This window comes from Lissotriton vulgaris, chromosome 9, assembly GCF_964263255.1.
Source record: "Lissotriton vulgaris chromosome 9, aLisVul1.2, whole genome shotgun sequence".
Lineage (NCBI taxonomy): Eukaryota > Metazoa > Chordata > Amphibia > Caudata > Salamandridae > Lissotriton > Lissotriton vulgaris.
The window spans coordinates 296,699,198-296,771,286 of NC_141697.1; positions in this window are offsets into that span (position 1 = coordinate 296,699,198).

Sequence of the window (72,089 nt, forward strand, 5' to 3'; positions counted from 1 at the left end):
ACTTCCAAGTGGCCCGGATCTCTTTTTCTTTACTGGAGAAGGTTTTGGTTGGATACATTGGGACTCGCTATCCCATCCGAGGCCCGCCTTTGGCAAGTGGCAGGGGTCTACAGCGACTTGTTTGGTTGGATATATATATATATATATATATATATATATATAAACACACGCGGATTTGGCGTGCTTAAGCCATCTTGAACAAGACACACAGGGGTGGCTGGGCCCAATGGGAAAGAGGGTAGGCAGGGCCTCACAATATGAAAATAGAAATGTTTGCCTATGCCTCCAAACTACTTGAAGTACACACTAATTCATGTACGAGTAAACCACAACTTGTTAGTTTACACAAAACATTTTATGTTTTTCAATTTGGTACTCAGTTTACAAAAAGAGAATTCACAATAAACAGAACTAAGATCACTATCGACCTCATGTCTGAGCTATATCAAAATTCAAAAGAAATTAATACAAATGTGCAGTGAACCGAACATGTGGTGAACAATTAGAAAAACAGTGACTTATTGACATATACAAACATCACATTAAATACATGGACCAAAAAACTTTTTACATTTGTGAAACAAGGGCTCTTACTAACATTTAGGAACCCGGGGAGAAAACAGCGTTTATAGTAATTGTTAACCTCCCAAAACCTGAATAGTAACTAATCAATTGAATTTCAGGAACATAGCCCGTTTTTACAATAAATGACAATGGCCAACCGGCCAAACAAAGGAAAAAAGAGTGCCGACGCGTTTCGAATCCTGATTCGAAACTTGCAGAATTCTCATCAGGGCAGATTGGATCTAGTCCATGGGCACTATTTAAAATGAAACAAAACAACATATTTACTATCTAGCGGGTCCTCTAGCCATTAATCTCTGGACAGTAAGATTACAAAACAGTTTGTACCTTGTGTAAATCCTGCCCACAGTCAGTTCTGGATTAGAGGAAATGTCGTCTAGGCATGGCGGCCTACGCTGCAACAGAGTAATGGAGTGAATAAGTACTAGCCGGGTGCACAGGAAGGTAATGCTTGAAAGCCATTGTCACTCGGTTACCTGAGTTTTTATGGAAGCTGAGCCACATCTTCGCCACTTGGGGTGAAGTTCCTTTATTTTCTGAAACATAGGGGACAGAGTGCGACTTAGTGCACTGTTTACTCGCTGATTAGCTAATCGTGTGTAGATTTTGGTATTTAGAATGAACCACTTACTTGGGCATTGGTCCGCAGTGACCTCAGTGGGGGTTCTATTTTGTGATCACGTTTCGCCGCGCAGGGAGCAGTTAAAATCTGTGAGAATAAGGAGAGGGGCACCGTGTTACCACGCTGCTATTTGGATACTGGGTTGAATAAGGTACACTTTTAGAATGTATCTGCATCCGCGCTAGTCGCGTTTGAATTTTAGACTCTTACAAACACTTACTTGGACAACGAGTAGCGGTGATTTCAATGGGGGTTCTGATTTTAAAACTGCGTTTCTCCAACCAAAGCTTACTCGGGTAAATATCTGCGGGGGGAAGGGGACACGTTACCGCGTTATCATTTCTGTGCATAACCAATATACAGTTGACAGTTCAGGAAAGTGGCCGCTTCCGTGCTTACCGCAATATGTCAAATCCGATCAGCGTGCTTGCTCCACAGCGATGACCATGGGATGTGAGTGTCCCTGGGCGTCGCCGACCATGAAGCCCAAACCATGTAGTTGGTAACAGGCCAATCAGGCAAAAGTCCAAGTAATGAAGCATGCTGGGACCTGTAGTGTCAAAGAGCAAATCAAGGTTTACACGAACCTTTGAGGTGCATTATGGGACATGTAGTGTCCACCAGCGGGCACAAAATGTTTATGCCCTATTTATTTCACTAAGGCTGTTCAGACCCTTGTTGACGCTGTCAAACTTTAGGATTAGGTACGCCTCCTTGCGCAAGAGGATTTTTACACTTCTGGTGAGTCACGTGGGGCCCTAAACTCATTTCAGGGCAGATCAAAAAACAGGTTTTTGACCTTTTCAGACACCACTTCTTCTGACTCTTCCCCAGACTCAAGACAGTCCAATTTCAACAAACGAGGCGCCACTCGAGGGTCGGCTCCTTTTTTGTCCAGGGGCGGCCAATCGCGACCTCGGTTCAAGCAACCGTGGCAAATGCGAACACGCAACAAGAACTACAACAACAATTAAATTTGTCTACTATAGTGAATCTTTCTAACAAGGATCTATCCAGGGATGAAAAAATGCTTCTTAACCTTGGCCTCAAATTCGTTCCAAACAAAAGAACGGATTTCACTAAATTAAAATTAGAAGCACTTGACTTCTGTCGCAAGGTAAGGTTAAAAACTTTCTTCGCGGGAGCCGAAATGACGTCCTCACAGGAAACTACTGGACTTAGAGTTAAATCACGCTTTACTCCAACTCTAAATATTCCAAAACAGGTCATAGCTTTTGAGCAAGCTGTACTGTCTTCCCTCACCAAACTTGAGAAGAAAAACAGTTATACTAAGAACAACATCAGCAAGGGTATACAAAAAGCAATCAGTGATCTGAAATCTGACACTTCAATAGTGATTAAACAAGCCGACAAGGGCGGGGCAGTGGTCCTTTGGCCACGTCCCATGTACCTTGCTGAAGGCCAAAAACATGTTAACAATAGGGAATGGTACAGACCCTCCAAAGAAGACCCTGTCCATGCAATCCAGGATAAAATATCTCGAATTACCAAGGAGGGTTTGGACACAGGTTTTTTAGGACCTAAAGAGTATGAATTTTTGAATAAAAAAACGCCTCGAACTCCGATTCTCTACTTCTTACCGAAGATTCACAAAAATGACAAGGTACCCCCGGGCAGACCCATTGTCTCGGGATGCGAATCGGTGCTTGAACCAGTATCAAAATACATTGATTTCTTTTTAAAGCCATGTATTGCAAAAAGTCCGATCGCACCTCAGCGACACAACAGCCTTCATTAAACAGATTGAGGGACATCCATTCAATGACCGGACCGAGTTGATGGTGACACTTGACGTCGCCTCGCTCTACACACAGATACCGCAGGATGAAGCTCTAGAGGTCATCGAACTGTACCTAGAACAAAGGGATAGACCCCATCGGGTACCTACCAACTTCATTGTGGCACTAGCTGAGATCACTCTTCGCAGCAACTATTTTAAATTTGAAAATAGCTTTTTTGTTCAAGTCAAGGGGACAGCCATGGGTTGTCCCTACGCACCGGAGTTGGCCGTGTTGTACATGGCACAATATGAGGAGCGTTTTGTCCTCAGTGACAACCCTTTCTCAGGACATATCATTCAGTGGCTAAGATACATCGACGACGTCTGGCTCCTGTGGCAGGGGAGCCAGGCGGACCTCGAGCAGTTCCATCTGTGGCTGAACTCTAGGCACCCAGACATTCAATTCACACTCAACTACAGTCCAAAAGAAATGACTTTCCTGGACGTCACGGTAAGCTCCCATGAGGCTAAGTTAACTACCTCCTTGCATAAAAAGGAAACTGACCGGAATACCATTCTGCATTACACCAGTTCGCATCCTCAACCATTAAAACATAATTTGCCCTATGGGCAACTGTTGAGGATCAGGCGTAATTGCACAAACCTTTGTGATTTTGACTCTCATGCAATCAGATTCTGCAATGAGATGGCAGAAAGAGGATACCCTAAAAAGTTGTTAAAACATTCAAAGAATAGGGCCAAATTTACTCCAAGAGAGGCATTGTTTGAAAAGAAAAAAAAGAAAGATCTGGAACAATTGGTTTGTGTGACAACATTTGGCCAACACACGAACCAATTTAAGAACATAATTCGGAATAACTGGCATCTTCTTGAGACTCTAGAGCATCCCCTCTCAAAACCCATTTTTGCTATGCGCAAGAACAGAAGCATAGGGCAACATTTAATCAGAGCAGATAGTCATATCACAGCACCCAAAAGCGACCTTGTCACACAGTGGAATCTGAAACCAATACGCGGACATCGCAAATGTGGCAATTGTGTTTCATGTTCAAGCACCATAGAAGGTGACATATTTGTAAACAATGGCATTAGATGGAAGCATGATTGCTTCACGAATTGTAAGACTCGAAATGTCGTCTATGCGGTGGTTTGCCCATGCAACAGAGTTTACGTAGGCAAAACAAACCAGCCCATTAATGCCCGCATTACCCAGCATCGCTCCCGGCTTAAGAAAAAAGTTATCACTGCCCCCATGGTGGAACATTTCACCAGTAATGGCCATTCTGAGACTGACTTCAAATGGACCGTATTGGCATGGATCGACCCTAAACACTTCCTAGATGTGGACACAATGCTGTTGCGCAAGGAGGCGTACCTAATCCTAAAGTTTGACAGCGTCAACAAGGGTCTGAACAGCCTTAGTGAAATAAATAGGGCATAAACATTTTGTGCCCGCTGGTGGACAGTACATGTCCCATAATGCACCTCAAAGGTTTGTGTAAACCTTGATTTGCTCTTTGACACTACAGGTCCCAGCATGCTTCATTACTTGGACTTTTGCCTGATTGGCCCGTTACCAACTACATGGTTTGGGCTTCATGGTCGGCGACGCCCAGGGACACTCACATCCCATGGTCATCGCTGTGGAGCAAGCACGCTGATCGGATTTGACATATTGCGGTAAGCACGGAAGCGGCCACTTTCCTGAACTGTCAACTGTATATTGGTTATGCACAGAAATGATAACACGGTAACGTGTCCCCTTCCCCCCGCAGATATTTACCCGAGTAAGCTTTGGTTGGAGAAACGCAGTTTTAAAATCAGAACCCCCATTGAAATCACCGCTACTCGTTGTCCAAGTAAGTGTTTGTAAGAGTCTAAAATTCAAACGCGACTAGCGCGGATGCAGATACATTCTAAAAGTGTACCCTATTCAACCCAGTATCCAAATAGCAGCGCGGTAACACGGTGCCCCTCTCCTTATTCTCACAGATTTTAACTGCTCCCTGCGCGGCGAAACGTGATCACAAAATAGAACCCCCACTGAGGTCACTGCGGACCAATGCCGAAGTAAGTGGTTCATTCTAAATACCAAAATCTACACACGATTAGCTAATCAGCGAGTAAACAGTGCACTAAGTTGCACTCTGTCCCCTATGTTTCAGAAAATAAAGGAACTTCACCCCAAGTGGCGAAGATGTGGCTCAGCTTCCATAAAAACTCAGGTAACCGAGTGACAATGGCTTTCAAGCATTACCTTCCTGTGCACCCGGCTAGTACTTATTCACTCCATTACTCTGTTGCAGCGTAGGCCGCCAAGCCTAGACGACATTTCCTCTAATCCAGAACTGACTGTGGGCAGGATTTACACAAGGTACAAACTGTTTTGTAATCTTACTGTCCAGAGATTAATGGCTAGAGGACCCGCTAGATAGTAAATATGTTGTTTTGTTTCATTTTAAATAGTGCCCATGGACTAGATCCAATCTGCCCTGATGAGAATTCTGCAAGTTGTGAATCAGGATTCGAAACGCGTCGGCACTCTTTTTTCCTTTGTTTGGCCGGTTGGCCATTGCCATTAATTGTAGAAACGGGCTATGTTCCTGAAATTCAATTGATTAGTTGCTATTCAGGTTTTGGGAGGTTAACAATTACTATAAACACTGTTTTCTCCCCGGGTTCCTAAATGTTAGTAAGAGCCCTTGTTTCACAAATGTAAAAAGTTTTTTGGTCCATGTATTTAATGTGATGTTTGTATATGCCAATAAGTCACTGTTTTTCTAATTGTTCACCACATGTTCGGTTCACTGCACATTTGTATTAATTTCTTTTGAATTTTGATATGGCTCAGACATGAGGTCGATAGTGATCTTAGTTCTGTTTATTGTGAATTCTCTTTTTGTAAACTGAGTACCAAATTGAAAAACATAAAATGTTTTGTGTAAACTAACAAGTTGTGGTTTACTCGTACATGAATTAGTGTGTACTTCAAGTAGTTTGGAGGCATAGGCAAACATTTCTATTTTCATAAGCCATCTTGAACGGCGGGCTCTCGACGGGGTACGCCAACCCCTAATATACACACACTCCTGGTCAAAAATTTCATCCACGAAAGGAACCAGAGACGGAGCCCAAATGTGATACGGTGCTGTCAGGTTTATTCAGCAGAAGGAAACACCCAACGCGTTTCGAGATCCGCCGATCTCTTGCTCACGGGTGGAGTTTACCAGTACCAACATTCTTTTTTAAAGCAACATGCTATTTTGACAATGAAACACGTGATCATAGACATAAACAAAATAAACAAGTTACGGCTATGTCTGCCAAAGTGGAAACAATGTTTCATGTGAGACAATTGTATCAGATCCATACAGAAAATAATATTTGGATACATACGGAAGCCACAATTAAAAGAGATTGTCAATTTCAGGCTTTCATGGGTATTTAAACAGTGCTTAGAGTTTCAATCAGCTAGCGCAGTTCATTTTGTTGTGCGCCGGTAATAACCCGACATTAGATAGCAGTACCGTGTTACAAGTTCACATCGGTACATTTGTCCATGAGTTATACTGCCCCAGTGGGCAAAAGTCAATCAATTGCCCAATTGCCGTACCGTGTTACAAATTCACATCGGTACATTTGTCCATAAGTTGTATTGCCCCAGTGGGCGAAAATCAATCAATTGCCCAATTGCCGTGACCTCCGAAATTGTCCATGTGGGCCAAAAGTTAATCCATATTCCTGTAAAAAATGGAAAAAAGACATAGCTGTATGTGGCAATAGTTATATTTTAGATCAGTGCATAATTAAAACCAATTAAAAACATTTGAATTTTGTTACCCAAGAAGCAGCAGCATTATTATTTCACATATTTTAGAACAGTATATCAGGTTTGGAGATGGATAGCAAGTTCTTCCCCCAAATTATGGCCTGTGGGTTGCAAGGTGTTATACATGATAATGTATTTTGACTCAAGTTTCCTTAAATCTAACCACCTGTTACCTCCCCTCTCATTACTTTCAATGCTGTCCAGAACACACAATTTCATTACATCAGGGTTTTTGTTGTGCACCTCAGCAAAATGCCTGGCTACAGGATACTGTTGATTTTCATTTCTTATGGCTCTTTGAAACTGCGCAAATGCTTAACCAAATATTGGGAAACATTGAAACTAGACAGTGATGTGAAAGAGGTGATTCATGAAATACCTTCGTTGACATTTAGGAAGGCAAAATCACTTAAAGACACATTGAGTAGTACATTAATAAAAGAGAGTAAGAAAACTAATCCCATTCAAGGCTTTTTTCCATGTCGCAGGTGCAAAGCCTGCAAGTACAGTAACAACTGCAAGTCAGTAAAATTGTCATCGGAAAGAGATGCCCACAAAATTACAAAACATCTTACCTGCACTACAGAATATGTTGTGTACGCTCTTGAATGCCCCTGTAACAAATTTTATATAGGGTGCACAACAAAACAGGCCAAACTCCGGATTTTGGAACACCAAAGAGCCATAAGAAATGAAAATCAACAGTATCCTGTAGCCAGGCATTTTGCTGAGGTGGACAAATGTACCGATGTAAACTTGTAACACGGTACTGCTATCTAATGTAGGGTTATTACCGGCGCACAACAAAACGAACTGCGCTAGCTGATTGAAACTCTAAGCACTGTTTAAATACCCATGAAAGCCTGAAATTGACAATCTCTTTTAATTGTGGCTTCCGTATGTATCCAAATATTATTTTCTGTATGGATCTGATACAATTGTCTCACATGAAACATTGTTTCCACTTTGGCAGACATAGCCGTAACTTGTTTATTTTGTTTATGTCTATGATCACGTGTTTCATTGTCAAAATAGCATGTTGCTTTAAAAAAGAATGTCGGTACTGGTAAACTCCACCCGTGAGCAAGAGATCGGCGGATCTCGAAACGCGTTGGGTGTTTCCTTCTGCTGAATAAACCTGACAGCACCGTATCACATTTGGGCTCCGACTCTGGTTCCTTTCGTGGATGAAATTTTTGACCAGGAGTGTGTGTATATATATATATATATATATATATTCACTGAAAAAACCATAGGTTATAGACCATATATAGTTAGAAATTTGCATTTAAAAAACCATTGATATTCAATGAAAAAACCATAGGTTATAGACCATATATAGTTAGGAATTTGCATTTACAAAACCTTATTTTACTCGCATAAAACCATTGAAATTCCATATATAGTTAGTTGCGCTAACTATATATCGCGCACCCGCAATCCACTGCTGATGATGTCACATATTACATCATTCATGACATGGTCAGTGACATCACTGATGACATCACTGATGACATCTCAAATGACATCACTGATGACATCACTGATGACATCTCATTTGACATTACTGATCACATCACTGATGATATCATTCATGTGATAATACGATGAACCTCTTCAGACTCTAATATAACCTTAGATACAATCAGTGTAAACAGACACTCACAGACTGTCACTCATCCATGGAGTTACTCACACACCTAGTCAGTCATGCAAAGAATCAATCACACCTCCATTTCCTCAACTATACAGTTATACAAACTTTACTTATTCAAACATATACTAACACATATTTACTCTCTTATACAATCCCTGATACAAGTTCACAATGATCCATACAGCCACTCACACATTCACTGGCTCTTATGCACAGTTATTTATATATGTCAACTCTCACATGTACTGTGTTTTACATATGTACTTACTTTGACATGTAGCACTGAGATATCCATTCACTCACCAATACACTCATGCACACAGTCAACCGCCCATACAGCTGTTACCACATGCACTTTTGAAACCATACCTCTAGTGAATCAACTGCTCACACATCTATGCACAGAGTCATACACCTCCCAGCCACCCACACACACACTCAGTCTCCCATACAAATACTAAGGTAACCAATCAATAACCCATATAGTTACTCATATAGCTACTTATCAACACATGCAACAGTTTACAGAACAACAGACATAATGATGCACAAATTAAGACAGTTTAGTCACTAACCCATGCACTCAGTGAGACACATTTAATCACTCACTCATACAGTCAGTCATGCACCTACTAAATCCTTCATCCAGACACTTATACATCCACTCATTCTTCAATATGTAAGACATATTTTAACTTCACAGAAACATACAGTCACTGGATGTTGTCATCAGTGATGTCATTTGAGATGTCATCAGTGATGTCATCAGTGATGTCACTGACCATGTCATGAATGATGTAATATGTGACATCATCAGCAGTGGATTGCGGGTGCGCGATATATAGTTAGCGCAACTAACTATATATGGAATTTCAATGGTTTTATGCGAGTAAAATAAGGTTTTGTAAATGCAAATTCCTAACTATATATGGTCTATAACCTATGGTTTTTTCATTGAATATCAATGGTTTTTTAAATGCAAATTTCTAACTATATATGGTCTATAACCTATGGTTTTTTCAGTGAATTTCATTGGTTTTTTAAAAGCTAACATCTGTAGCTGTAAAATGTATTATTCTTTAAATCCCAAAATATATATAGATATTTATTGATAATTTTTTTTAAATATTTTTTTCTTCGCTTCTAGTTCGCGAACCGGGAAGCTTTCCGTTAGCTCATCTTGATGCCGCGATCTAGTACGCGAACCGGTCAACGTTACGTTAGCGGAACAGTGACGCGCCGCGGAAGCGCGATGTATCACGTTATCGCGTAATGCGTCTAATGACGCGTCGCGTTAGCGCTCCCGGAAGTGCTCCGGACAGCGAACCGGAAGCGATCTGGGACGCGGCGCGCGCCGCGTAACGTAAGCGGAACAGGTCATGTGACTTGTTTATCAAACTTCTCATTGGTTCATTTCACTTTTGGTTTCCAAATGATGTATGACTAGGTCATGTGACCTAAAAATAACACTTTTCATTGGCTCAGAACTTTTGTTTTCCCCAAATCAAGTAAACTCCTCCTTATTTCCTCACTCTGACTTTCATCTTGGTGAGAGAAAGACCATTATTCAGAAGTTCCACAATGGCTTCCATTCTTGCTGCAGCTGGTGCACCCCCACCACCACCTCCACCTCCCCATAAGAAGAGAGGACCACCCAGTCAAATTATGACTAACAGAGAGGAGGAAGATGAGGAAGAAGAAGAAGAGGAGAGAGAGGGACAACAATTTGTTGATGAGTTGCCCCGGGTTTCTAAACGAAAAACCAGTTTCATCTGGCAGTTTTTCACCATCCCTCCTGGAACCAAGAAAGTGAATGCAAAATATGCCACCTGCCTCATCTGTGACTACAGATTATCGAGAGGCACAGAAAAGAAGTACAGTATGGGGAACTATACAATGCATCGTCACATGAGCAGGTGGCATCCCTTGAACTACAGCCGGGCTGAGTTGAGGGATCTTGAAGACAATCCGACGGCAACTCCTGTGGCAAGATCTACATCCACATTGTCTTTGACGGGAAGAGAGGCACAAGAGACTGTGCCAAACATCCAACCTAACTTCCAGCACATGAAGTTGTCTTGTATTTACTGTGGTGCTATGCTGTCATATGGCAACATGAGTGTCAACCTCATGAACATTGCATATGAAAATCATAAGTGCCCTAATGCACCCAAAAAGTAATTTTCTTTTTTTTTGCTCCAGTTGAGCCGTTTTGAAAGCCTGTTTTTTGTTGTCTCCCCTCCATAAAAAACACAAAAAAAACATAAAACAGTTCTAAAAATACAAAAAAATCAAAAAATGTTCAAAAAATAAAAAAAAAATATAAAACAACAAAAACAAAAAAAAACAGTTCTTTTCAGAACTACCTCCCCTTTCAAACAAAATTGCTAGAATGTTTATCACTCTGGCAAGCTCTATTTCTTTTGGTTCGCTTCAAGTTCGCTGACCGGTTCGCGAACTTTAAGCGAACTAAAAAAATATTTTTTTAAAAAAAAGAAGAGTTAGTATAAGGGAAGTAAACAGAGAATAATGTAAAAAGAAAGACAGCTAGAGAGAGTAAATGAGAGATACTGTCAATGACATCATCAGCAGTGCATTGCGGGTAAAAAGAGTGGAAAACATTTACCTTATAATTCTTGTTACCTTTTTTAAATATTTTTTCATACTTTCAATCTGTAAAACAAAGAACAAACATTTCAAAAAATATTAAAACATGTATTTAAAAATTAGAAAAGACAAGGGAAAAGGTTCAAAAACAAACAGTTTTTCAACAACTTTGACATTTACAGAAGTCTCTGCTTCTCTACGTCCCCTACACAATCCTAAAGATTTATATTCGAAAGAAACTGTATCTTGATATTGCTGAACTGAGGCCTATTTTGGAACATGATGTTTTTCTTGCACTGCTAATGTCTCACAATAGTGATGCAATAGCAGCGCAAAAAAGATGTAAAGTCATAATAAAATTGTGTCTAACATTGTAAATGATTGTTTTAGGATGCAAATAAGATGTGTGCTTTCAAGAGCTTTCTTTGAGGTGAGGCCTCTTTTTTTTATAAAAAAAAAACACTACCCAGAAGTACAGCACTCTAAGCATTAAAATTGATATTTACAGAACTCACCTTACCCATATGTACCACACATTTCTAAATGTATATCATAAGGACAAAAAGCATAACATTAATTATACATGTTAAATGGTTTATTTTTGCTGTTCTCAGAATGTATCAAATTTCACTTAAATCAGTGACTTGAAGGTATTCATCATGTAACAGCGGGAAAAAAAAAACACAATCAAAATGACTGTGTTTAAAAAACCCATACAACCTAAGAAATCTGATTTCAAAACTTCTTAAAATTAACTTACTTTCAATGACGTCGAAGGATCTCCTATAAACAGCATCCACTCTGTTGTGCTTTAAATATTTTCAGCCCGCCACTTTCTGAAAGAAAACCTCCATCGATACGTGAAATATGTTACATAGAAAAAAAACTTCTCTCATTATATCACATGTTTCCACTAGGCCAAATCATGTTGCCGCGATTCGCAAATCTTGTAATTCTTCCAATCAAATCCCGACATTTTCTATTTTCGCAACTTTCAAAAATAAAATATTTGAGATTATTTTCACAATCCTGGACTACTAATATCTTACTCTTCTTTGTCAGTCATGTTCTCCTTTTCCTATGACACTGATACTGCTTACTATGAAGCAGACTTACTTGCATTAGGTTTATATAGTTGAATTTTTAATCGAGACAGCATTGCAGACTTACATTCCCTCTACTTAAAATTTTGGTTTTAAAAACACCAGGTAAGAATTTTTAAGGTCAAACGGCAATTTTTTTTTGAACGTTACAACAGAATCATTACAGAATGACCAGCCGTTTCCAGACTTTAAGTAAGCTGTATAATGTCCTGATGTTGTTGATGGACCATCGTGATAGATAATTGCTACAGTAACAAAAGTCCTCCCTGATATTGACAGCTGAGAAGCCACAAATTTTTTTATTAAAGTTGACAATTTTGTTCCATCAGGCCTACATCGTTGCATCATTAAAATGACATACTGGCCATATCTACGTATAAATAATGTTGACATCATATCACATTTACATTGGCTACACTCCATGTTGTGATCCGCTGCATTTACTAGCTTATTAAAGGAGACTGATTTACTGTCTGGCAAAGTTAAATATATAAATCTTTCTGAGTCTACACTAGTAGTACTTGATACCATACAGTTCTCGCAGTCATGCTGCCATTGATAAGAAAGCCCAAACAGGTGATCTACATCTACACCCTCAACTTGCAATATATCAAGCATATACATTAAAAACTCCTGACAATCTTGCTGATTATTTTCAGAGAAGTCTGTTTGACCTGAACATTCATCTAACAGATAACGAACTTCAGACACACTTTCTACTTTTGTTCGATCAGTGCTACATTTCTCGAAAACAGAATTCAACAAACAGCATAAAATTTGTTCAGAATTCAACAGAATCTGTTCTTTTAAACTCTCTAGTGAAAAGAGAACATTAACCACTACATTTGCATAGCAGTTGACACCAGAACTGTTTTCAAATTGAAAACCGACAACATCTTCAACAGAATCCACTTTCTTTCTGCTAACAATTTTCGGTTCATTGACTTTTAGTCTTTTTGCAACAACCTCCCTACTATTACTGCTATTTCTACGTTTGCGGCCTACCACACGTTTCTCAAACAAAGGATATTGAGGCAAATGTGGCGCATACTCTCTTCTTAACCTATTGTATTCCTTAACACAATCTAGATCCGCACAAATGTTTGTGACATCACAGTCAATCAAGTACAATCCCGATAAAGTTCTAACTCGTGACAATGCCACATATGCCATACCCTCCTTGAACACAGAACTGCCAATATTCACCAATGCACAGTCTACACTTAAACCTTGCGATTTATGGATTGTCACCGCATATGCCAAGCAAACAGGAAACTGTTTACGGCGAACATATAAATCTTTAACAAGCAAAAACCTAGCAGAACAACGACCAATTTGCTGTACTTCCTCAATGCCATCAAATTTAATTTTTAAAAATTCTATTCCATCTCTATTTCTGTATTTCTCAAAATCAACAACATTACCCATTGATCCATTTACCAGACCTCTTTCTACATGTAAATTCCTTCTCAAAATAATTCGGCAATTTAAACACACATTCAAAGTCTTTTCAAAACCCGCTGTTTTAGATATAGTCTTCTCTAATGAATCCAATTTTGATTTCAAATTGTCTGACAAAATAATTGTTGATCCCATATGCTCTAATTTGTCGATAGCTTCAAGTTTCACAATCTCTTGCTTTTCTAAATTCAACATTTTGTTGTTGAAGATGGCACATTCTGCAAGAGTTGGCATGAGACATATCCCGGATTTCTTCTCAGTAATTTTCTGAAAAATATTCTCAGGCACAATATCTTGTTTGGGATACAAATTTGACAGTAACCGTGCATTTAAAGCTTCTTTCCCATGCTCGGTCACTTTTCCAATTCTAATATCTTGTAGAATATTCTTGTAATCTTCATCCTTTGCCTGACGCATATTTTGATGCAGTTCTGCATATTTGAAGTTTAACCATATATTGACGTTGCCAATGCTCCCTAGGCACTTCCTGGTATCTTCATGCGTGAGTATTTTGAACACAGGTTGACCTTTTACTGGTGTCAGCTGTAGAAGATCTCCGAAAACAATAATGTGTTTCCCACCAAATAAGACATCATATTCAGTTTTAAGTACTTCTTGCATTCTCAAATGCACAAAGGCAAGCATGACATTGGAAACCATGCTTACTTCGTCAATGATAAGTAGTTTCATTTTCCTCAAAACTCTTGAAACTTCACAGCAAGCATCTCCAGATAACTTGTTGTATTGTAATTTGTTGTCATGCTCCACCGGCAGCATCAATAGACGATGCAAAGTAATACCTTTAATATTATGTGCTGCCAGTCCAGTAGGAGCGGTGACAACACAAGACAGCGATGACTCAGTCCTTTCCTGCAAATAACAAGAGATTGCTTTAATGAGGAAACTTTTTCCAGTTCCCGCTTCTCCACTCACGTACAGTCGGACAGGCTTCAACGACGTACACGAGCACTCTTTCTTCTCATGACTTAATCCGTGCTCAATTTCCTTGGTAACTTCATCATATATTTTCCTCTGCTCAACGTTGAGTTGTTTTTCCAAGTCTTGTAAGTTAACTGAATCCTCCTGAGCATGTGCCATGGCTCTTTCTACTTCATTCATAGCAGTGGCAGCTTCATTTTCGATAATAGGTCCTCCAAGTGGATCTTGACTCAATGAAACAGAACTCTGACTGTCCTGAGAACTGTCTCTGGCAATCTCGGCTGCAATCGTTGCTTCCTGCTCAATTTCCAAAGTTAGCATTTCTTGATATTTAGAAAAAGCAGGACATTCTATGGACTCCTTGGCTGCATTGAAAGAGTCTTCGTAACAGAGGAAATCTCCAAGCAGTTCCTCTTCTGCACGCCAAGGCTTGAAAAGTTGCAAAAGTGCTAAATAGAAAAACTCCTTTTTTTCTGGAGATTCGCCACTTAATTTTCGATGGTTTACTAATTGGCATTTTCTTTGCTTGACCAGGCATCCCTCACTTCCAATTACAGCATACACTCCTTTCTCAATATCTTCTTTGATGTTCCTCTTGAATATATAATTTTGGAGAACCTCATATAGACAAATATTCTCAAGGTGACTGCTTCGATTTGGATAATATGTATCCAACATGTTGGTCTTCAAAATGTCGGTACTGTTTGGTTCCTTTTCTGCCAAATACTCAATTTCCCGAACAGGTTTTAGAACTCGATTTCGCGTTGCAGCAAGACCAAGACTCGCCCAAACGAGACTCCTGGATTTGGCATAGAGACTTGCTGAAGACAATCGATCAGAACATTCGTAAGCTCCGATTTCTCGATGCGACAACATCTTCAGACTGAAACTGTACAACTTCTTGCTGAGGCTCTTTTCATGGGAAATGTCCTCCCACATATCCTTCAGTTCGGTCTTTTCTTTTTTGGTGATGTAAGATGTCACATACCGAGCCACAGCCATACAGTTGTCAGCCACAAACTGTATATCCATGTTGGCATTCCACATGGACAAAATCACTGGGTTGTAGTCATTGATGTACTTGGACTCTTCGTTCCTTTTCAAATTGTATGTATTCTTGGGTGATTTCCTCGTCACATTATGTCGCAGCGAAGACATCAAACTGTTCACTCTTCCTTTAGAAATCACCGGTCGTGGAAAGTTGAAACGACATTTGGTGTAGAACTTGTCCTTGTTTCTGAATTTACGACGACAGTACTTTCCACAACGATGGCTTTGGAAACGTAGAACTTGTTCTCTTAGACTTTTCTTCTCCGTTGCGTTTGGAACAGCACACGTAGAATACTGTTCGATGAAATTCATCACTAAGTCATCCGGATCTGTTCCAAATTTAGGTGCATCCTTGATCCACAGCAACATATGTATATGAGGGGCACCTCTTGCTTGGTACTCCTTTCTCCAGAAGAAATCCAACACCTCTCCAAGAGGTGGATTCTTTTTATTTGTGATGAAAGACATCATAGCTTCAAATCTATGATTGAAGTACCTGCATACATTCACAGGATCCAAAGAACACAGTTCTCCAGGTGTCTTGAATTCAATGTTTTCAATATTTCCATTTGCCTCTCGTAGAAATTCAAGTAAGTCATCCCAGCCATACTCGGCACAGCTCAGAGTGAGGAACCATGTCGGAGTTCCTAAGTTCCTCAGCATACATTTTAAGTCACCATGACGACGGTACCAGTACTCATTAGTACCACGCTGACACGCCATGAGATTAATTAAGTGAGAATCCAAAATACTGTCTTGGACATTGACTTTATGCATAAAGTCACTTGCCGAGATGTTTCGCATCTGTATACCACTTTTTAAGATGTGGTTCACTGCATATGACAGTCCAGACAGATCGCTTTCAAACAGGAGATGAAACAAATAGGGAATGCATTGCCGAAACCTAGGATCTTCTGCATACAATCGTAAAGTCCGGTATTCAGACGCAGGAATTTCACGAGGTCGCTCATCATATCTTCCTCCTTGACCTGTGGGAAATAGCTGTGGGAAACACCGAGCTTCCAAACTTTCCTCCCAAACACTAATGGGACTCCCTTTGGCTTGTTTCATTTGAAACAACTCAATAGCATTCCCCATCACTTCCTTGGAATGCAAAGGATGAACACTATAATGTTCATATATTTCTTCACTTTTAGAGGCCTCTACTTTCTCAATTTGGCCAGCACACAAATCGCTATCCTCTTCATCACTTACTTCCTCTTCTGCAACATATACATTCTTATAGTACTTATTATTTTTCTTCAAATACACTGTTGCCTTTTTGACTTTCCTAACATCCACTAAATCTTGCCATATTTTCTTATTCTTTGTCGGAACCCCATTAACCAAGATAACCAGAGGTTCCTCTTCCACTTTTTCTATTCCAATTGTGTTAATGTTTTTGTTCAAATCTAGAGGCAAATAAACAACTCTTCCCTTTAATCCTCTCTGTAAATCTGCTGGAGGCAATTTCCCTGTCTTTGGCTCCATTCTTACAATAGCCTGAAAGGGATGGATACTTTGAATCAAAATAGATTCATAAGTATTTAAATCCTTCAATTCAGAAGGAATCTCAACCAATTCCAGATTATTATGAACTGCCCTAGCAGGCATCTGGTTTTGGTTTAATTTATTACAACAATAAGTACACACACGTTGATCCGATCCCAAATCAAAATAATTTTCTACCATCAAGTATGTGGCTAAATCCTTCCATTCACTATTATTTTCCCTTTCACTTTTTGCATATAAATCCACTACCTTAGTCTGATTCTTATAATAAGTGCGTCGACAACATACACAAGTGAAATTAGGCCTCTCACTTGATTTCATCTGAAACGTGGCAATTTCCTTCTGAAAATTATCTGTACTGGAAACCTGTACATTATCTTCCACATTACCCTCTACTTCAGGGTCAATTTGAACATTCTCATCTTTACTACCAAAGTAACAAAACTCAATTTCTTCACAAAGATTCTTCACATCTATTTCAGAACCATGCAAAAGAGCAGCACATAACTGTTTAAGCATAATTGCTGGACTCTTAGCATAATACAACATTCTCACTAATTTTCTCACTTTATTATGATGCACTGCTAGCATCCTGAAATGATGAAAAACACTCTGGCATACTCTCCTGGAAAGACAAGCCAGTGAATGACCACGCAAACCTGTCATTTGTCTCACTCTGCAAGGATCTAAATCTTGCAACAACTTCATTTTCTGCTTCAAACTTTTCTTATTAAATGTCCGTATAAAATCACATAGCAAATTGATGGAAACCTGTCGCACACTGCAAATAGAACTACACTTCCAAATGTACACAGGACCCTTAGGACGTCTTCCTAAAACCTCATCACTTAGCGCCTCTTCTGTCTCTGTTGTCACAAGTTGTTCTTTTTCAACTGGACAACCATCCTTCACTTCATAAGCTCGACCACTGATGTCAACTGCATGCACCAAATCATTATCCTGAAAATAAGTCTCCTCATTAAAAAATGCCTCAGAACTTGAACTATGCATCCATTCTCCAGAAAAAACTTCACAAAAGTTAGTACGATTTACTACTCTCTTCCATCTACTTTTTGTTTTGAAATCAGAAATTACCTTGCTTAGTTTCCTAATTCTATTGATTACCAAAATAAACAACTTTCGCTTGATTTCAAAAGCATGATCAATAATTTTCTCTACATTTTTCTTCTTCCTATAAAATGCCGCTTTCTGTTGGCCTTTCTTTTTAATATTTTTCAATAAATTAACTAATATCCTATTACGGAACATTCGTTGTCGAATGTCCCTAAACTGTTGTTTCCTTCTACTATCATGCACAGAGTTATCTCTTCCTCTACCAGTAACATTTGTGATGGGTCTCTCCTTTCCATTTAAATTACTTCTCTTTTTGTTAAGAGACACATTTTTTTGAGCAAAATTTTTTTTACTACAAATATTTCTTAAGAATGATTTCGTGCTCTTACCCGGACCTTTCTTGGTGTTTTGACAAGTATTTGGGGAAGAGGACTGCTGCAATAAAACATCATCCTGCTGTCTTTGACGTTTTCTAGCCTTTCGTATTCGACTTCTGGAAGGCATTTTCCAAACTATGAAAGAATCTGCAGTTGAATCTGTGAAAAAATATAATATAAAATGTTATTAACCACTATTACCAAACAGTAAATAAATAACAGTCATCTAAAACTTAATGCTGTACTAATTATTTAACATAGCAAATATTTTCCACCAGCACTGCATCACAAAAATGACACTCAATGGTACAAAACAGGCATACAACACTCATAAATCACTCCCTAATATTTTAAATCATTAATTCAGGATGACGATAAGATGTAGCCTATCTAAAGGTTTGTTTAGGCCCAGATCTTTGGACTGGGGTGAATGTGTGTCATTGATCCACATTCAGTCCATCACCTGTTTTGTTTATTTGAGGTGAGGCCAACACATGGTTGCAGATAAGATTTTCACTGAAAAAAAACCAAGGTAAAAAAACATGTGAAGGCCTACCAATGAAGTAAATCATTAAATGAAAACCAATACATTTCTGGAAATATGCACTACTAGTGCTTCATAAGATGTTTTGGATCATATTTATAAGTTATTTGAGTATCTAGTATGCTATTTTACATTCTTCATGGTGCAAATTTATTGTAAATACGCTCCCACCTGCGGTTGGCAAATTTAGATTTTGATTATGGGAGTTAGATAGGCATGTTAATAATTTCCCAAAAATGGTATATAACCCCAAACAACCTTTGAAGCAAATGCTCTTAGCCATGTTATCCACCTCCCATTGGATAACATGGCTAAGAAGTGCTTGCAAATGTGATAAAAAAAGGCCTGCAATGCATGAATAACGCAGAAAAATCAGCGATATTCATGCATTTTCCAACAAATGCTCTTAGCCATGTTATCCACTTCCTATTAAATAACATGGCTAAGAACTGCTCAGGGCACCATGAGGAACGCTTTCCATTTAAAAAGGGAAAAATAACATCAAAGACACTAAAATGCCTTCTAAATATGAACCCAAACAACCTATGAAGCAATGTGAAAAAAAACTGCCGCAATGCATGAATATAGCAGAAAAATCAGCGATATTCATGCATTTTCCAGCAAATGCTCTTAGCCATGTTATCCACTTCCAATTAAATAACATGGCTAAGAACTGCTCAGGGCCCCATGAGGAACGCTTTCCATTTAAAAAGGGAAAAATAACATCAAAGACACTAAAATGCCTTCTAAATATGAACCCAAACAACCTATGAAGCAATGTGAAAAAAACGGCCACAATGCATGAATATAGCAGAAAAATCAGCGATATTCATGCATTTTCCAGCAAATGCTCTTAGCCATGTGATCCACTTCCTATTAAATAACATGGCTAAGAACTGCTCAGGGCCCCATGAGGAACGCTTTCCATTTAAAAAGGGAAAAATAACATCAAAGACACTAAAATGCCTTCTAAATATGAACCCAAACAACCTATGAAGCAATGTGAAAAAAAACGGCCACAATGCATGAATATAGCAGAAAAATCAGCGATATTCATGCATTTCCCAGCAAATGCTCTTAGCCATGTTATCCACTTCCTATTAAATAACATGGCTAAGAACTGCTCAGGGCCCCATGAGGAACGCTTTCCATTTAAAAAGGGAAAAATAACTTCAAAGACACTAAAATGCCTTCTAAATATGACCCCAAACAACCTATGAAGCTCTAACAGTACATATCCTGAAATTTAATTCATTTCAAAATTCGTTTTTAAACACAGCATATAAATCAATTGTATACCTGCATTCATGAAGAAATGACTAAAAATGTCCTTGAGACACATGAAAGTGTTTTCTGGAATGCCCTAGCACCATTTTTGGGACACTATTAACATGGCTAGGTAACTCCCATAATCAAAATCTAAATTTGCCAAGCACAAGTGGGAGCGTATTTACAAGACACTTGTCCCATGAGGAACACTTTACATTTTAAAAGGCGAACACAACATCTTAGACACTCAAATACCTTATAAATATGGCCCAAAACAACCTATGAAGCTCTAGCAGTACATATCTAGAAATGTAATTGATTTCTTAAATCGTTTTTAAAAGCAACATATCTGTTTCAGCTTACATAACAGACCATGAAATGGCCTCCATGTATTACAATATCTTGTGTAACTGCATGCCAGAATGTTACACCAAATATGCAATTATAATTTCTCTTTGAAACTAATTCTATTAGTATATCACTAGAGACAAAACCACATTTTAAAAACACAGCTTTCTTCATCATTTTCTCCTTAAATCATACTATTCTCTATCTAAATTAAATAAATCTTTTCTCACCTTAGCAAATATTTTTTGAGTTTTGAAAACAGTCTCAGAAATACACCAAATTGTCTTCAGCAGAAGAAAAAGGATGCACTCCAAAGGCTGCAGCTATTGAAAGCACAGAAATACAGATATTCTTTTCACATATCTCTCATATTAGCCAATCATACCTCTTCCCTCACTTTTTTCAAATCAAAACCCTTCCCCCCTCTGCCCTGTCTGCCTTGTTTCCATAGCAACCACCTCCTGGAAGACCTCTCATGTTTGCAAATTCACACAACAATGTTTCAATTGAACTCTGAACTCTCAGTGCACCTGCGTATCCAGTGCAATCTTTCATTAAATGTTTCTTCCTTGACCATTCAAATTACATCTTTCAAAGAACACATCCATGCACCCTAACTTTCTGTTTTCAGAAATGGAAATGCACCAATCACTGCTAATGAATCATTAGCATTGTAAATCCACAGTTTTTTTTCTTTAGAAACTCCTACTGTTTCAACTGCCCTTTCATTACCACACTTCATCTGACTGCAGAACAACCTTCTTCCACCATGTTTAACGTCTGGATTGTTGGACATAGTTACATCCACTGGGCTCAAAGGTATGCTGAGAGCAGAAATTTACACAACCTCAATTTACAAGATGTGGAAATTAAGTGGTTGGGCCAAAGAGGATTAAAATGTCACCAATTGATACCATTGGTGAAAACCTTTATGCATTTGCCAAAACCTGACCTGTTAATAGTGCACTGTGGAGGTAATGATTTGGGCACTTTGACAGGGGTAGGTCTGGAAATGCTTTTAAAGGACACCTTGGAGCAATTAATGGCACTTTTTCCTCAAACTGCCTTGGTATATTCCAATATATGCCAAAGACAGAAATGGAGGTGGTCCAACCAATTTTGTCCACAAATTGAGAAAGCGAGGAAGCATGTAAACAAATCTGTTTCAGCTTACATGAGAGACCATGGAATGGGCTCTCTGTACAACAATAACTTGCGTTACTACATGCAAGATATCTACAGAGGAGATGGAGTTCACTTCTCAGATGAGGGCAACAGAATTTTCATTCTGAATTTAAGACTGTGCATTGGTACCTACTTATAAGTACCTAAATGTACCATAAACCCAAAAGCTCTTCTCAGAGCTACCCTACATCTGATCACTCACAATTATTATTTTTCTCTAACTTTTTTCACTAATTTTCCACAAAATTCGCTCCCCGGAGCGCTACCCGGTTCGCTAACCGAAAGCTAACCTCGCGGAATTTAAAAAAAAAAAAAAAATTTTCCGCACATATAAGCCTCCTCAGCCACGCTCAGAAAACCTAGGGGGTCAAGATAAGTCTACCATAACCCCTTCTACCCATTCTAAACATTATTTGCCCTCCATCTTGTATCTTAATGCGAACGAAACACAAAATGGTGGACTCCCGTGACGCTTAAGGTTCGCTAACCGGGCAGCTTCCCGGAAAGCGGTCCTAAAAAAAGGCGGGAAAGTAATTTACAGAATAACGACTAGAAACACTCTCACCAAATATAGATTAGCTCATACTACATAACAATCCCTTCCATTCTCACAAATTTCATTGAAATTCCATTTAGCCATTTAGCCTGTAGACCTCTCCAAGTACCGTGAGGTAAATTACTTCACAAAACACATCTGAATTGTTGGAATTGACAACCAATGAAAATGTTACTTTCATTTTCTACTTTTATTACCTGACATTTAATTGGTTATATACCTGTATATATATAAAGGGAGAGAAGGAAACACAGCCATTTTGACTACTACTTCTTGTTGTACCTCCTATTTCAAAAGCTTCAAAAAACTTCAACTTCTTTGTGAAGGTAAGTTATAATTTAATATATTGTGCACTATGACTTAATATAGTAGACTTTTTCTGCTACATATACACTATCCCTCTGTAGTAGTAATGTATTTAGATAGACTTCTCTGTTATAGTTATCAATGGAGTAAGGCTTGTCTTGGTTAAATCACATACACTTTTTTTTAGTCCTATTTCCACTCTCATACTATACACTGCCAAAAGATAAATTCACTGATAAAAACTGCCTATCTAAAATTAATCCCAACAGTGCCCTATCTCTACTAATATATATTTTTTTAATCCAAATTTCAGGCAAAATGGAAGGCGAGCAGCAAGTTTCATTTTCGATTGAACTGAAGGAGAGCAGCCAAGACAAACTTGATGACTTTATGGATGACAGTAGAGACCACGAACTTCTACAATGTGTTGAAGCAGTAGACAACTTGCTTCAAAATGAAAAACAATTACACCCTATAATAAATTATGACATTTCTGACAATGAAATGTTAGAAAATTTAATAAAGTATGAAACACAATCATAATAAAAAAAATAAATAAATAAAGAAAACAAAAAAAAACAAGAAAAACAACAAACAATTAACATACAGTATTAGAAAAGTCTTTCATTCTTTTATCCATAAAGTTCGCTGCCCAGAAAGCTATCCGGTTCGCGAACTTGGCGCTTACCACGCAAAAAAAAATTTTTTTTTTTGGACCCTCCTAGGCCCTTTTAAAACCTCCACATAAAACCTAGGGGGTCAACGAGGATCTACTATGCCCCCTTATGGTAATTTCCCCCTTTGTTTTGGCCTCCTCTTGTCTCTCGATCCTACCGAGAGACAAGATGGCGGCCGCTCCGGACTGTTTAGAATGTTGACAGACACCGGAGGGCCAATCAGCTTCTCATCGCAAAGTTCCGTTACGCGAAAGGTTCGCTAACCGGATAGCTGCCCGGAGCGCTGTTACAGATATATATCTTGATTTAAACGTTAATTTCTCAAAATCCACTGAAGCACATATATTGAGACCTAGCAAAGGCACATCAGGCTAACAGTCCCTACAATTTTGCCAAGTTTCGTGAAAATCCATTCAGCCGTTCGGGCTAAAAGTGAGTCCAACCGCCCTATGGAAATTAACATGGGAAAAAGGCGTTTTGGGACCCCCCTTTTTTCTCGGCCCCCCCTCCACAAAACCCCCCCAAATTTTCAAGGTCTGCTCAGAAACAAAATGTGCCATTTTCCTGAAAATTTCAGCCAATTCCGTCCACGAACGCAAAAGTTATTAGGCATAGAATTTTCAGAAATCCCATAGGGAAAAAATCCTAACTATATATACCTACTGGCGACCGCCAGTAGGTAATATATATATATATATATATATATATATATATATATATATATATATATATATATATATATATATATATATCAGATTAAGGGGGCCTATCACATTTTGTGGGGGCCTCTCATCATTTTACTGCCACTGACTGATGCAGAGATCTGTTTTCTGTTTTAAGCCTGGTACCGGCAAGGCTCACGTGCTTTAATTTTTTGAAAATAAATAAAATGAGTACTACAGAGTTTGATAATAATGCTACTTGGTACTTAAGCCCAAAAGACAATTGGGTTAGCAAAAGTTACAATATGAATACATTTTTTTATTATGTTCTCAGTTCTTAATAGTCATTAAAAAGTTATGGAATATAACAATATCATTTTACACCTGCTGACACAGAGGGGATGGATATTTTGTTTTCACCTCTGCAATTGACTGTTTCATGGGGGCTTGAAAAATAAAAGTAAGATTCAGTTCAGATTCACAATTAAAGTTCAACCCATTTGGTAACACAGTGAAGCTCGGAGTCAATGAGCAGGATTAAGTAAGGAATTATTAAAAATTCAAAGCCAGAGTAATGTAAATCAGTCTTAGAAACATTGCATCTCAGTACAGAATTATCAAAGGGACGCTGAAACAGCATGCTAAATCTATACTCAATAGCAATGGGGACATTGTTGTTTTTCACAAACGTAGCATGAGCACGTTGCAGCTTGCCTTCTGCTTTGCACATGTTACTACACGTCTTTATTTTTTGCAATAATTTCAATGGCTGCTTTCACATGAGAACTCATCACTGTGTTCGCTCTCTGCATGTTCCTAGGATTTTGACTGAACATTATGTGCAAGGTCGAACAACAATGCACCTTGTTATTTTGTTCTTGCCAGACCTTAGCCCTTAGGCAATCCATACAGATGCAGCTGTTGTTTAGACAGTGTACTTGGATTTTTAGTAGGGTACACAAATAGGTTGTAGCAGGGATTCTGCTCCTATACAGAACTGTGTATAGAGACGTGGAACCTCAGTGAATAAGGGTGTGCCAAAACTCACCTTAGTAGCCAATATCCCCTACCAGACTAGCAATCAGTGTATCCTTGGTTCATCCATAACACCAATGATTAGACAACCCAGAACATGGAACTTAGAATACCTCAGGCAATGTGGAACATATGAACACTCTTTCATTATACTCTCATACCAGTCCAAAACAGGGAGTCAATGGAGACCCGTGCAAGTTTGAAATATTTATTTCTAATACTGTGTTCTCATGCGCAGTATTTCAGCTAATACAAGCAGACATATTATAAGCAACAAGATTATCAGCATAGTTACTATTCCATAAAATACAAAGGGAGAATGCATGTTACTATGCTAAATGGAAACAGGTTAGAATACACCTGTATCTCACCCTCCCTTGCTAGTAGGTTATTTTATATCTACAGAAGGTCTTTTGGGATTACAAGGACGGCCCCATACCTCTGGTCCTAGCAGAAATGGATCACCTCAGTTTCTGCACCAGCTCTCTACATGCGAATGTTCTCCAAGTTTGTGATCATGCCTACTGTTAGAAATGGGATTTCTGGTTGGCTAAGGCTTGCGCCAAAGCCAGGCAGAAACCACCACTCTAGTCAGGGCAAGGGAGTTACACGCCAAGATAACCCCTGATCACCCCCTTGGTAGCTTGGCGCGAGCAGTCAGGCTTATCCCGGAGACAATGTGTGAAGCGTTTGAGCAACACACACACACAGCAGCAACACACTAGGCACATCACAAAAGGGAACTCCACACAAGGATATATATATATAAAAATAGCCTTTGTATTACCATAAACACATTAGATCATAATCACACAATTACACTGTGCCAACTGGCACTGGGCAGTATTTACAGTGGATTATATACACAGGACAGGGCAACATGGGCCACCATCAGAAACAGCACTTAGTAGAAATAGTACTTAAATAACTGTAGCACAAAATAACATTTGTAGAACACAACCATTAACCACTGGTAAGAAGGTAGGTACACACTACGCAATCCTAATCACCTGAGGCATAGATCACACAGGAAAACATAAACTCACTAGCATAAACCATACTAGGCAAAACAACCTCCTAAGCATATAACACAATTCGAGGTCTAAAGCAGGCATAAAGGCATTGTTATTATTTATTATTATTATTTATTTAAAATTTTATATAGCGCGCAGTTACCCTTGGGCATCCCAGCGCTTATCCAGACACCATCAGATAGTAAGAACGGCCAGGTTGAAGCATTCAAGCAGGAAACAGATGGGTTTTAAGACATTTGCGAAACCGCAATGTGCAGGGCTCGGCGCTTAATTTTAAAGGGAGCGAGTTCCACAGCCTCGCCGTGTGAACTGAAAATCTTCTTCCGCCAGTGCGGGCCCTCTTGACTCTGGGAACTAAAAGAAGGTGTTTTTGATCGGAGCGCAATGTTCTGCTCGCTTTATATGGTACTGCTAAATTCTTTAGTATAGGAGGGCCTTTCCCCCGAAGAATTTTATGGGCTATACAGAGTGCTTTGAATATGACTCTCTCCCGCACTGGAAGCCAGTGCAGCGCCTTTAAAGCCGGTCTGGCTGATAGCGTCCTAGGAATGTCCATGAGCAGCCTTGCCGCCGCATTTTGGACTTGCTGGAGTTTCTTAAAAGTGGATTCAGGCGCGCCCAGAAAAATGGCATTACTGTAATCCAATCTGGATGTTATCAGGCCCTGATCAACAACTTCCTAGATGTTGCAGGTAAGAGGGGGGAAAATTTGCGAGCGGACCGTAACAGGGCGATGCAAACTCCTGCAGTTTTCTTAGCTTGGGTCCGAAATGACAAGTCTTGCTCTAGCCAGACTCCCAAGCTCTTGATCACCTCTTTAGGGTCCGGGATGTCTCCCATACAACTCGGCCAGCTGGTCAAAGGGAGAAAAGAGATTTTATTCCCTAACAGCATTATTTCAGTCTTCGAGCCGTTCAGCTTGAGGGCTGATTCTTCCATCCAGGTATGAACGTCCGACAGGCAGGAGTGCAGTATATCAGGATTCTCAGCCAGTTGGGATAGAGAAACCACCAACTGCGTGTCGTCCGCATAACTGACAATCTTAAAGTCATACGGGGCGACTATATCCTCCAGGGGGGCCATGTAAACATTAAATAATGTCGGGCTAAGAGAGGAGCCCCGTGGCACTCCACACTGGAGGGAGATCGATTTAGAACGCTCACCGCCTTCCCAGACCTGGTATGTTCATCCGGTAAGAAATTACCTCAGCCATTGCAGGGCAACCCCCGACACCCCTACCTCAGCCAGTCGCTGAATGAACACCTGATGGTTCACGGTGTCGAACGCCGCACTGAGGTCCAGGAGGGTCACTGCCACTGACCCTCCTGAATCCAGAATGTGTCTAGAATCGTCAATGACCGCCAAGAGGGCAGTGTCGGTACCCTGACCTGGACGGAAACTGGTTTGTGATGCTCAAAGCAATCCGTTGGACTCCAAAAAGCCTGACAGTTGTTGGTTGACCAGCCGTTCAGCAATTTTGCGGAGTCCCGGCAACAAGGAGATGGGCCTAAAGTTAGCCAGGTCCAAAGAGTCCAAATTAGGCTTCTTTAACAGTGCCTTTACAATCGCTGTCTTCCAGGTTGGTGGCACCAGGCCCGAGGCAAAAGAAGCATTCATTAAGTCTGTCACGGGAGCCACGATGGAAGCTGCTACTTGCTTGAGGAACTTCATAGGGGCCGGGTCCATGGGGGAGACGCTTTTCAGAGATGCTAAGGCTTTAGAGACTTCAATCACTGACACTGGGCCAAAAGAGTCTAGGTGAGTGACTGTCTCACTAGCCTGTGTTCCTATGTTCGACCTATCCTGAGACGGTAAGAGCTGGGGCAGGTTGTATAAGATCTTCTCGATTTTAGTGTGGAAGAACTCTGCTAGCTCCGTGCATTTCTTTTGTCATAGGTGACTGCAGGCTCGGGAACTTTAAGAAGTTCTTTAGCCACTTTAAAACTCTCTCTAGAGGAACTAGAGGCAGATTTTATCCGCTCTTCAAAGAATAGGGCTTTTGCCTGTCTAAGAGCAGACTTATAGCCCCTCATCGCAACACGATATTCGTCTCTCCTGGATATCTCCCATTTCTTCCTCCACAACCTCTCCAGCTTTTTACATCCCTTCCTAAGGGCCCGGAGCTCGGCAGAGTACCATGGAGCGGACCTACTCTTTTCTCCTTTTTTTGGACTCTCTTTTTCGGAATGAGGGCGTCTAAAGAGGCGGACAGCCAGTGGGTAATATTGGCATCTCCCTTAATTGGGTCCGGCTCACAAGGAAGGGGCATGTCTGCCAACTTGGAAGTCCAGTCATTGATCGATAATCTGGACCAGGCTCTGTCCACCAAGAAGGCCTGCTTGGCACTTGAGGGCCGTGAATCGATTTGCCAGAGAGCTGATACCAAAAAATGGTCAGACCACGGGAGGGGATAGGCGGGCCTAGCCGTAAGACGTGGAATGTTAGAGAACATTGGACATTACGCATAAAACACCACAGGCAATTATCAACATAAGCACAGTAGGCAATCACCTTACGCAGAATCACAATAGGTACTGACCCCAGGCCAACTGGTCTTCCGGAGGGCTCAAACGCCCTTTGTCCAACGGTGTCAGGGCAGGCTGAGCAGGCAGCCAAAAGCAACAGTGCATAAGAACAGGCCTAAACGTGGCAGCTGGCCCGAAGTGCTGCGCAGCTGTGGAGATCAAAGTAGGGGTGAAGGAGTGCTTTTCACTCCTTGATTCAGAAACAGGTCCCCTAAAAATCCAGTACCTAAATGGTACAGCTGCCCACTACTTGCTGGACAGCTGTGAGGTAGGAAAAAAGTGCGGCCAGGGCTCTCAGTAGCCCTTATAAACAAATTGCACCAACCGTTTGAGCCTTCAAGGCTCTGAAAACAATATGTGCCTGGTGGGAGCCCTCTGGCTCTGACAATAAACATATGCCCCCAAACAGTAAATATGCCCCACGTTGCAGCTGCCTACTGGCAAAACGGGGAAGCTGTGAAGATTCGCAGGTTCTGGCACTCACAGTGCCTGTGGGGCCCTACTCAGGAATTGGTGGCTTACAAATTAAAACTGTCCCCTTTTATGAGGCACGAGTGCGCGACCACCACCAAAGAGGACACGGCCTCTAACTATGGCCCTTACTACATAGGCAATCCCCAGGGACAGGAAGAATGAGCACAAGTAGGTGGGGGGCCCCAACAGTGGGGCTCTCCTCCGAGTCCGCTCAGCAGCTGTGCCCCAAAGCAGGGAGTATGGCCAGGAGGTGGAAGGCGGCACCAGCAATGTGCCCCTTTACACTCCCCAACCCTCCGTAATGAGCCCCACTCACCGGCAGTCTTGGGTATCCTGCTTCACATGCAGCACCGGGGACAAGGTACAGGCATTGCTTCCATCGGCCACCTCCCTGTAACTGGGTGGCGTCCCCTTGCGGCGCAGAAGCCCCACCCTCACAGGGTAGACTTCTGGGGCTCTCCGGGGCTCCTCTGCTCCTTTGGGCAAAGTCCAGTGCGGGGTAGGCTTCTGCCTTGGCTCTCCTTTCCACAACGGAGCACGGGTGGGCTCTCGTCAGCTTCCGGCTCTTTTGCGGCCCCGCCCACGTCGACAAGAGACTGCCTGACTTCCTGGTTCAGCCGGGCTGCAGTGGTGGTTCTTTACTACGGGGAAAAACGAGGGGTAGGCACCCTCGGAGTGAATATAAATGTAGAAGCGGGGTGGGCATCCGCATTAGACTCAAAATAAGCGGGGTGGGCACCAGCATTAGTTTTAAAGCATACACGAAGACACAGGGTGGGCACCTGCGTACGGGGGATAATTAAATATAAAACAAGTGAACACCATGCAGCAACGGTGCACAGCCCAGGGCTACCAGGAGAAGGAGAAGCGCTCCTCAGGAACATAAAGCGCTTCCCAGGATGAAAAGTAAAGAGCTCCCAAGCGCTGGAGAACCAAAGTCCCAGGAAAGTCTTTGAAGGAAGGCAGGGGGTGGCAAAGGCTGGGCCCAGGGGCCAGTTCACAGAGCCCTCCAGGCAGGGAGGCAGTCCTCAGAGGCGGTACCTCCTGGTGCCCAGCAGCAGACCCCCTTCAATATAGGATCCAGAGAACCCTTTTCACGGGGTCACAGCCCCTTTTTATACACACATATCCTTTGTCTCCTAGCAAAGGGTTAAGGGAAAACCAGATGCAACTGATTTTGAAGCACTTTGTTGTGCTCAGCCCCTCTCCCTATTCACAGGGCAGGCTAGGGACATCAGACGCACCACAGGGGGTGGAGCCAGCATTGTGGAGGGAAGGCACAGCCCTATTCAGGTCCCAGGTGCAGCTCCTCCCTGCCATCAACATGCAGATCTCCCCATTCACCACCGGGCAGACCCATCCTGACTCCTGGAGCCAGGCACACGAGCCAGCTCCAGCCAATCATAAGCCAGACAGTCAATTTGTTGAAGCCATCTTTTCCTTTTGATACCAAATAGAATAGCTTCAGGCCTATTAACTTAGCCTACATCGAAAAACCTCCATCTTGGGGTGTTTTGCACTTTCACCGTCTGAGAAATGCTGTCCTTGCAATTCTCCACGCCCAGACGAGATACGTGACACACGGCTTGCACAATACTTTATTTTAACAAATAACAAGATTTCGCAATATTACTCATCGCCTGCTTATGTCGCAGTTTGTATGGAAATATATCAGGCCATGGCAGCTCGCATTTTGATTGACTGTCCCCAAACTGCCCATTCTGATCACATGGTTAGCTACAGTATGTATGCATCAAATCTATCACACCTTACAAGGAGATATCTTGTTACAGATCCTGTCTATTGGCTGTGGGTTTCATGATGCACTGTAGACTACGTATAATACTTCTTGCTACGTGTCATATGGGTGGTCTTGTGGTTCAAATCTATAAAGCATACCAAACTCAATAAATCTTTGGACATTCTAGCTTCTATGCTGACTGTCACCGTGTTGCACGTTAAATTGTATTTGTTGTGGCTAATAAATATACCATATTCTGAGCTGACAAATTCTGTGGTTGTGTCTGTCTTTCCTATCATTAATTATCCCTTGTATTTCAGACTCGCTTCCACATCTTGGTGGAGAATTGCGGCCCCGGACTTCGTGGTGACATCGCGGGCCTCGGGCGGCTGCGCCGCGGGTTTCCTTTGGAGCCTGGAGTTTTGAGGTTCGATGATTTTGTATTTTTCCTATCCGTCTCTCTGCTTCACTCCATTGGTTACCGGTGGCTGGCCTGTTCGTGGGCTGCCTTGTTTCCCGTGATTTCTGGTTCCTGCTCTGTTCCTCTGATTTTTTTTTTCTCAGCTCAGTTTATGTGGTATTTTCTCTTGGCTCTGCCCTGTTTGTCTGGCTGTTCCCTGTGGTATGGCTTGGATAGGGACGATGTTGGTGTGTGTCTTTATCTGCCTTTTTCTGGTGGCTGTTATCGTTTATTTTTTATTTTGTCACCATTCTGTTGATGACTGTGTCCCTGATGCTCTGGTTTGAGTTGTGGTTCTTTCTCTGATTCCCTTCTCAGCCGGTTCTGGACCTAGGGATTCTTTCGTGGCTCTGGGCTCCTTTGTGATTTGCTGTTTTTCTCCTTGCATCCTAGTATTTGGCTCCGGTCGCTGTCCGGCCCCAGTGTGACGGTGTACCTCACAGAGTTCCATGCATGCAGTGACTCCCAGGCACCCACTCCTGTTGGCTTGCGGTCCGTGGGAAGGCGTACTACTGCAGTTTCCTGTCATACCGGTGAGAGTCCAGTCTGGGGTTGGACAGCTGCCGTTGATTGTTTGGAGCAGAGGTCAGTGAGTTTGACGGACTTCGTGTACTGGAGGTGAGTGTTTCTTTGAGGTTTTTGTCCTCTGATCTTGGTTGAGCGGGGGTTGGCCCTTCTTCTCGTGGGTTTCCTGTAAGTGTTCCCTTGCTGGTGGTAGCCGTTTGCTCCCCGGTTTTGTGGTGTGGCCTGGCGTTGTTCCACGGCCTTGTGGGCTGGGACCGGGTGCGCTGAAGTTGAGTCTGTGCCTTGGGGTAGTCCCTTCGGCACATACGGGGGATGTCCTTGATTGATTTTTGATTATCGTGATATCCTTGATTATCGTTGCTCTATGCCTTTGTAATTCATTGCATTTTTTTGTATGAATTGACATGTGCTTTAGTTAGGGTTCTGATGCACTATGCTTAGTGACTGACATGACTGTGGCTAGTTTCTGACACTCCGACTTAACCACATGTGCTGGCTGACTGCCTCAGTGTAAAAATAAATTGCATGGCAATGTATTAACCGCTTGCCTGCCCAGTTATTATCAGGTGGCACAAAGAGTAACTATCCGGTGCCCACCCACCTAAGGGTGTTCCACGCACTCAACACACATGCACATTTTGCAGCGCTGCGGGGAAGGAGGATACTAGGTTGTGTATCTGTTTTCCTATTTTATCTGTTTATCTGTTCCTTGTGGATATTAGAACGACGGAAGGGGGTCCACCTGCTCTATCTTCTTTGATTGGTTGACATATGCATGAAAATTCGCATATGTTCTGAGTGCTCTCAAATACTCTCTGTCTAGCCGCCCCCTCCTCCCAGTTTATTGGGATCCAGGAGGATTGCAAGGAGGTGGAGAGTAGCTATTCTTTTTTCATCACTCTCTCTGTCTTCTCTCTCTTCAGTCAATGGGACGCCAGATACCATAGCACCCAAGACTTGATATACTTCTTTCATTACTCAGTGTGGTTGTGGTGGACTGGCATTGGCTGATTTGTCTGTGTACATGGCGGATGGCTTCCTGAGGCTTCCTCTGTGAAATTGTATAGCTGACAAAGTGGCTGAAATGACGTGCAATTGTTTGTAGACATTTTGTGTGTGTTAACTGTACAGCGCGCAACCTTTCTCCGTCATCTGTCTGGTATGATTGCATTGTTTTCATTGTGGTTATAAAATTGTTCACGGGCCAGACCTTGCGCTGCGTCCACGATACATACCACACACTCTATATACACTTCCTGCTCATTATTTATCATGGGTAACCCTTTGACTAAATATAGTTTGGATAGCTGCCAGCCAGCCCCACCGAAAGATTCGCCTGCACATGTGGTAGCTTTACGCCTAGGACTGAGTTCAATTTTGTTTATTAGGAAATGGCATGACTTGACTGCTAATAAGCCAGACTTACAGTTTCCATGTCGAGGTACATATGATATGAATAAACTGGCATATTTGAAGCAAATGTTGAGGTTAAAGGGTAGGAGAATCCGACCTGCTGAATGGGAAACGTATTATATTTGGCAGGAATTTGTAAGAGATTTACGTGCTACTAATGATGTAAAATCCAAGGTGCATAGGGAACTTATTCAGGTTAGAAATAAAGTATTGCATGATATAGCCGCAAAACAAATTAATGAGGATTGGAGGCAGACACAATTAGAGGTAGTGGGAGTGTACCCAAGCCTTGCAGTAGAGTTAGAGCAAAATGCGGGATTGGAAGACCAACTTTTAGAAGACATTTTAATGGGTAGAATGGGCATCTCAGCAGCACCAGTATTACCCACTGCACTGCCTAGCGAAGAACAGAAGAGAGATGCTGTTGATCTAACGCGTCGCTTGCTGGATGAGACCTCTAAACGGGTAGATTTGGAAGAGGTCCAAGACATGGCTGTGTTACAGCAAGTGAGGCAGGAAGCAGCTGCAATCGCTGAGACACAGTCCAAAAGGAAGGATCTATTATTAGCCTGCTGCTTACGGCAGAATATTTCCGCCCCGAATTTGCTTAACTGTCCCTGGATGCAGTGCTTTTGTGACAGGTCCCTAGATGACAGTTTCAACCCTTCTAAATGGCACATCTTAATATGGAACATATGCACATATGTATTGAAAACGAACCACGATATCGCGATTCTGGCAAGGGCAGTTAGTGAGGCTGACAAGCAGGTAAATGTTCAGAGACGGACGAGCTTGCCTCTAGACTCTACTCTGCCCCGCCCTGACTGTACTGGGTCTCGGCAGGGTTCCCCAGCCATAAAAAAAAACACAATGCTTCTTAGAACTGATACGGAAAAGTGTGAGGAAGGGCTGCGCCAGATGATTGATGAGAAATTAACAGTAGCGAAGTTTGCGACTGAGAAAGGGAGAGCATATCTGGAAAAAACATTATCCATAGCCCGTGCCAAGCTCCTAGAAGAAGGTGCAGAAGCACATAGTAGATACATACAACAGGCGAAAGAAAGTGGGTTAAATACCACGGAAGCAACCCCATCTCTGCCTCTGCAATATGAATGGGACGTTTCTAAGTTTAGCTTTATAGATACAGATCTGCAAGCATGGCAAGAAACAGACCTAAAGGAAAGGCTACAGTATGCAGTTGATAAATTACGACAGTGGAAGCAGTTAGTGCACACGTTTGCGGTGCTAGACGTGGTGAAATCATTACGCCCACAGGCACCGCCAACATTAATCATGCCTTTAAGGGAGATACCCCCACCACCAGGTAGCCGGGATAATGCATACGTATTTGTGCCATGGTCCAGGCAAGATCTGATGATCTTCACGCGCGAATTCCCTAAATTAAGGGAGGAGCCTAGAAAATGGTACACAGAAATAGATAAAATGTCTAAATTAGGGGGTCTTTTGTGGCGTGACTTTGATACCCTATTTAACATCATAGTACCAAAGGATTTATGGGAAGAGTGCAAGGGAAAGGTGGACTGGCCGAAAGCAGAGCCACAGAGAGAAAAAGGCGGAGCCCCAGGTGATGAAGTGCAGGACAAATATGATGAAGTAATTAAATATTTAAAAGAGAAGGTACCGGAAAATAAAGTAGATTGGAATAAAATTACCAATACTAAACAAGAGAAGGATGAGAGTGTAAATACATTCTTTGACCGCCTGTTACAGGTATATCAGCAGAATAGTGGGTTGAAGAACCCCCTAGGCGATGCAATGCCGGCGTTTGTAACAACATTTGTTCAGGGGTTGAGCCCACCAATAAAAACTCATTTACAGAAATCATTTGTTTGCTGGCAGCAGGAGCCCATTGAAAAAATTTTGTCTGCGGCTAGATATTGTTCTGATTATCAGGCGAATGCACAGTTGATAGAAGCTGAAAAATTAAAAAAGGAGAAGGTTAGATTGATGGTAGCACAGGAAAGGTTCTACACAGGACAACAAGGCAGGGGGAGAGATAGAATAAGAGGGAGAGGGGGTGGACGTAACTTTAATAAAAGTTCAAAACCCGTACCCCCACCAGGCACATCATGTTTCAACTGTAAAGACCCTAGTCATTGGAGGTCTGATTGCCCACTGCTTAAAAAGAAATACGGGGATGACACAGCCTCACAGAACAGGGGGCAAAGTCAGAAAGGTTTTCAGCAAAACCCCCAGCGTCAAGATTATAGGGACAATGACCAGTACAGACAGGTGCCATCAGATCCCCAAGGTCACCAAGACTGGACAGGGGCAGATGGGTGGGTGCAGAGAGACACTGATTTCCCACCACCACCACGACCAAGGTGTTCGTTAGGGGTGTTAAGCCAAAAACATGGTTCCTACTACCGTCCTGTAGCTTACTACTCAGCCACGCTAGATCCAGTAGCTTCTGGGTTACCACCGTGTCTCAGAGCGGTGGCTGCTGCAGCACTGGCGGTGGAACAGTCAGAAAACATTGTATTGGCCCATACCCTTGTTTTACACGTTCCCCATGCTGTGGATGTTCTGCTTACCTCCACCAGGACACAGCACCTGACAAATGCACGCCTCACCAGATATGAGCTAGTACTGTTGGCACCACACATTGCCATCAAGAGATGCACCACCTTGAACCCTGCATGTCTCTTACCAACAGAGCATGCTTTGGAGGACTTTTGCTCAGATGATGCCTTTCATGACTGCACCCTGGCTATAGACAGGCATACTAAGGTACGCCCAGACCTACTGGACACCCCATTATCAGATGCTCAGGGGGACCTGTTTGTAGATGGGTCATGTTTAAGAGATGAAAGAGGGGATCTACAGACATCTTACGCGGTGGGTACCGCCAACAAACTACTGGAGGGAGGGAGGCTGGCAGTTGCCAGAAGTGCACAAGCGGCTGAACTCGTGGCATTGACAAGGGCATGCATCCTGGCTGAGGGTAGAAAGGTAAATATATATACCGACAGCCAGTATGCATTCGGTGTGGTGCACGACTTCGGCCAATTGTGGTCCATGAGGGGGTTCCTCACATCAGCCGGGCAACAGATACAGCATGCGCAGTTGATCTGCGACCTCCTCCAGGCGATGCTGCTCCCATCCAAGGTAGCCATCATAAAATGTGCTGCACACACATCATCTAGAGACTATGTGTCAAGGGGCAATGCATTCATTGATGGAGAAGCAAAGAGGATAGCACTGACAGGCTGCCAGCTAGCAATGGTACAGATAGAGAGCAGCAATGAAAGGGTGGACGCTAAACAAGACTCATTGCATTTTGACCCAATCCACATCCAGAAACAAGTTGACATTGAGGAGATGACCGGGTGGGCAAAAGGAGGGTGTGTGAAAACAGAGGAAGGATTATGGACTGGGCCCAACGGGAAGATATGCCTGCCTTCATCAATGCTTCCTTCAATGGCACGTCTCTTCCATGGCCCCTCACATGTTGGGAGAGATGGAATGATTAGGCTGTTTTCACAATGCTGGTATCATAGCAAATTTCGTCAAGCAGCTGAGAGACTTTGCAGACAGTGCACTATCTGTGCGCAGTATAACACTGGCAAGAGTACCCATACTGCACCTGGTCACTTCCCTCCACCTCATGGACCGTTTGAAAGCCTACAAATGGATTTCATTGACATGCCCCCCACCCAGAAGTACAGGCATGTTTTGGTCATCGTCTGCATGTTTTGTAAGTGGACAGAGGCATACCCCACAAAGAACTGTGATGCATTAACAGTTGCTAAGTGTCTCCTGAAAGACTTGATCCCCAGATTTGGGATCCCAATACTTCTGGCCTCAGACAATGGGCCTGCATTCATTTCTCAGGTGATAAGGGGTCTATGCAAAGGCCTTGGGGTCACCCAGAAGTTGCATTGCGCTTACCACCCACCAGCGGCAGGTGCAGTCGAAAGAAAAAATGGGGTCTTGAAAAATAAAATAGGGAAAATCTGCGCATCCACAGAACTATCATGGGTGGATGCACTGCCAATAGCTCTGCTAGCAATGAGAAGTACACCTGACAGGATAACTAAACTAAGTGCACATGAAGTGTTGTTCGGCCGCCCGATGAATATTGCAGGTCATATGTCCACTGCGCCTCTGCCAATAGTAGATGATTTGCTTTTGTGTTACTGTAAAAAACTAACTGAGACTTTACGTTATCTTCACCGCCAGGTCCTGCAGGCTCTTCCAGAAGCAGCAACTCCACCGCCACATGACCTGCAGCCTGGCGACCGGATTTGGATCAAGTCCCACACCCGACGGCACTGCCTCCAGCCTAGGTGGAAGGGCCCCTACACCGTCCTACTGACCACAGCGACCGCCGTGAAGTGCGAGGGACTGACGTTGTGGATCCACAGTTCCCACACCAAGCGGACGGCGGACCAGGACGACGGACGGCAAGCTCCGGCAACATCACCAGCAGCACCTGAGGCGGACCATAGGTACAACCTCCGATCCACCAGGAAGGACCAGCCTGACCAGCACGACAGGGGATAAGGAAGAAGAGATCTCCTACTGGCTGCGGGCCAACCCTCCAACAGACCGACCAATGCAACTATCTGCTGTGCCTGGCAGACACGTCCTCCAGATGACATCATAAGAGACACCTGTCTCCTTCAAGTGCCTATCGTCTGTTATGTACTGGTAACCTCTGTCAGACCCAGCAAAGGCACCAACGTGTTTGATTTCAAATGGTGCTAGTGTCTGTATCAAATATAGGGATACAAGACCCTGTTAGTTAGACATAAAGAACTATAAGCACAACACGGAATAGTGAAGCACCAGAGGAACATTGAACTGTGGAAATAGACTATATTCACCTACATGACTACCACCGCATCTGGACCACCTTTGATCACTACAAGGAGTGGTAGACTGATGCAAATGACAATAGAAGTACAAGAATCGGAATTGGTGATAGTTATACGATTATTGTGGCCAGGAGTGGAAAAGAAGGGACAAATCCAGCTGATTGTACCAAAACCACCACTGATGAGCAAGTTGACGGACTTGATATTGCAACAGCTTACATTTCCCACATTTGGCAGCCAAGCACCAACACAGGAACTGGCAAACACACGCCTTGACATCTTGGACAGTGTCATATCTGGCATACATCACATTGGCTGGGGGGCAATAATGGATGTTGTAACCACATTTTATTGATTGCTAATAAAATTGAGATATGCAGGTTGCACCACCTGCAGTACACAGGTGGATTACGATACGGGTGGTGGAAGAAAGGGTGTTATATATAACAATAAGGTCAGCAGTGGCAACGTTATCACCAGGAGTAGAGGTAACAACTGTTCAGAGAGTAGCAGTGCCAAATCCCCCAATATTGAGCGGGCTGCAGACCCTTATTCTGAATGACCTTTCCTTCCCAATAGTTGGCTTCCTACCATCAGCCCAGGAGCTAGCAACAGCACGTACTGAAGTTTTACAAAGTATTATAATTGCCATAGAAAACAGTGGGTTACATATTGTTACAGACGTCAATTGGGGCGAAAATAACGGCTTATCATTAGTCCCATAAACGCTTTTAAAATGCCTAGGCCAAGTACAAATGAGCGTAAATGGCCATATATTCTGGCAGCTGTATTATCACCAGTACCTGGGATAGTTCTGACAACAATGTTTATAATGTTTGCAGAGGAGTTTGATATCCCATTTCTTCATGGCAAAGTGGGTGATGAAAATAATACAGTTATACAACATGGAGAGCGAAACATAGTTGTGCCAGACCAGATTGTGTTAGGGAAGAAGGAGGTTAGAGAAGAGAATGACAGAGAATTGTGGGAAGAATATGATAACAATAAATATGTTGAAATGCTGAAATTATATGTACAGATCATGAACATTTCAGGTTGTTATGTATGCACCCAACTACCTACAGATACACAGCACAGCATGAGCTACATTGTACTACCAGTTTCCAAGTATATGGGTTGTATTCTGATGCATGAGTTACTCTCCACTGAACACAATATGTCAGTATTAGTTGCACCTCCCAACACTGGCCTCGCGGAAGCCCCAATACTGAATGTTTCCAATATAGAGAGTATCAGACAGGGTGCCAGAGAAACTAAAAAGAAATGGGCACCATGCAGGAATATGCACCCTACAAGGTCAGACACTGAGATGCTTAGCACATTTGACAGGAGATCCAGAAACAGGGCTGAGGGGAGTGGCAATGACCAGAGAGGAAACAAGGAGGTTAATATACCAAGGTTTAGGGTAGATGAGCTGTCCCTAGCCCCATCCTGCATCCTATATGATGAAGGGATGCAACGGGACAGAGCACCTAAATTACATTCAGACATAACTATAGCACATAACTGCTCAACACAGCAGTCATGCATACCATACCCTTGTGTGTTACAGGATCTACTGCAGGGACAACAAGGATTGTTGGCATGTAAGGACAGGATAAACAAGATAAGGAGAATAATAGAACCTAGGAAGGTGAACCAGATTTTTGTGGGCAAAAGCAACTGCACACACATCACAAGACTGTCACGTATCAAGGATAGCAACACTGGGTCCTCACCTGGACTGGTGGGTTACAAGGGACTATTTTTTGTCTGCGGACCATGGGCTTACTTTTACCTACCTCCAGGTTGGTATGGCCGTTGCTACCTTGCATCAATAATACCACGTATGGTCCACTTCTCAGACATAACACAGGCTAGAAGGCCAGGTGTGAGGCCTACAAGGATGAGAAGGACAGCTGGATGGGTTGATCATTTTATGACCGCTGTTGGAGTAATAATCCCAGGTATTGGAGTAGTGTACACCACCCAGAGGATACATGAGTTAGCTAGAATGATTGAGGATCTGGCTGACTCCACTGCAGCAGGACTGGGAAACATAACAGCAGAGCTGTCCGCCATGCGAGCAGTAGTAATTCAAAATAGGGTTGCTTTAGACATCATCCTAGCCAAAGAGGGTGGGGTTTGTCAGGTGATCCACCAGAGGTGCTGTTCATATATACCTGACAACAGCCAAAACATAGATAGGGCAATCCATAACATAAAGGATGTTAGGAATGAGGCAGAGGGCATACACACTGGTGAGTTCTGGGATAAACTGATGCAGTGGCTATCAGGTTGGGGCTCATGGATCATAAAGGCTGTTATCATTATAGCAGCTGTGTTGTTGACGCTCTGCATTATGATACAGGTCTGCCCAGTCTGCTGTGCATCCCTTGTCTCCCACTGCTCACGCTCTATGCGCTGTGGCAATAAGCGCGGCCATGAGCCGGAGCAACAGGAGCTGCAGGCAGTGGCAGAAATGCCAGCCATGGGCATGAATCGGTTGTCACGCAGGGTATATTGATTTGGTATCAGATTTGGGAATGTTGAAGCCATCTTTTCCTTTTGATACCAAATAGAATAGCTTCAGGCCTATTAACTTAGCCTACATCTAAAAACCTCCATCTTGGGGTGTTTTGCACTTTCACCGTCTGAGAAATGCTGTCCTTGCAATTCTCCACGCCCAGACGAGATACGTGACACACGGCTTGCACAATACTTTATTTTAACAAATAACAAGATTTCGCAATATTACTCATCGCCTGCTTATGTCGCAGTTTGTATGGAAATATATCAGGCCATGGCAGCTCGCATTTTGATTGACTGTCCCCAAACTGCCCATTCTGATCACATGGTTAGCTACAGTATGTATGCATCAAATCTATCACACCTTACAAGGAGATATCTTGTTACAGATCCTGTCTATTGGCTGTGGGTTTCATGATGCACTGTAGACTACGTATAATACTTCTTGCTACGTGTCATATGGGTGGTCTTGTGGTTCAAATCTATAAAGCATACCAAACTCAATAAATCTTTGGACATTCTAGCTTCTATGCTGACTGTCACCGTGTTGCACGTTAAATTGTATTTGTTGTGGCTAATAAATATACCATATTCTGAGCTGACAAATTCTGTGGTTGTGTCTGTCTTTCCTATCATTAATTATCCCTTGTATTTCAGACTCGCTTCCACAAATTCACATTTACTGCACAGACATGCCAACTTTTAAAAGTGGCACTTCCACACCAGATACATTAAATCTGCGCACATCATCGCGCAGCATTTAATCTCACGAGTTTGTACATACCAAACGTGCCCTTGCACTCCCCACACATCAGGAACTACCATGGATACACACATTCCCCATGCATTCCTATGGGAGGGCAGGCCAATCTCACCACTCGCACTCAGACTGCGCACGCAGTGTTAAAGTGCGCAGAAGCCAAAAATAACTAGTATCAGGTCACATATAAAAGCAAAAAGTTTATAGTGCAGTATTAAACGTGCCAAAATCAGAGGTGGCCACAGCTGCATATATGTTATATCTAGAACGGGGGCTGATCAGTCCGAACAACAACCACTGTGTTGAAATAACCTTGAAGGCCTCGGCACTCACTGTTCAGACAAAGCTTACCAAGCAAGGCTATAGAAAAACATATTATTCTTGTGTGAAGCAAAACACTCTGCTAATTCTAAACATTCATAATAATGTGTGCCGTGTGCAAAGGCAGCAGAAAGGAAAAATGGCGTTAAAACTTCTAATAAGCTCATGCCAACTTAACACAGTGTAAATGCAAGGCTCATCCCTATGACAAGGTGACACACACTTGGAGAGGGACAATTCCTGGGAGAAGAGGGAGACAGCACCTAAGATGTAGATAGGCTAAGGTATGGGGTCTGCTGACAAAGCTCAAAGATCTTCTATGATATAATAATACTTCTTCTGAGCAAGGGGAGGGAAGTTAGGCACCATAGTCCTTTCTACATTGTCTTTTTATGATGACATCTACCTTCATTTTATTTGGACTAGCTGCTATGTTGACTGTATTTGTACTATGTATTCTTATGCTTGTTGTGGCACGTATACTGCATGTTAGGGCACATTAGTTAAAATAAATACTTTAAGCTATTCTGTGTCTCTGTCAGATCTTATTGTGGACTAGTACAAGAGAGTGGGTGAAAGGGTGTGTCTTGTTACCGCAATTCCTGAGAGATCTGGGAGTGTTGTGTTCCGGGGTGTCTAATCATTTGTTTCTCTGTGAGTGAGTGGGAGAGCAAGTGAGACACTATAGCTAGTCCGTCCTGGGTTCATGGGTACTAAGGTGGTAAAAAGACATAGTCCAATACACCAAGGTCCCATACTCCTGCGCATAGTTCCGTATTTGTGCAGAATCCCTGCAACATGGCGCCACCAACGCTTGGTCTTGTACTTATTCACGAGTCCCCTGAGAAGTGCTTAGGCTGTCCACAATTTACCTCTTACCGGTTTCCGGAGACGTCTGTAGTGTGAGGGATTAGCCTCCTATAATTGTGTTTTATAGGCTTTTCAAGCTTGGAATTTAAAGGTTTTTTTTTCTGTTTCTGACCTCGTTTTGCGCTATTGTTCTTTTGATTTATCCTTTTTTATTTTTTGATATTTCACAACCAGTTAATATTGCGGCACCTAACCGTGCTACGGTTACAGCATTCTTGACTCAATGTGGAGTCCCTAATGCAGTACTGATTTTATCTTTGTTGACGAGGTGGACGCGGCTTACCGCTTCGAAGTTTTTTATTCTTGGGTTACATTTATCGCAGTGAATGGGAATTCTAATTTCTTTCATGAATATACACTAGCCTCGGTTCCAGAGAATTATCGCCCTTATGCATTACTTGAAGTTCCATCAACGGATTGGGAGCATACCATCTGCTTTAATGGTGGCCTTCCTCACCTTGTTTCAGTGGTAGTTTATGCCCCTTATCGGTTGACAGGGCCTCTTGGCCAGTTTTGGTTGATTTCACTACAGATCCGAATTATCTTCATGTTACACTCACAGAGCTACGTCAGTAACATACATCATTAATTCATATACACAGAAGTGTCATACAATTTATGTCATGTAAATGTAATTCTCTGAGTGGCTCCGGCTGGAGCTGTTCCTCAGCAACCTGGACATGGTAGCGTCTTGTCATTAGTCCCATGATGATTAATTCAGTGACGGGCAAACATCCTCAGAATAGAGATGATTTACCATATTGGCTTGCAGAAAATGTGAGCAACTCAAGGATGTTTTTTCACATACTACTCCTGTTGAGAAACACAGGATCCTGACAATGAGTTTACAGAGTGGTATTGTTCCCGCTTTGGATAATTGCATCACCTGGGGACTGTGTCTGCTGCTGTGTACACACTGTGCTTTGACACCCCCTCCATGAGCGTTCTACTGAGCATTATGAAGAATGTTCAATATGAACACAGGGCTGGTCCAGCCCTAGAATTTGGGATGAGATTAGTGGGCATATTTCCTATTGTCTCCAATATGATACTTGCCAATATCTAAGGTGAGGCAGTTAGCTTGCAAGTGCGTCAACGCCTCTTTGCGGTGGCAGTCGTTGACCGGCAGCAACAGTTGCTGATAATTATTACGGATGTGTATACATCATTGGGTCGCAGTAGTTTGGGAACAAGACCTTTTACTAAGGTACAGAATAAGTCTACTCCAGATAAGGAGAGTGGTCCAGTGTTACCTAAATAGGATTAGAAAAAAGAAAAGCAGCAGCAACAGCAGAAGCCTGGCTCTCGTGCTGGTTTGCAACCACCTGACACTTCTGAACGTAGATATGATTTACGTGACCGCTCTGAAATTAAGACACCTGAGAGGTTCCAGGTTCCTAATCCTTGCTCTCCTAGTTCCTTTCAGGAATTATCGGATCAACAATTAGACGGAGGAGGGCGTCAGGAACGCACAGAAGGTGAGTCTGAGTAAACAAGATGCAACCTGCAGTGCCAGTTTGATGTAAAAGTCAAGCAGGGGGAACCACCTCAATATCATGCCCCATCTCAGAAGAAAAAAGTTGCAGCTTTGACAGCAAAGTATGCCTCAGATGATGAGAACCCTGCTCCTCGACAGGAGCTGGGCTGTAACCCTCCTGGACAGCGCAGCAGAGGTTACCATAGTGTGGCAGACACTCCACCAGCGTCGGGAGGCGAAAACAACTAACAATTTTATTACAATAGAAACAGCTGATACTCAAGTCACTCCTCCAGATAGACTTTAAGAAGTGACCCTCCAAATTGAAGGTAATATTAAACGCCAAGTTAAAGCTGTGTTTTGGGAAAACCTCACCTCTTCTTTTGACATTTTATCGGCGGAGGTTGATTGGCCTCCCCTTTTTGACCTGGCTTCTTCTAGAGTGGAAGATGTTATTTTACCAAGTTTTTCACAGTATGTTCCTGATGATGATAAAATGGCTTGTGCCTCCAAGTGGGCTTTAGTCTTAGCACCAGTATTATATCGCAATCAGGCAGGTTGAGAGGTGGGTTCTTCAGTCCATGTGATTCCTTTGTGGTCTACACCTCAGCCCCAACCACACTATTCAATCAAACAAGATGAGAAAATGTCCGTAAGTGACATCTTGACCCAATTGGAATATCCAGGTGTGATTAAACAAATGTGTTTCAACAATGAATAATCCTCTTTTTCCGATATTGAAACCAGATGGTTCATATCGTACTGTTTTGGGTTACATACAATTAAACAGTCATGTTTGAATCTTTGTGGTTCAAAAAACACATAGCTCTGCATTAGTAAATAACATTGTTCAGAAAAAGAACAACCCACTTTGGATATTTCCAATGGATTTTTCAGTCACTTTTTGGCTCCTGAGAGCTGCAATCTGACTGCATTCAGCGCTAATAAGCGAGATTACCTATGGGATTTAAGAATATCCCTGGTGTGTTTCCGGCATGCATAGTGTCCCTTTTGCATGAGATAAACCCTGATGCCTTCTTGTCCATCGATGACATACACTTGATGGATGATGAATTACAGCTGCATCTCTTGCGGGTGGGACCTCATTATCACACAATTTGCTAATTTTGGTTACAATTCAATTTTGCCAAGTCTCATATCGCCTTCTTGATGGTTCTTTTTCTTGGTTACAAACTCAACCATGAAGGTAGTGGGTTAGCCACCCCACATTCTGGAGAAATGTGTTTAATTTCAACCTCCATCTACTCTTTAAAAATTGCAATCTTTGCTAGGTTTTTTTATTTCGGGAGGACATATATTCCTGATTATGGCCAGTGTATCCAACCTCTGTACTTATTGATACAACCTTCTTTTTCGGCTTCCTGTTGACTTCCGGAACATACAGAAATTCTTAGGTCTTTTCAGTCTGATCTGCTTGCGACCAACTTCTTGTTAACACATGACAATTCTACAAATTTGGTGATAAGGATTATACCAGTCGCGTTAGGTTTCACTTACTTGACATTTAATTCGAGGGACATGGTCCCCATTGCTTATTAATTGCATTTGTACACATTGGCAGAGATGTGTTTCTCTTCTACAGAATTTTTATTGACAGCTGTCCAGATGACGATTCCTAAAGAATGCTCTCTGGCTTCATTGTCTCACCAGTACCTGCTTTAGAAGCAGTTACGAAGGCTAGTGTTCCAAATTCTAAAGCCTTGCATCCATGTTAGATACAGTGGGCTAGTTCTTTGACGTCGGCTGATGGCAACTTAATTATGAACATGTTCATCGTCCTCCTTTATCATTACGCTCACTTGATCAGTACAAATGCATTATTTACACTGATGGATATGCGCAGCCGGCCATTGGTCCTCAACCTGTTTAATCTGCTGCCTGCGTGATTGTCGCAGGACAGATTGTTGATAGAGATTTTAAATTCTCCTTGGTGCACAAGCAGCTCTAAGTGATTGCACAGCTCAAATGGTGGAGCCACGTGCTTTGGGTTTGGCTCTTGAATTTTCTGATCCTGATGTTACTACTCTTGTGGTGTGCAATTCATTGTACTGTGTACAATCCTTCAATGAAAACTTGTTTTTCTGGATACAAAATGATTTTCGTGATTCTAAAGGTAGCGTAATTTAGCAGAAAACACTTTGGGTTAAAGTGGCCACTCTTAAGGAGCACTTGCCACTCACACATGTTATCCATACTTTAGGCCATCACGTGTGGGAGCGTTGGTAATTCCCTGGCTGATGATGCAGCCAAATCTGCAGGAGCCACTTGTTCAGTAGAATCAGTAAATAGGTCTATGATTAAAATTGATGGTGATATTTTAGCAGCTATTGTTGCCATGAAGGAGGGAGCTGAGTATCCCAAAGGTTTCCCTTCACGTTACACATACTACTTGTCTGATCATTGTCCATTTGCGACTGTTCCATACGTTGGGAATTGGCTGATTCCCAACGAGGACCGCAGACTTTCTTCGATCATTGACGCTCATGAATGCGTGGCTTCTGCCCATGCCAGAGGAATTGCGACATTTCACTTTTACAGCAATGTTTTTGGTGGCATGATTTATATCAACAGGCCAGTAAATATGTTCGTTCTTGTGACATTTGTCAACAAATTAAGCCTGCTACTGCTGCACGTCCACCCCACACTCTACTTTACATCTCTAATCAGCCGTTTGGCTGTATTTATCTTGATCACTGCAGTCCTTCAACGTCTGACACTGCTTTCAAAACACATCTTGGTTGCAGTGGATTCATGCACTAGATTACTTTGGGTTTGGCCACAACATAGTGCTGACACTCAAACTATCATTAAAGGTTTGCATATCTTTGTTGGGACGTTTGCCTGTGGCACCTTCTATTCTGACCAAGGGTCTGCATTTGCCTCTAAGGCTTACCGGGATGCAATTAATTCTCTGGGAGTGCTGGGGCAATTTTTGCCTCAATATTTTCCTGAGGGCAATTCTGTTGTAGAAAGGATTACCCGTGACCTAAAGCAATCTTTGAGAGTGAGAGTCTTAGGTACTGTACTGGCAGGGGTTGGCTGACTCATCTCTATAGAGTCCAATGTGCACTAAATAATCTCCCTACAAGATCTCTGGGTGATCTTTAGCATCAAAATGTTTGTGCCAGACCTTGATGGTTTAGATATTGTGGTGGCTGCCGCAACCTTCGACGTAAATAATCATTGTGCTATGTTACAGGATCTACATAAAAGCTGATGATTCACAAGCAAGAGCCTAGCTGGCCTCTTCCTCAGATCCAGCAGTGCTGATTCCTGTTTCTGGCTGTCTTTCTTAAAGTTGCAGATCTGGTCTGAGAAAAAGTAGAGAACAAAAAGAATGGTGTCCATCCTACTGTGCACTGGTCAGGATCCTTGGTTTGAAATGCAACAGTACTGTGATCCTGCCTCCTTAGCAAGGACGTAAGGAGAATTGTTACATTTCAATTGAACATGTCAAGCTACACCATATGGACGATACTGATTAGTATGCCTCCAAGCATTCCACATGATCTTTCACTGAATACAATAGCTTCTGTTTCTTCAACTACTCCCCAGCAAACAGAATGGGAGATGAAAACCTCAATAGATTTATTACCTTTTTTTCCTTCTACATCCACATTTGCAGATATTGAGTATGCTTCTCTTCCAGTTGAAGTTATAATTGACATTCCTGAGAGTACCATACATGAAATATCTGATGCAGCACATCCCCTGTTGTTTCAGCTGGGGTCCAGTAATTATAACATGGACTGTACTAGCTCTTCCTCTGACAAATCTTCCTTGTTATCTTCTGTGCCAGAGACCCCTACCCGTACGAGTGATTTTATCTCCTGATTAAAAAGACTTACTTTGTCCCGCCCTGGAAATATATCTGGATGGTGCTTACGATGATATTCCTCTTCATGTGGATCAGATTTTTGACTGTATTTTTCCTATTCATTAACACCTTGGGTGCTAAGCTGATCCTCCTCCTGTGCTGATATTTACAGAATCCCCTTTTACATGACGAGCTCAGCTCGTCATGAGCAAACGAGAGGTGTACCTCATGACGAGCTGAGCTCATCATGAGCATCGAAGGGGTTAATGGCCATCTTTACCTGAACGTTCTGCAGTGATCCTTGTTAACAGAGTTCTGGCCCCTCACATGTCGTCCCATGTAATGAAAAGAGACAACGCCCTTGTCAATATATCAGAGTTCCCTGTTGTTGATGGCATTGTCTGGGCTACAGTATTTTATGATATCCATGGCCCAGCGAAATTTTGAACATTCCATAGGTCTTCCTCATTTCCTTGGGAGATGTGGTGTTGTCCAACATTCATTCAGATGACTGGGATGTTCACGGTCTTCATTTATTGTTCTCTGATTTAAAATATAAAGCTGCTTTTGACACTGAATATTTGTATTTGAATTGGGCTAATTATGCAGATGTATTCTGTTATCAACATTATAGCCATACTTTTTCACACAAGACTAAAACTCAGAGACCCTTTTTAATTATACCCAAGGGAGCATTGCCCAACACCGTTACAGGATAGTTCGGAGACTCAACAAAGTACATTTGTGTCTTTTTCATGTTACAATCTGTCTGAAACACCAATAATCTAAATATTCCCGCGATTCCATTATTGGCTCCATATGATACATGGCAAAAACACACTAACTACACAATTGAAGACTTAGCTGTCTTATTTCAAAATGACACACTTAACTCTTATAATATTGACCCCTTGGAATGATTTGTTTGTCCGACAACTTCTAATGCATGTCAATTACGTTTTGTGACTACTACAAAAGGTTTTACACAAAGTAGACCTGATCCACGCTTCCCACATTAGCATACAGTTACCACATATTCAGTGGGTAAATTATGTCAGCAATGGTTGGACTATTCCACACTGTCTGTGAAACAACACCATTTTTATTTGTCAGCTGAGATCTATTTGACTGATTTTCTTTTAGGTCCAAAGTCCCCTCGAACAAAATGTTTTATTCATTCTGCATATAATGAATTTTGGAAACTGTTGCAGATGGAAGCTGCAGTGCGTCTCTGCCAAATTGACCAGACAAATTTAGGAAATGTCCTTGCAGTGGTGATAACCGCATTAATACACTTTCTTCCCGTATATCTACTTTAGATAATATTGTATCTTCTGTCATTGACATTTTTCAACATGAAGTGTCTGTTTGTATCATGGTCAAAATCAGTTTCTTCTGTAATGGAGTTTACTTGGACATTGCAAACACTCAAAATGGAAAACTGCCATGGGATTATTTGAATGCTTCTGCACTGTTTTTGACAATTATTTTGACTAATAAACGGAAATTAATGTCCATGAAAGATGCCGCATACACATTATTCTATATTAAACAATTAGAACAGTTACCTTTGTCAGTGGCCAAGACTGATTCAGCTATGTGGTTAATACATGAGGTTATTTCACTGCCTATCTCACTTTTTCAGTTTACAGTATGCATGAAACTTCATCCCATTAGGAGATATGAGCCCCTCTGCAATAATCATATTCACAAATTATGGCAGTTGCCTTTCACTTACATCTTTCATAGTGCAGATAAGACATTTTCCTTACAGGGAGGACTGTGATTCCACAGTAGAACATTCCCTAGTCTGCAAACAAGTAAAGCTTCACAGAGCCTGTAACATCTCGGCCCCTAATCTGGCTAGTTTTTAAGAGGTATCCCTGTCCTATTAGTCCCATATTAACTTTGCTTTTTAACGGTAGTAATCTTATTTTGAATAACCACTACTGCTGTTGCTTGAGAGCTGGCATTCTGTATATTCTGTAGATAGTAACAGTTTCTCAGCGAGTTACATGTTGCAGCAAGGTCCTATTTCCACCCGAACATGGGATTGTAGATAGTTAGCTTTGGCCTTCCATTCCAACTTTGAAAACAGATTTCAACAAGCTAAGCAGAATCAAATCGCTATTGTTTCAATAAGAAGTCGCTCTCACTTCAGCACCAGAGACCTTCGAATTGCAGGTCGCAAGAACCGCAAGTGAGATACACTTGTTGCTAAACACAACTCTCCCACTCCATTTTGGAGAACTAATACACCGAATAATTAATGTGTCTGATATGGAGGGGCTTGCTCACTTTTTGAAACTTGTGGAATCCAGCCTTGTTTCTTCCTTTCAGACTAGTATTTGCCTAATCTCCACCTTTATGCATTCTATTCTTTCCAGCACCTTTGGACGGTTTCCCCTGGCGCTCCTGTGGATTTAGGGTGTGCTAGTTCTCCTAATATTGCTTTGCAATGGATGCTCGATATGTGGAGCTGCCAAACCCAGTCTAGTTGCAACAGTTCCATGAACGAATGCTGCAGCTCTTAGTTTCTATGCCAGTGGAGTTTTTTGCCATCGACTACTAGCTGACCATCCATTATACCTACTTCACCCTGCGTGCCACATGTGTTCCACTGCCTCCAGTGATCTTTTTAATGGGCTATGGTTGTCTGCCAATGCAACACCACACATGCTGCCTTGGAATATGATCTGTTAATGGGTGAGTTGAAGGCCCCTGACCAGTAATGTGCCACTGGTAGGCGTTTGGTGTGGAATCCTCTACTTGGATAAATGGCAGACTTGCGTACCTGTGCTCTTGCGCAGCACCTGATAAACCGCAGTTTCATCAAGGTTAATGCAGGTTGCTCTGACATGCTCATGGATATTAGAAAAATGTGTGCTTGTTCGACCGACTGAACTGGATGGCATACCTTTATACAATGGAAGGGACAGACAACATTCTGGAGTTCATGGCATTCTGCTTTTCCCGCAACATTTTTGTCTCTGACAACTAACCATGAACCATGAATAGATTGAATTTTTTCTGAGCGCCCAATTGGCAAAACATTTTTTTTAACATTATAACCTTGCAATACGAAAAAATATTTTTACCTTTATAATTACAACAATAGGACTTTGATTAAGACACTTTGCCACTGCTTACCTCTGATTTTTGTTTTTCGCATAGGGCTAATACTCTGGTCAAGGGGTTGGTGTCACTTGGCCTATGGGGACATAGTCGTTTTTCCCTAACTTAGCATGAGCACTTTGCAGCTTGTCTGTTGCTTTGCACACGTCACTACACGTCTTTATTTTTTTCAATAATTTAAATGGCTGCTTGCACATGAGATATTGTCGCTGTGTTCGCTCTTTGCATGTTCCTGGGATTTTGACTGATCATTAGGTGCAAGGTTGAACAATAATGCCCCTTATATTTTGTTCTGGCCAGACCTTAGCCCTTAGCCAAAACATACAGGTGCAGCTGTTGTTTGGACAGCGTACTTGGGTTTTAGTGGGGTACAAGAATAGGTGACACACACTGGGAAAGGGACCTTTACAGGGAAAAGAGCTGGACAGCACCTATGATGTAGATCTACCATCTATAGGCTTAGGTATGGGGTCTGCTGACAAAGCCCAGCTACCTTATATTATATAATAATACTTCTTCTGAGCATGGAGAGGGGGGTTAGGCACTATAGTTCTTTCTCCATTGTCTTTTTATAATGATATCTACCTTCATGATATATGGACTAGCTGCTATGCTGACTGTATTTGTACTATGGATTATTCTGCATGTTGTGGCACGTATACTGCATGTTAGAGCACATTTGTTAAAATAAATATTTTAAACTATTCTTGTCTGACAGATCTTATTGTGGACAAGTACACAAGAGTTGGCGAAAGGAGATCTGGAAGTGTTGTGTTCTGGGGTGTCTAATCATTTGTTTCTCTGTAGGTGAGTCGGAGAGCAAGTGAGAAATAATAGCTAGTCGGTCGAGGGTTTGTGAGTCCTAAGGTGGTAGGAAGATCCAGCCCCTATACCCCAAGGTGCCATACTCCTGCACAACACAAGTAGCAGATGAGCTTCAGTAGCGATAGTGAAAAGTAAAAGGAAGACAGTATGGTGGTGGGATTGAAAGTTTTGGTCCTCCTGCCTATGATGCATGACGGATTCACATTTCTCAGCTAACCTACACTAAATATTGCTAAATAAAACATCCATAAGAATAGAAAGGTGTCAGCACCGGAGAACTTCTGAAGAAGTTCTCTAAAGCAAAAGTATTGTATAGCATAAAGCCACACTATGAGAGTAGCACATAGAGGTCTATACGTCTTTTAGTCTGAAAGAAATCTGTGAACAAAGTCAAAGAGAATTGCCTAGTTATACCCACAAGAGACCCTTCTAAATCATTATCAAAGGTCCAATTCAAGCAGGGCTCTCATGGCAGACACACTCATAACCCTTTTTTCTGTGATCCACATATTCGATGCGACCTTGAATTCCATCTTCTTATTCCATACAGACAGTAGTCTTCCCTTATGCTGGTTAATGTTTATTGCCCTCCTCGCATGTTCCTATCTTTCTCACACAACAACCCTTTCTCCCTTCATTAGATCATTGTACCAGGCCCCTGCAGAGTGAATAAAAACACTGCACCCAAAAAAACAACATTCACATTGAAGGTTAAACATTGCGAAACCTGTATGCTTAAGGCTTTGATCAAGTTAGCAAAGCCAAGACCTCAAAACACATTTTAACTACATAAATACAGATACATAGACAGTCATATTATGAGTATAAATGCAAATCTAATGGATACATGCTCCAGTATATAATAAAATCAGAATATCTCTGTGCAACTGCATAAATATATGAATTTTAATCACATGAGACCAGCAATTTGTTGTTTCTGTAAAAAAAAGCATTAGCATAAACATGTATGGAAATGTCGAGATTACATGGGAAATGCACTTTCTATATGGCTTTAAGTTCACTCCACTCCATTGTTCACATTATACCACCTAAATATATTAAGGACATTTGGCCTAATCTGGTCATTAAATAAGGCTTGGGATTCAAGTTATTGAATGAAGGGGGTTCCTTGAAATTGATGTACTGTCCTATAAGGAGCTCCATTAAAATTGCAATACTGTGCAACACAGTGTTATTGAAAACAACGCCATTTTCAACTCCTTGCAACATTTAAACCCATATGTTTGTATACTGCAACATTGCGAAGATTTGTTAAATATACTATTTCTATCAGGGGCAGCTTAGTGGATTTGTTGTTGGAATTGTCCAGTCAAATTGTTCATTACATAAACCCATTAAAAGAAATTTAACAAGCAGTACAAAGAGAGGGGCATAGGCTCTGACCACAAGTTGATCAAGCTCTCTACAAACTTTTGATTGGACAGAAGGTGTGCATTTTCAGAGAACATTTTTTTGTTTTACCTTTTTGGTGACATGCTATATACCTGATTTGTTCATGTAGTAAGCTTGTGTTAGATGTGTACATCTAATGAGTTTATTATGAAGTGTGAAGACAAAGGCATATGGCTGACAAACTGATTGTGGAAAGCATACTTTATAGCCAATAGGCCATAACAGGTATGTTACTATTTTACAGCTTTAAAAGTCTATAGACAGGCCTTTATTACATCACATCTCACAGACTGTCAGACTGGATAAGGACTTTGATGCCGATAAAATTTTCTGACAAGCCATGGTGGTAGACCGTTTGTACTGTGATGATCCTTGTGAGGCCCTCTAAGTAGAAGACTGAATATGTTTTGCCAAAACATATTTTTAATTGCTTGATTGTATTCCTCATGCCTGCTTTTTGGGAAAGCTTATGCTCAGTACAGTAGGCAAAGGTGGTAATGGTGGCAATCCAATTATAAAGGCTATACACATGACTAGTTAATTGGGAAAAGTTATGCAAGATCAGCTTATTAAGTTATCGTGAAAAACTATGAGAAAGCCATGGGCCAGACATATGTGCAGTGAAAATCATATGGTAAAACAAATAGGCTGTTTTTACATTGTGTTAAAGCCAACAGAAAAGTATTTTGTTATGTGGAAGCTTACAGGGTGTTGTAGAAGAAAGGGTTCTAGCACGGGATACACCATTGAAACATTCATGGGTGCAAAATATTGCTTTCTAGAGACCCCCGTAGATTTCCTAACTAAATAGATTACTTAAGGCTAATTTTCTCTAAGTGCACTGCATCTCTGATTGCTAATTGTTTATAATCCGGGTGACTATCTTGGAATTGTACATGGGGTATAATTTCTTCCTGTTCCAAACTTCTATGTTATATTGATTTGTGTAGTGCAAGAAACACCCTCAAGGGTTTTCAGGCACTTGGGTTGGTGTGTAGGTTACAGGGCTCCAAGGTGCTTATACAAAGAGCCAGGTCTTCAGCTTTTGGTAGATCTCCATAAGTGAGGAGAAGGCTCTAATGTGTGTCTTGGGTGCGATACAGGAGAATGAGCAACCTCCAGTTTAGCTTTTTACGATGGGAGGAAAGTGTGCAAGTGAGATTTAGGCATAGCATGGGTGTCTGGTGGGTTGGTGAAATGTTGCTGCTGTTCAGGTATTCTGGTACTGTGTTGTATAGGGATTTGTATGTGTATGTGAGAAGTGTGAATTGGCTGTGCTTATGGAAGGGAAGCCAATGAGGCTTCCTGAGGTGTGATGTGGTTGTGGCATGGGAGGTCAAGTCTGAGTCTTGCAGTAGTGTTCTGGATGGCCAGGAGTCTGTGTAGGAGCTGTTCTGAGATTTTGGCAAAGAGAGAGTTGCCGTAGTCCAGTCTGCCGGTGATGAGTGCTTGCTTGATGGACCAACCATCGTGTGTTTTGAGGCAACCATTGAAGATTTTTTGCAACAAGTGTAGTTGCAAAATGCATTGATATGAGCTGTCATGTAGAGGTTATTATCTAGGATGATCCCTAGATTTCTTGTGTGGTCTGTGGGTGTTGGTACAAGATCTGACAGCCACCATGTGGAGTGTTATTGCTAAAGACCTGTACTTCCGTCTTGTCAGAGTTGAGCTTCAGGCAGTCGATTCACATCCAGTCTACTACCATGGTTATGGTTGATATCTTTTGATCGGATAATGATGGCAACATGTGTCATGTATAAATCCATTTGAGAGTGGATTGTTTTATGGCAATCTCATGGAGTCTTTTGATGAGGGTGTCATGGGAGACAGTGTAGAAGGAAACAGAGAGGTTGAGCAGGATAAGGGCTGCTGTTTCTCCTCAGTCCAGCATGAGTCAAATGTCATTAGTGGCTGTGACGAGTGCTGTTTTGGTGTTGTAGTTGTTTCTGAATCCTGATTGAGACTTGTGTAGAAGATGGTGAAGTTTGTGGTGGGTTGTAAGTTGCTTGTTGATGGTCTTCTTAATCACTTTAGCTGGATAGGGAAGCAGGGAGATGGGTCAGAAGTTGCTCAGTTGATTTAGGTCAGTTGTAGGCTTCTAGAGGAAGGTGTTGATTTTTGCAAGTGTTCCTTCATCTAGGAAAGTGATGGGCGTGATGGAGGTATTGATGATGTGGATTGTGGTGGCATTGATTGGTGAGTTCCCAGGTTGTAGATGTGGTAGGCAATATAATGTACAGAGATGTTTCCACCAGAAGTAAATCCATGAGTAAGTTTAATCAATTTTCATATATATACAATTCATTGGTTTCAATAAATGAAATATCAAAAGACAAACATATAAAGCAAAAAAACAGACCCCCATGAAAACAATCATTCAAGCAATCACTCCAACACATACTCACTCAATGTTTGGTCCAAACAGGAACACAGTGCCCGGAGAGAGGACGCGCTACACGCCGCTCCCGCTCTGAAACAGGCCTGGGGTATCTCGTGGTTCTATCAAGTCGCATCCGACAGGAACCAGCATTAGAATACCTATAAGAACTTTACCTTGTTCAACATCCCTGATATTTTTGAATCTACTACGTTGTGATCTCCGGGCACCACAGCAATCGATAACCATAAGAGTGCACAGAGAACAGTACCCTGTTGTCTCAACCGCTTGCAACCCAACGGTCACGGGCCCGGCTGGGTCGGAATTATCACCAGCTGTGCGACCTTCTGATCTTGACACAGCCATTTAGCCCTGAGGAATCGCGAGTGCGATGAAACACGTGTCGGCTGGCTGTATGAGTAATTAAAGGACTCCATGAATCACCCTTCTACTGGAGTTTCCAAGAAAAACTTTTGTCACTTTCATTTCTGTACCAAATGCTCTATTGTTACATAACAGTCTGTATACTGTGGTTTTGAGTGCATCGGCAACCAAGTTAATTAGTGAATTGGTAGTTCATCTACTCAATCTGAGTGGTTCTAAGGCCTTCCACTCGCCGGTTTGCACCTTATGATTTTTGTGTTCTGTAACTTTTGTGCGTCGAAACAGGCAGTGCACCCAGTGCTGTAACTGACTAAAAGCCTTACGGGATCCCTACATACTCACTCAATCCCATTCGACCTGATCCTAAGGGATCCACTTGTTCAGATTCAATAAAACAATTAAGGATACACAAGGCGAAGGCCCACAATTCTAAATGGTAGAACTAGGAGACAAATGGTCCTCATGAAAACAATATTGTTTTGTCTCAAAGTTAGCAGCAAGATCCAAATTCAAAAAATTGTAACAAAGAATATATAATGAAATTAATACAGTTGAACTGTCAGGAACAGAACCATAAAATAATAAATCAAAAAGGGCAATAAATCAAAAAGAAGGACAATATGTGATTGACTTCGCCAGGTTACTGATGTAATGGTGCCGACGTACGTTTCGGTGTGTGACCTATGAAGAGGTCTCACCTTCAGAAGGGCACGTGTCTCCAGATACCCCCACCTTAAGAGGTGGGGGTATCTGGAAGATGGAAACTGGCTATTATATACGATCGATATAGCCAAACACAGCAATTAACAGCACAAAGTATCAAAAAGATGGAATGCAGGGCATGACAATTCGGGGAGTACACAATTGAATGATGGCCAGAAAATCAAAGAAGTCTCGCAAATTTATTTATTAGTATTTTGTAAAGCGCCTGGTTACACTAGCACGTGTGTCCCCGCGCTGTAAATGCTAATAGACATTGTTCATTGCAGATGCTTCATTCGATTTTAGTTGTTGGGGAAGAGTATTGTTTTCAGGTCTTTCCTGAATTTAGGGTGTGGAATATCGAAAGGCAGTAAACAGGGCCGTCCTAATCAGTGAAAAGGTGTCGGAGAGCTCAGCTGAAGACTGCTGGTCGCAGGAGGCAGTTGATAATCGAATAAGAGAGGTACAATAAACCGCAATCACGGATGGTCCTGTAGATAAGGACATAAGCGTGGGGGGCTGACGGAGGCTCGTAAAGAATCCTCCAGTCATGGGTGCTCTAAGGCATCCAGTCGAAGACCGTAACGATAGCGAGCAGCACGTCCAGCGATATCCGAGAGGAAGACAGCTAGGGCATGTAGATGTGGTGGGGTCATAGGTCCATTGGATCCCCTGATTGGATGGCCCACATGACTGCCACTGTGTTCAACTTAAATTCCAACCATCAACAGATATTCATAGCTATCCAATCTTTCATCACACCGCTAATAGGAAACAGAAACCAGCACCTGAAGTAATTGCATCAAAACACATCAACACGCCCCCGGTCCAACCAAACCAGTTAAATGCTGTGAATGGGACCATCCTGAGTATAGAATCTTCACCCCTCCAAACCTCCTCAAAACCAAACCATATACAATTGATTACACAACCGAAAAGTCAAATAAAGAAAAAAGAAAACTCCCCAAGAACTCAGGATAAAGCTAAGATGAAAGAGGAGTCTGATGAAAGGGTCTTAAATAATGAAGTCAGTGTAAATCACACAGTAATGATCCACCAGACAGATGAAACGCAATCACTCCAGGTCAAATGAACAAACCAGGAATTAAGGCATCAAAATGGCCCAATCTTCGTGGATATCGAACAAAACATAACAGATAAATACAAGCAAAGTCAACCTATAAAAAGAGCAGATGAAAAGGAAAACAAAAGAACACCAATAAAAATAAACTTAAACGAAGATGGACGAATCTGCAGTACTTACCAACCAAACAAACAAACAAGGCGCATACATATACCACAAAACCCGATCATTGATAAAAATACGGACAGGACTAATGAACCAACCACCTATCTGAGAAGAACAGACGGTCCATTCGAAGATCTAATAATAAAAACATTAAGTCAAGGGAGAAGAATAATTACAAAAGGGGAAACAACAGTAAATTCAAACCCAGAAGAAGACACACAAGCTAAAACGAGCTCACAGTTACAAGCAGAAATAAATAATAAACTGACATTTATACCGGAATACCAGACATCAGGACCACAAGATTTTCTGAATAGAGGTAACATAATGAGACTATTAAGAGAAATTCCAGAATTGAATGACATAGAATCTCAAGATCTCTTGTCAGTAGAATTTAGGTGCACCAAAAATATGTCAGAGGTAGAAGAGTCCTTAACCACCTGGTCAACTAAAGAAATAGTTGATAGAATACTTGGAAATGAGTTCGTCATTTGAAGCCTGGGGCATTACACTGAGGCGAGACGATCGGAAAAAATATCCTTTTCCACTTTTAAAAACTTTAACCTTATGTAAAAAGACAAAGGCTAAGGGGAACATCCAAAAATCATGTTTAAAAGGAGCGTGTGGGGTTTCTCCGCAAAAAAATACACTACAAAATAGACAAGAAAATGCAGCGGCACAAAGAGGCACCCGTGAACAGGCAACAGATTGGACCTGGGTGGCTTCGGCTTTGAGCAAAAAATGCTCCTAACAAGACGAGACATTTAGAAAAGGATACCATGTTACACCCACGGTCAACAGCTGATAATCAAGAGAAATCCATTGCTGCAAATCCGCACACGATCAGCCTCTGTTCCTGGAACGTACATGGTTTCAGCAGCTTGTGCCATGACACGAAACTGCAAATTTCTTGGATCAACACGACTTAATACTGCTACAAGAAACCTGGAACCTACACCAAATCTCCATCCCAGGATACATCGAATTTCACGTTCTCGCCGAAAAACCCTCTAACTTTGGTCATCCTAGAGGAGGCTTATCCACGTATATCGCCCAACAACACAGATGGCATACTGAAGAAGTAGACACTATGGTTAAATGGATACAAGTAATAAAACTAACGGAGAAATCGGTCGCCGGCACAGGCTCTTGTAATCTACTACTGCTCAACGTTTATGTTCATCCGGAAAAGAAGGAAAAAAACGAAAAACTGATTACTCTACTCACCTTGATCAGGGCCTTGCAACTCACTCATGAGACGTATTCCATGATTATATCAGGTGATTTTAATAGCAACCTAACAAAAGATGACAAGATAATGCAAGCTCTTGAAGAACTGGGCCTTTTCATTCTAAATAAGGAAGTCAGTGGGAATAGTGGTATACCTATAACCTTTCTAAGCGGTAACCGAAAGTCAACAATAGACTTCACAATATTGAGCAACAGCTTGTTACCAACGGTGAGTGATTTTTCGGTGGAGCAACGTGTGGAAAGTGATCATTTCCATCTAATTACCAAAATGATAACGTTGGTTACCAAGACGGAAAAACTAAATACCATCATCCAGTATACTGAAAAATGTAATCTACGTAAACTAAAATGGAGAGGAAAGGATATAAAACCAACAATGGATAAAATCAAAAACGAACTGCTTAGTTTAACACCGGAAGAAAAAGGAAATCTGGTAAAAACATGGGAACATCTATGCGAAGCAGTAACAAATAATCCCCCATGTACAAATCAAAACCCAATAAGATTCAACACTGGCAAAAAGCCTTGGTATACTACTACCCTGAGGGAAGAAAAAAGAAAAATTGCACGCGAAGTCCGCAAGCAGGCATCATTGATAAAAAATGGAAAAAAATCAAATAAATCGGAATTGAAAGTTATGCGAAAAAAATATAAGATCATGCTTAGGAGCGCAAAAACACTGTACCATGAGGAAATGTGGACTAACTTACTAATAGCAAGTAAACATAAAAATGCCAGTACATTTTGGGGTATTATCAATAAACTGACAAGGGGGAATACCCTAAAACAGGAGGCAGGTATTGGAGAAAGTATATGGACCCAGCACGTTGAAAACATGTTCAGCGACAGGACGGGAGGTGAAAAAAGGCACTGTAATCCGGAGTGCAAAGTATGCACTAGAAACTGCGAGCATGCAGAAAATTTGCTGGGAAAAGGAGTTAATGCTCCAGGAGACAAGCTGAAGCAATCGTTGGGTAGTGGAAACGAGAACAACCCCAAAAATTCACAGTTTAGTAAATCAGAAAAAATAGTGAATGCCGTGACCGACACCCTAGTAACAACAGACCAGCTTAAAGACAAAATAAAACGCCTGAAAAAAGAGGGTGCAGCGGGTCCAAATGGGCTCCCAAATGCTATTTTTAAATATTCGCCTGAATTTTGGGCAGAATATTTAACTCCACTCTTCAATGCAATCTATAACCAGAACAAGCCACCAAGATCCTGGAATGGGAGCATAATTCACCCCATTTTTAAACACGGTGATCACAACGAGCCGGGGAACTACAGGCTGATATCGCTAACGGATGTTGAGGCAAAACTATATGGATCATGCCTATTATCACTCCTTCAGGACTGGATGGAAGATACAAACATAATACCAATGTTCCAAACTGGTTTCCGGCCAAGGACGGGTACATTGACAAACCTGACAACCCTGGCGCTCCTGAAGGAAAAAGCTGCAAAAAGGGGGACGAGACTGTATGCTTGCTTTATAGACCTTCGAGCAGCTTTTGATAAAGTGAATAGATCCCGGCTATGGGAAAAATTAAGATCATGGGGTATCCCGAAGAAGTTATTGGAGGCAATTACAGTACTGCACAGCAACACCTGGGCTCGAGTAAAACTGGGAGACGGTAGCAGCGTAACGGCCGAAATAAGAACACAATAGGGCCTAAAACAAGGCTGTGTACTGGCCCCAAGTTTATTCAACTTGTACATGGCAGATATTGTCAACCACATGGAGATTGGGGAATGCCATCCACCCCACATGTCAAAAATCCCAATTCCCTTCCTGCAGTATGCAGACGATATTGTTGTTCTGAGCCAAACCCCAATAGGGTTGCAAAGATCGATCAATAATTTGACAACCTACTTGGAGCACGAATGCTTGGAACTGAATAAAGAAAAAACTAAGATTGTCCGCATTGTGGATCCTAAAAAGCTAATATTCAAATAGATGCAAATAGCACCCCAATAAAGGAGGAAACTTCATACAAATACTTAGGATTAAAATTGGGGCGAGGGTCGACGAACAAAGAACATAAAACCGAGCTAAAAGCAAAAACACAGTCTCTGATCTATGCATACCGGCAATTACAAAATAAACTGAGTTGTCCAAATTATTCACACCTGCTGAAAGTGATCAAAGCTCAAACCCTGCCATCCTTATCATACGCACTGGCCACCTGGTGTGGCAAAGAAGCCGGGCTGTTAAACAGCCTACAAACAAAAGTATACAAGGCAGCACTAAACCTTCCAAAATCATCAGCTCCAGCGCAGGTTCGCCTAGAATTTGGCCTTCTAAATCAAAAATTTCGCAGTATGGGAACCTTTGTGAAACTTTGCCATAAAATACGCACGTCGGAAGCCAATACATTGGACAACCTGTGCTGGAAAGAAATTGAAACTCAACAGAAACAGCAAGTTCCTAACAGTTGGGGAGGCTACCTGTCACAATCACTAACCTGCATAGGAATTGAAGAATCCTGGGACATGAATCCAGACAGATCCACTTTTGATAAAATTGTAAATAATGCGGTTAAATGGGAATCCTATCTGGAAGACAAGATAATTACCGCAAAAAGACGACACGGGTGGACCGTGATAAATTCATATACCGGGATAAAACCACAGTCCTACCTAGAAAGTCACTTTAACAATTCGTTAAAACAAAGATATATAAAACATCGATTAGGTCTACAGTTCTCAAAGGACCTGCTACCAGCCTGGAAAAACTGCCACACCGACCCCCATTGTCGCCTATGCGGATATCGAAATGAAACATTACCGCACTTACTATGTGTGTGCCCGGCACTTAAGGACTTGAGGAGACGGCTTTTAAAGAACATTTTTAACAAATTGAATATTCGGACTTGTAGGCAAGCCGTAATCCAATGGCTAGATGGATCATGTCCTATGCTGGCCTGCAGAGGGGTCAAATATATGATGAAAGCCCAATCTCTCCTACAGCAAGCTGACCTTGGATTTATACCACCAAGCTGAAATTACTGACTCTTACTTGCCACTTACAAATAGTTTTAATTGCCAATATTTTAAAATGTGTTTTATGTCCCAAGTTGATCTAGATGCATATTGTAATGATTTTTAATAATTTTATACAATAAAAATTGACTTGACTGACTTGACTGCCACTGTGTCAATTCTAGTGAGGGTTGTGCATTTGGTCAGGTGGTCATCTTAGGTGGTGGTGGGGAGGTTAGTCACGACTTCTCTGGGGTTGAATTGTGCGAAGTTGCTATAGAAGTTGCTGTAGATGTTTGCATTCTTTTTTTGTACCAGCTGGACTGCTTGTATGATATACTATGCGTGTTGGTTTTGATGGGTGGGATGGAGTCCATGCATTTATTGATCCAGCTATTGAAGGTCCTTGTGGAGGTTGTCTGTTGGGCTTGGTTGATCTGTGCTGAGGGCGCTGAACCAGTCTGCTTCTGTGATTTTGCCCTAGGTGCAGCTTGGAATGCTGAACCTAGTAAGGATGTTGACTTAAGGTGTGTTGATTTGGAAGTGGATGAGGGAGTGGTCGATCCATGTGAGGGGTGTGTTGAAGTTGCATTTTATGTGGCAGCTTGTGGTGAAGATGGGGTCCATTTTTTAGCCTGCTGATTATGTTGGTCTGGGTAAGCTGGGTGTGTCCAATGCTGGTCAAGCTAATGAAGTGTTCTGATGAGCAGGGGTCGTTTCCAGGTGAAAGTTGAGGTCACTCAGTAGAATGTAGGCTCTGGAATCGATGTGGAGTGGAGTGACTAAGTTGCTGATGAGGGTGTTAAAGGTGGCTCTGGTCTGGGTTGTCAGTAGGCAAGGGTCTTGTTCAGGGTGATGTTTTTGGAGATGTGCAGCTTGATGTGTAGGTGTTCCATGAATGAAGTGGTGTTCTCTGTGGATGCTGTGCATTTTCTTGTAGATGATAATAATAATAATAATAAATAATAAAACCATTTCTAAAGCGCCTGGTTACACTAAAGACAGTGTGTCCCCGCGCTAAGATTGCTGTTCACCCCCAAGAGGCAGATGACCTAAAGCAAGGAGTCAGAGCAAAAGTGGAAGCAAGGGACGTTAGTTAACAGGAATGAGGTGGGTTTTGAGTTTAAGTCGGAATCTCATTTCTGACGGTTCCATACGGAGATGGATGGGAAGCTCATTCCAGTATTTACTCGTCAGAAACCAGAAAGAGCGGCCACCCATCCTGGCCTTACGAATACGAGGCACCCTAAACATCATTGTTCCTACAGATCTCAGATTCCGTATCGAACAATGAATAGTTAGGAGTTATTGCAAAAGGGCCTTTCCCTTGAGCAATGCGTTGTGCAAAGCACAACGTTTTGAACTTAATACGTTCCTTAATGGGAAGCCAATGGAGCTTTGACAGTGCCAATTTCCCTGATGTTTTGCGAGGCAGGTTCAGTACCAAGCGAGCAGCTGCATTTTGAACACATTGCAGCCGATGTAATCCTTTCTTGCTTAAACCTATAAGCAGGGAATTACCATAGTCAAGATGGGGCGTGACCAATGCGTGAATAAACGTCTTCCTAGCACAGATAGGCAAAAGATCAAGGGCCATATGTATGTAGGAAAAGATTTCTGAATCGGAATTAGCGATTTTTACCGAATCGCTGATTCCGAATCGCGATGTATCAACAAAATCGCAAATAATTAGCGATTCGGTAAAAATCGCTAATTATCTGCGAGAACGTGAAAAGTGATTCCTTAAACCAGAAAAAATTGCAAGAATGCGATTCCTTAACGGGAAAAATCGCAATTTTCCGATTTTCGCTAAACAGCCAATCGGAACACTGGTGCAGTCTGATGACATCACCACCAGGAAGTAGCAGACTACCCATGCTGCAACACTGTTTGTAGAGGGATACTCACAGAGAGGGAGTGAGTGAGACTGAAGACTGCTCCAGGCACACCATAGCTGATAGTGGCAGCAAGGAAATTGATGCAACACAGCAGCAGGAAGGAGAAAATGCCAGAAAGCGCAAAATGAAGTTTTCAGAGGCAGAAATTGAGACCCTCATTCAGGAAATGGTGCACAACCACGACTTGCTATTTGGAAAAAGTTCCCTGAAAGTTCCAGAGGCCAGGAAAAGGAGGATTTGGGTGGAAATACAGGCAAAAGTTAATGCCCTGGGAGTTACTCACAGGAGTGTAGAGGTGCTACGCAAGCGCTGGTATGATCTGCGCCAGCGCTCCAAGGAAAAGCTAGCTGCCAGGATGGAGCAGTCACACATCACCGGTGGGGGAACATCTACAGTGCCTGAATCTACACCACTGGAGGAACTTGTGGAGGGTACACTTGCACCGGAGACCGTGAAGGGTGTGGCTGACCTAGACAGCGCGGAGCAACCAGCATCCACTGCAGGTAAGATTCATGCCATCACAACCCCACCTCCCCACCCCCATCCCCTGCATCAACCTAGAGGGTAGGGGAAGCACATTCAGAGCCAAAGCAGTCCCAAAGGCAGTCAGAGTAATGCATTATGGGAGATGTAGTGAAAAGTAAATATGAGTTGTGTTACGCAGCCCCGCTAAGCCAAATTTGCCTGTGCAGGACAGGAAAGGGAACTCAATCAGTGATGTAGACCTCAAAGTCTTAGAAATTTATTCACAAAGAACAAATGAAACTAATAATAATGTGTGCTGTTCTGTCCACAGCACGAGCAATTACCCAGCCCACACGCAGTGGAACATTGAGGGACCATCCAGACTCCGGAGATGCAGGGCAGGAGCCAGAGACAGGTGGGGAGGACAGCCCTGTCAATCCTCCCAAGAGACGTAGGCGACACGTAGTGAGGCCACTGCCACCAATGGAGGACGAGGCAGAGGACATTAATGCTATTCGGCAGTCCCAAGGAGCACAGCCACAGCATGAGTCCAGGCCTCAGGACAGGCAACGTCCACAGTGCATAGGAAGATGCACACAACGCAGAGCCAGCAGCGTGGCTGAACAGGAGGATGATACTGTCTTTGCAGGCTTGGAAATAAATATGCTCCAGGTGCAGTGCCTGCAAGCTAAAAACATAAAGTCATTACAACGTGAAATGAGGGCAGGGCTCAGGGGCATACAAGGTGAGGTGAGGGACGCCATGCGCGAGCTATGTGGGGAGCTGCGAGCAGAATGTGCTGCACAGCGCAGGGAGCAGGACCGCTTGGAACATTATACACGGTTCATCAATAGATTGTCCTCTGCCATCAAAGTGTCTTCCAGGCGCAGCATACTCATGCAGAGTGAGTTTGCACATGGCATGCAAGACATCGCCACAGCAGTCGTGCAGGCAACATCCGCTGTGGATGAGCTGAGGGCACTCCGTACAGCTGGGCCAGGAGTACTCACTCCCAGTGAGGACGACGCACAGTCTGTGCGGAGCAACAATACCCCACCACCCAGCCAGGAGAGGCGCCATAGTGGCCGGAGCAGTCGCCCTACTGCGCACAATTAGGAAGACTTTGACATCACACTAGTTATATTTTAGCACTGTGACTGGAACATGTGCTCTACAATTTGAGTGTGACTACTTGCCACAGAGGATATGTGGCATTGTTTATTTTGTGAAATAAAAGCATTATCAACATTTGAAGTTGTTGTCGTCTCATTATTCCTTACCTAGAAGTAGTTGCGCATTATCTCATCACGCCTCTGTCGGCCAGCTGCAGCACCAGCTACACCAGCTGCCATGCGTCCTGGTCCAGGCCCCTCCACGTCAGAGGAATCGGATTCTGTCAACACCACTGCCGTGCCTTTCCTTGTGGCGATGTTGTGCAGCATGGCACATGCTACAACGATTTTGCAGCAGGTTTCTGGGCTGTATTGTAGCGCTCCTCCACTTTTATGGATGCAGCGAAATCTGCTCTTCAGTATGCCGAATGTTCTTTCAATGGTGCCTCTTGTGCTAATGTGTACCCGATTGAATCTCCGCTCACCAGCTGTTGTAGGATTGAGGTAGGGTTCAAGATGAAGTCCCGGACTGCATAGGCACTGTCACCTGTGGTCGTAAAGGTAAATGGTTAGTGGCTGTAATGGACATGTAAGTCAGTGGTAATGTACCCTATGTGGACAAGCATTTACCTAGTAAGTATCCCTCGCCAAACTCTCCTCTGGAGAGTCTACGGTATAGGCCACTGTGTCTGAACATAAATGCGTCATGTGTGCTGCCAGGATACTTCGCTACTATATCAGTTATGATATTTTTAGCATCACACACCACCTGTATGTTTAGTGAATGGTAGCATTTCCTGTTCCTATATATATATTCATTGTGTGAGGGGGGTGAAATGGCGATATGTGTCCCGTCAATACATCCTATGACGTGGGGAATTGGGCAATGCTGTAGAAGTCCAGCTTGGTCTGGGCTAGTTCCTGTGGGGTGCTGGGGAAGTGTATGTGGTGTGGCATTCTGTGTACCATGGCATCCAGGAATGCATGGAAAAAGCGCAACAGTGCACTTTGTGATACCCCTCCCACTGAGGCTATCACCCCCTGAAAACTACCTGAGGCCAGCAGGTGTAGTGAACACTGGACCTGAATGTGTGTGGGGATGGCTTGTGTCCTACGTGTGGGGTGTTCTAGATAGGGTCTGAGCTCTTCAATTAAATCCATTAGACTGTCTTCCTCCAGTCTGTAATGGCTGTAGATGTCCTCCTCTGTGCGCTGGTAGATGGTGATGCGGTCACAGAATGTCCTCTCCTGGCGCCTCCTCCTCTGTGCAGCAGCTCTCAGTCTTCGCCTCCTTGCAATGACGTACAGCCCAGCCATTGTGTAAAAGAGTCTGTTGCATTGTGGGATTCCTTATATACTTTGCACCTGGTTACCACCTGCTCCCACTTGGTGGTAATTGCGATGAGCTATTTAGCGATTTTGTTCATTTCACAATTTGCGAATTTTTGATACATACCATTGCGATTCCTTATTTGCGATTGCTACTTTTGTGATGTTCGCTAACTGCATGGTGGCAGAATAAGGAATCGCAATGATAATTGCTTTTTTTGCATCACGCAATTTAAGGAATCGCTATTATTGTGATTCCCTAAATTGCGATGCTTTTTTGCATCATACATTGGGAAATGCTGGTTTTTGGTCGCAAATGCTATTTTTTTCCGATTCGCAGCGTTTGCGGCCAAAAATTGGCTTCATACATATGGCCCCTAGTCCTTTTCGTAATGTTTTAAGTATGCCATGGCAAATTCCTGTTACTTTACTAACATGTTGTTTAAAAGATAGACTAGGGTCCAGTGTAACTCCTAAATTCTTTACCGACTCTGAGGGAGCTGGAGTCGGGCCTAATTCAGGTGGCCAACACGCAGGAGACCAAGCAGAAGGATATGTACCGATAACCAATAGTTCAGTTTTAGCACCATTAAGGCGCAGACAGTTGTCATTCATCCAACTTGCCACTGATAGAAGGCAGTTGGAGAAATTAGTTGCATCTTCCTTCTGACCCTTCCTGAGTGTAATCATTAATTGAGTATCATCGGCGTATGTTACGATGTCTTCTCCAAATGATTCCACGATATGAGCCAGGGGTTCCATGTATAGATTAAACAGTGTAGGGCTCTGACTGGAGCCCTGTGGAACCCCATGTCTCATCCCCTGGGGGGAGGATTTGAAAGGAGGGCAGTGCATTTGGAAGCTTCCGTTCTCAAGGAAAGATTTTATCCATTTGAGGGCTGATCCTTCTACTCCAATTTCTGAGAGGTGACACAACAGTGTGGTGTGCGATACGGTGTCAAAAGCCGCACTTAGATCTAATAATACCAACGCTGCTGTCTGCCCCTCATCTGCAATTTGCCTCAGACATTCTGTGGAGAAGAGGACAGCTGATTCCGTAGAATGACTGGCTCTAAACCCTGACTGAGTAGGGTGAAGCAGGTGCCCCTCTTCAAGATATTTCATAAGCTGCACATTTGCAATTTTCTCCACCACTTTCATACAAAAGGGGAGAAGGGAGATGGGGCGTAGATTCTGTAGCTGGGAGATAAGCAAGTTAGGTTTCTTTTTTAAAGGAATTACCTGAGCCATTTTCCACACATCTAGCACATGGCACTCTTGAAAAGATAGGGTAGCCATGTGACCGATGTAGTCAATTATGCTCTCAAGGATTCCCTTAAAGCGTATTGGAGGAACTACATCACTGGGGGATACTGACTGAATACTGTTGGCAATACTCAGCAGTTACTGTCTATCTGGAATTTTAAAGCACGTTAGGTGAGAGTTATTGACTGGGTTTTCTCCCTTTTCAGCCCGTTTAAGTGACAGATCTGTGCCACTCGTGAAGGAGGCATGTATTTTTTCTACTTTATTAACAAAGTAGTCTGCTATTGATTCACATAGCTTGTTCGAGTAAATGTCTTGGGCTGATAGTCTAGTGGGGACCGTAAGTTCTTTGTATATGGCAAAAAGTTATTTAGTAGAGGTATCTGCCATTTCGATTCTTTCTTTGAGGAATGCACCTTTTGCTGCTCTCATAAGTTTATGGTATTTTCTTAATTCAGTATTATAATTAAGGTTACACCCTGGGTTGAAATTTTTACACCAGCAGCGTTCAAGATTTTTACATTTGGCTTTGTTCTCCATGAGCTCTTTGGAGAACCAAGGAGCAGTTTTAGTCCTTCTGACGTGGGGCTTATATGTCCAGGGTGCTACTGTGTCCAGGGCATTTGACATCCATTCTTCGTACCCTCTCCATGCTTCTTGTAAAGTGTCACTACGAGGGGGTGGTTCATTCAGCAGGGCAAGCCTGAATGTTTCCTGATTGAACTTTTTCCAGTAGTGAGTCCTCCTTTTAGCTTGTGAAGGCTGTCCTGTCGAGTGATTCTGGACAGCCATGGTGATATAAGGAGCCGACGAGGAGTTGAGCCAAGTCTCTGTGATAAAGAGGATTCCGGGTTCATCGCAAGTCAGCAGGTCCCATATTTCGGCTGGATGTTTACTGAGTGAATGTGTGTTGAGATGCATACACATGAGTGGGTGTTGATGTGTGGCATGTGTGTTGGGAGGGAGAGTTAAGGACTTCATTAATATTTGCATGGTGGTGTGGGTGCGTGGCTTCTGGAGAACTGGCAGGTAGTGCAGGTGAAAGCTCCTACACAGCAGTTGAGGGAATGGCATCTGTGATCTAGCGACCTAAGGAGTGCTGCAGAGTATCGCTGGGTGGTGATCTTACCAGGTTTCCCGGTGCTGGACACTTTCCATGTATGAAAGGGCACAGAAAGGCTTGCCTTTGGTGCACCTTTGGCAAACCAGAGGCTTGCCTGCCGCATGTCCGTGTTGCAACTGCCATTAAGTAGGTCCTGGGAGGGGAGAGAAGTACAGAGTGCCCTGGTGTAATTTCATGTGCTAATGGGTGAAGAGAAATGCAGTGATGTCACTTTCTGTGCTGATGGTTGATGTGGAATGAAGTCCTCTTGCTTTTCTTCTTCTTTTAAAGATGATTTTGGTAAGAAAACCAGTAATGTAACTTCCTGTCCAGATGGATGATGGGAAATGCAGTGATGTCACTTCTTGTGTAGGTGAATGATGGGAGATCCAGTGATGTCCCTTCAGTGCTGACAGGTGATGGAAAATACAGTCCTCTTGCTTTTCTTCTTCTTTTAAAGATGATGTTAAAATGACTGCCATTTAAAAGTAACGTATCAGCCATTATGGACTGGTACACCAGTGATGCACTACGCACAATAATATTCCTGGATGGCTGCCCAGTGCAATGTTTAATAAGTGAACTTCATGGGTTTGAACTGCACTCTTTGAATTATTGTTATACTGTTTCAAGATGGCGGCTGTGCTATTTCTAAGCAGGGAGACCATGCGGTGAATAATGGTACACTATTCACAATACCATTCCAAGTTGTCCTTTAACTGTCATGTATAATTTTATACTTGTTTTTTGAAAGCATATGTGTTGGACTTGGCCCTTTTGGCAGGGTCATCCCTAAACTTTTTGCCTTTCCTCCTAGTCTTTTTTCTGACATGGTGTTGGTGGTTCTAGGACTCTGTGCACTTTAGCACTGCTGTTCAGTGTAAAGTGAGTGTGGTCTCTGTGTTAAACATGGAAAGATTGGTCTACACCTGTTTGGCCTATTTAAATTACCTGTCAGTCCCTTATAAAGTGGTATATCATTTACCCCGGGCTGGTAAATTAAATGCTACTGGTGGGTTTGCAGCATTGATTGCCCCACCCACCAAAGTAACCTTGCAAACCTATCTCAGGTCTCTGCCATTGCAGGATCTTTGCGCGCAGTGTTGCTGATGCTGTGAGGTGGCACCTAAAGTGTTTGCCATGTCTGTGACCCCTCTTTTTATTACTGCATGTCAGTCAGCCTTATGGTAGGCCCTAGCTAGCCCTATGGGCATGGTGCATTGTAGGTAAAAGATAGTACATGTACCTTAAGTGTGTGACATGTCCTGGTAGTGACAAACAGCCATTTTGGTTTCTCACTACTGTGGGGCTGCCCTCAAATAGGAATGCATTGGGGATTCCCTGATAAGTGTTTTCAGTAGTAATTCCTAATATGAGAGGAGCAGCTTGTTCATGGTTAGTATATTTGGAATGGTAATAATAAATGCTGCGCAATGGTGTGCGCAGATTTATTATAACTATTGTAGAAATGCCACTTTTAGATGTTGGCATTTCTGTGTGCTATGTGTCTGCCTGCCTCATATTAATTGCATGTCTGGCTTTTGAGTGACAGGGGCTTGTGAGGTGTGTGTGGCTCCAGGAGGGGCAGGGTGAGTCAGCACTAGGCTGAATGGGACATCTGCATTTGGAGTAGTGGGAGGAGAAGTCCCTTGTCACTGAATAGGTCTGAGCCTAGCCTCTACAATGCTGGATCTGCCCCCCTGTGGTGTGTCTGATGACAAGCCCCCACCTGACAAAGGGAAAGTGGAGCCTGGCAAACAAAGTGCTCCAATTCCCCCTGAACCAGTTTTTCCTGGTTCCCCCAAGCCCGGTGCCAGGGCGGACAAAGCAAATAAGCAGAATAAATATAGGGGCTGTGACCCCATGGAATGTTGTGCTGTTCCTGTGCTGAGGGGGCCTGCTGCTGCTGTGCTCTAGGAGGAACCACCAAAAGGGTCTGCCTCCCTGCTGGAGGGCCCTGTGGGCTGGCCTGCCTGGGCCCAGCCTTGTGCCCCTGGAACTTTGCTGTTTGTAGCTGTGGCTTCTAACGCCTTGTGAGTGCTATATTTTAATTTGCCCAAGAGAAGAGTGTGGCTTAGCAGCACGGAGCTGCAGCCCTTTTAGAGGGAATCCTGACATGGGGATTCCCCCATATTTGGTATTTCCTAGTGGGTGACCACCCCTCGTTTGGTGGTTGCTGGCTGTGCCTACCCCCCTTTATGCACATCCAGAAGCAGGTGCCCACCCCACATTGTGGTAAGGTAGCGGGTGCCCACCCTGCTATTTCCTATATCTGAAAGCGGGTGCTCACCCCGCACTGCGCCGCCGTGTAAAGAAGCTGTCACAACAGCGAGCGGCAAAAACCGCAAGTCAGGTGCCCCCACCGGACTTTGGGCGGGGCAGAATGCCAGAAGAGCATACCCTGCTTCCGTGACCGCAAGACAGCGTCTGTTGGTATGCGGGAGCCTACCCCGCATACCAGGGCGTCCCGGGCCCAAAGAAGAAGGCTGGGGATGCCCGCTTGTTACCAGGAGGCCGGCCCCGGATGGAGGACAGTTGAGGGACATTGCCTGTGCCTGTGAAGGAAACCAGAGGAGCCTGCAGAGCCCCGGTGAGTGGGGGCAGACTGGAGGCGACTTTGCATTCCAG